The following is a 60,948-nucleotide window of genomic DNA, read 5'->3' on the forward strand; positions in this document are numbered from 1 at the left end:
ACCCTAACCCTAACCCTAACCCTAACCCTAACCCTAACCCTAACCCTAACCCTAACCCTAACCCTAACCCTAACCCTAACCCTAACCCTAACCCTAACCCTAACCCTAACCTAACCCTAACCCTAACCCTAACCCTAACCCTAACCCTAACCCTAACCCTAACCCTAACCCTAACCCTAACCCTAACCCTAACCCTAACCCTAACCCTAACCTAACCCTAACCCTAACCCTAACCCTAACCCTAACCCCTAACCCTAACCCTAACCCTAACCCTAACCCTAACCCTAACCCTAACCCTAACCCTAACCCTAACCCTAACCCTAACCCTAACCCTAACCCTAACCCTAACCCTAACCCTAACCCTAACCCTAACCCTAACCCTAACCCTAACCCTAACCCTAACCCTAACCCTAACCCTAACCCTAACCCTAACCCTAACCCTAACCCTAACCCTAACCCTAACCCTAACCCTAACCCTAACCCTAACCCTAACCCTAACCCTAACCCTAACCCTAACCCTAACCCTAACCCTAACCCTAACCCTAACCCTAACCCTAACCCTAACCCTAACCCTAACCCTAACCCTAACCCTAACCCTAACCCTAACCCTAACCCTAACCCTAACCCTAACCCTAACCCTAACCCTAACCCTAACCCTAACCCTAACCCTAACCCTAACCCTAACCCTAACCCTAACCCTAACCCTAACCCTAACCCTAACCCTAACCCTAACCCTAACCCTAACCCTAACCCTAACCCTAACCCTAACCCTAACCCTAACCCTAACCCTAACCCTAACCCTAACCCTAACCCTAACCCTAACCCTAACCCTAACCCTAACCCTAACCCTAACCCTAACCCTAACCCTAACCCTAACCCTAACCCTAACCCTAACCCTAACCCTAACCCTAACCCTAACCCTAACCCTAACCCTAACCCTAACCCTAACCCTAACCCTAACCCTAACCCTAACCCTAACCCTAACCCTAACCCTAACCCTAACCCTAACCCTAACCCTAACCCTAACCCTAACCCTAACCCTAACCCTAACCCTAACCCTAACCCTAACCCTAACCCTAACCCTAACCCTAACCCTAACCCTAACCCTAACCCTAACCCTAACCCTAACCCTAACCCTAACCCTAACCCTAACCCTAACCCTAACCCTAACCCTAACCCTAACCCTAACCCTAACCCTAACCCTAACCCTAACCCTAACCCTAACCCTAACCCTAACCCTAACCCTAACCCTAACCCTAACCCTAACCCTAACCCTAACCCTAACCCTAACCCTAACCCTAACCCTAACCCTAACCCTAACCCTAACCCTAACCCTAACCCTAACCCTAACCCTAACCCTAACCCTAACCCTAACCCTAACCCTAACCCTAACCCTAACCCTAACCCTAACCCTAACCCTAACCCTAACCCTAACCCTAACCCTAACCCTAACCCTAACCCTAACCCTAACCCTAACCCTAACCCTAACCCTAACCCTAACCCTAACCCTAACCCTAACCCTAACCCTAACCCTAACCCTAACCCTAACCCTAACCCTAACCCTAACCCTAACCCTAACCCTAACCCTAACCCTAACCCTAACCCTAACCCTAACCCTAACCCTAACCCTAACCCTAACCCTAACCCTAACCCTAACCCTAACCCTAACCCTAACCCTAACCCTAACCCTAACCCTAACCCTAACCCTAACCCTAACCCTAACCCTAACCCTAACCCTAACCCTAACCCTAACCCTAACCCTAACCCTAACCCTAACCCTAACCCTAACCCTAACCCTAACCCTAACCCTAACCCTAACCCTAACCCTAACCCTAACCCTAACCCTAACCCTAACCCTAACCCTAACCCTAACCCTAACCCTAACCCTAACCCTAACCCTAACCCTAACCCTAACCCTAACCCTAACCCTAACCCTAACCCTAACCCTAACCCTAACCCTAACCCTAACCCTAACCCTAACCCTAACCCTAACCCTAACCCTAACCCTAACCCTAACCCTAACCCTAACCCTAACCCTAACCCTAACCCTAACCCTAACCCTAACCCTAACCCTAACCCTAACCCTAACCCTAACCCTAACCCTAACCCTAACCCTAACCCTAACCCTAACCCTAACCCTAACCCTAACCCTAACCCTAACCCTAACCCTAACCCTAACCCTAACCCTAACCCTAACCCTAACCCTAACCCTAACCCTAACCCTAACCCTAACCCTAACCCTAACCCTAACCCTAACCCTAACCCTAACCCTAACCCTAACCCTAACCCTAACCCTAACCCTAACCCTAACCCTAACCCTAACCCTAACCCTAACCCTAACCCTAACCCTAACCCTAACCCTAACCCTAACCCTAACCCTAACCCTAACCCTAACCCTAACCCTAACCCTAACCCTAACCCTAACCCTAACCCTAACCCTAACCCTAACCCTAACCCTAACCCTAACCCTAACCCTAACCCTAACCCTAACCCTAACCCTAACCCTAACCCTAACCCTAACCCTAACCCTAACCCTAACCCTAACCCTAACCCTAACCCTAACCCTAACCCTAACCCTAACCCTAACCCTAACCCTAACCCTAACCCTAACCCTAACCCTAACCCTAACCCTAACCCTAACCCTAACCCTAACCCTAACCCTAACCCTAACCCTAACCCTAACCCTAACCCTAACCCTAACCCTAACCCTAACCCTAACCCTAACCCTAACCCTAACCCTAACCCTAACCCTAACCCTAACCCTAACCCTAACCCTAACCCTAACCCTAACCCTAACCCTAACCCTAACCCTAACCCTAACCCTAACCCTAACCCTAACCCTAACCCTAACCCTAACCCTAACCCTAACCCTAACCCTAACCCTAACCCTAACCCTAACCCTAACCCTAACCCTAACCCTAACCCTAACCCTAACCCTAACCCTAACCCTAACCCTAACCCTAACCCTAACCCTAACCCTAACCCTAACCCTAACCCTAACCCTAACCCTAACCCTAACCCTAACCCTAACCCTAACCCTAACCCTAACCCTAACCCTAACCCTAACCCTAACCCTAACCCTAACCCTAACCCTAACCCTAACCCTAACCCTAACCCTAACCCTAACCCTAACCCTAACCCTAACCCTAACCCTAACCCTAACCCTAACCCTAACCCTAACCCTAACCCTAACCCTAACCCTAACCCTAACCCTAACCCTAACCCTAACCCTAACCCTAACCCTAACCCTAACCCTAACCCTAACCCTAACCCTAACCCTAACCCTAACCCTAACCCTAACCCTAACCCTAACCCTAACCCTAACCCTAACCCTAACCCTAACCCTAACCCTAACCCTAACCCTAACCCTAACCCTAACCCTAACCCTAACCCTAACCCTAACCCTAACCCTAACCCTAACCCTAACCCTAACCCTAACCCTAACCCTAACCCTAACCCTAACCCTAACCCTAACCCTAACCCTAACCCTAACCCTAACCCTAACCCTAACCCTAACCCTAACCCTAACCCTAACCCTAACCCTAACCCTAACCCTAACCCTAACCCTAACCCTAACCCTAACCCTAACCCTAACCCTAACCCTAACCCTAACCCTAACCCTAACCCTAACCCTAACCCTAACCCTAACCCTAACCCTAACCCTAACCCTAACCCTAACCCTAACCCTAACCCTAACCCTAACCCTAACCCTAACCCTAACCCTAACCCTAACCCTAACCCTAACCCTAACCCTAACCCTAACCCTAACCCTAACCCTAACCCTAACCCTAACCCTAACCCTAACCCTAACCCTAACCCTAACCCTAACCCTAACCCTAACCCTAACCCTAACCCTAACCCTAACCCTAACCCTAACCCTAACCCTAACCCTAACCCTAACCCTAACCCTAACCCTAACCCTAACCCTAACCCTAACCCTAACCCTAACCCTAACCCTAACCCTAACCCTAACCCTAACCCTAACCCTAACCCTAACCCTAACCCTAACCCTAACCCTAACCCTAACCCTAACCCTAACCCTAACCCTAACCCTAACCCTAACCCTAACCCTAACCCTAACCCTAACCCTAACCCTAACCCTAACCCTAACCCTAACCCTAACCCTAACCCTAACCCTAACCCTAACCCTAACCCTAACCCTAACCCTAACCCTAACCCTAACCCTAACCCTAACCCTAACCCTAACCCTAACCTAACCCTAACCCTAACCCTAACCCTAACCCTAACCCTAACCCTAACCCTAACCCTAACCTAACCCTAACCCTAACCCTAACCCTAACCCTAACCTAACCCTAACCCTAACCTAACCCTAACCCTAACCCTAACCCTAACCCTAACCCTAACCCTAACCCTAACCCTAACCTAACCCTAACCCTAACCCTAACCCTAACCCTAACCCTAACCCTAACCCTAACCCTAACCCTAACCCTAACCTAACCCTAACCCTAACCTAACCCTAACCCTAACCCTAACCTAACCCTAACCTAACCCTAACCCTAACCTAACCCTAACCCTAACCCTAACCCTAACCCTAACCTAACCCTAACCCTAACCCTAACCCTAACCTAACCCTAACCCTAACCCTAACCCTAACCCTAACCCTAACCCTAACCCTAACCCTAACCCTAACCTAACCTAACCCTAACCTAACCCTAACCCTAACCCTAACCCTAACCCTAACCCTAACCTAACCCTAACCCTAACCCTAACCTAACCCTAACCCTAACCCTAACCCTAACCCTAACCCTAACCTAACCCTAACCCTAACCCTAACCCTAACCCTAACCCTAACCCTAACCCTAACCTAACCCTAACCCTAACCTAACCCTAACCCTAACCCTAACCCTAACCCTAACCCTAACCCTAACCCTAACCCTAACCCTAACCCTAACCCTAACCCTAACCCTAACCCTAACCCTAACCCTAACCCTAACCCTAACCCTAACCCTAACCCTAACCCTAACCCTAACCCTAACCCTAACCCTAACCCTAACCCTAACCCTAACCCTAACCCTAACCCTAACCCTAACCCTAACCCTAACCCTAACCCTAACCCTAACCCTAACCCTAACCCTAACCCTAACCCTAACCCTAACCCTAACCCTAACCCTAACCCTAACCCTAACCCTAACCCTAACCCTAACCCTAACCCTAACCCTAACCCTAACCCTAACCCTAACCCTAACCCTAACCTAACCCTAACCCTAACCCTAACCCTAACCCTAACCCTAACCCTAACCCTAACCCTAACCCTAACCCTAACCCTAACCCTAACCCTAACCCTAACCCTAACCCTAACCCTAACCCTAACCCTAACCCTAACCCTAACCCTAACCCTAACCCTAACCCTAACCCTAACCCTAACCCTAACCCTAACCCTAACCCTAACCCTAACCCTAACCCTAACCCTAACCCTAACCCTAACCCTAACCCTAACCCTAACCTAACCCTAACCCTAACCTAACCCTAACCCTAACCCTAACCCTAACCCTAACCCTAACCTAACCCTAACCCTAACCCTAACCCTAACCCTAACCCTAACCCTAACCCTAACCCTAACCCTAACCCTAACCCTAACCCTAACCCTAACCGGGTTGACATGTTGACATGTGTACTCCCTGCAGGTATCTAACAGTAACTTTTCCGTCAGAGTTATCACCCCTTACAGTGATTTCATAGGCATGGGCTTGACAAACACTCTAACTTCAGTGTCATTTTTCATATGTTACACAAATCGTGGGAGGGTGTGTGTGTGTTTTCAAACTTGTGAGGGTTTTGGATTTGCAGAGGTGTTTGTGGCAGGAGATGTACGAATTTCCATAGGCTGTTATGGGCATACATCTTGTTCATCTATGCCGAAATCAAGGGGGATTGAGCTGAATTTGTGTGGTGATGTGAGCTTGGGACAGATTTTGTTAGGAGTTTAAATACTTCAGTTCGATCAGATTGGTTGGGGGGATGCAAGGATTAGGATTAGGGTGGGGACCAGGGGAAAGCGGGTGGGCATGGGTGGGGGAGGTAGTGTATGGGGATAGCTGCACTGGCAAACACTAGAAGAATATGTACAACAGCAAACAGTGCGGTAGTAAGGATGATTTCATATACGTGAAAATATTTACATACAAAATTCTTTGATTCATTCACAATTGCTACTTACAAGTTCATACTAAGAGATGATATACAAAGAAGGGGCGTATTGGCCAGGGTTAGGGTTCGGAAGGCCAAGGGTGAGACTACATTGGCTGGCGATTACAGTTGTGAAGAGTCGGGGAGTTCTCTTGATGTTTGGTGAAGGCAAGATGGCGGCTGGGACTGGATGCCCTCAGTAGCTTGTCTGCTGACCAGCTCAAAGGATCAACAAGGAATGAAAGTGTCACCACAGTTGCATTGCAGTTTCTTAAGAATCCTGACCGCACCTTTGCTACTGTTTGAAGAAATGGTTTCAAATGACTGTAGTAACCTAAGCAACAAATGTTTTACGATAATATACAATATGTACCAACGCATTAAATGCTGTGCAAAACATGGTGATTCTACTTCACTACTCTTACACTGTGATACTTGTTCTCTACCTTAATGACCTTCACACTTTCTTTATGTGAATGTAAATGTTCTAAGTACATGTACTTGGTAGTGTAAACTGTTGTATTGAGGAACACATTAGCATTTACACAAAGTTATTAGCACTATTGTATACACATTACACTGCTTTGTTATTGGAATGTGGTGAAGAATTACAGTTACCTTTCCTTCATTATAACTATACTTTGGGTCATATGTTATTATCAAAAAGTGATGTGTTCAACTTAAGTAAATAACTTTATTTACATTTCTACATGTGCCCATATATGTCTCAGATTTCCAAACTTGGACTTGTTTTGGAAATATCATCTTCCAAGACATTTACACGCTTGCAAATATAGATTTTATTGCAGTGCACGTGCTAATCTGCATGAATTTCATCGGACAAAAATGTCTGTTTCAAATGCTGAGTGTCCATGAACAGGAGTTGTTTAGGCAAGTCCTTCTGTCCACAGGGGAAACGGTGACAAAGGTAAATTCATCTTGCAAGATGACCCTTCACGCTTCCTCCTGATACATACCTACAATGCTTAAAACTGAACACAAAAATGCAGTGCTCATACATTTCAATGTTGCCATTAATTTCTGTAGGGCATGTTCATTGTTTACCTCTTTCACTTTACCTGCCTATTATGATCACTGATGAATTTTGCATAGGAGTCCTTGCCCTATCCCGAACCCTAATCACTTCGGTTTGGGATATATGCCATGTAGGGCACCCAGAACAACACCTAATAAATAACGGTCCGACAATACAGTGTGGTTCAGTGTGCTGAACATGTATTAGTACAATGTCATCCCAAATTATACGGTGTGTAAATTGTTACTGTATTTGGCGTGCAAATTGTGTAGCCCCTTGACATCGGAATTCTAATGCATCTTTAACAACATATGCAGATCGATGTTCCTGCACTTGATCACTGGTTTGCCTGTTCCAGACACGGTTACTTACAGACCACCGCCATGTAGCTCTTATAAATTGCTGAGTGCTGCGTAAACCTACAGTCACTCACTCACTCATTTCTTTTGTTTGTATCATTTCATGAGGGTTAGGTGACACATCTGTATACGTATAACCATTTCATTGTAAAGTATCAACAGTGCTTGATTTGGAGCACACGTTTCTGTCAACACCAATTCAATCATTGCGTTGAGGGACTATATTACTAGTAATTTCTGCAGGGTCTCTCTTGTTATAGCATGCAACCAATGGTGGGGATCGTATGATCATTTGCACGAGTGCCTTACTGGATTTATGTCGATGGTACCCATAGGATTCATGTAATATGTCCGAGGTGGTCAGTGATGAGAAGCGACCATTATAGGAAGATAAGTGAAATTGAGCCATGTTGAGGGTAGAGTGAAGCTATGAGTTATAACATGTATAAGTGATGTTGAATCATTTTGAGTCATCCTGTTGGGATATGAGACATGTGAGACACACAATCAATCAGCATATTTGGAAGTTTGACTTCCAAATAAAGCAATACAACACATTGTGGTGACATGATGACATGTATGTATGTGAAGGCAATATATTTAGTGTGTGTTTTGAATGGTTCTCAACCCAGAAAACAAACATAATTAAAACAACAGTATCACTTATTCATGATAATATTATTATTATATAACATACATTGCTGCTTGTAAAAAAACCCAGATAACTAACAATATAAGAGTAAAATCGCGATTCAAAAGTGCAATATTTTGTACTCAGTCATAGCGGGTGGATGTGCACTCAAGTGTAATAACGGCTTCCGATTGGCTGGTTCATTTGCTGACACGCTGAAGGCTACTTGTGTGTACAGAAAGATGATCTGTTCGATGGGCATTTCAGAAGTATGGAGACAGGTTGAATAAGATCCTTTATCGATAACAACTTCTTTTATTGTACTTGATGCCTCCTTTCAGTATGGATTCATATATCATTGTCAAACAAAATCATGTGCACTAGAAGAAGTTGTTATCCATATAGAATGTATATAGAGATGTTGGGTTTTGTATATACATATTCACTGAAATTGCATTCGATCCAATCAAATATCATCTCAGTAGAGATGGTGAACTACTTCGTCTCTGGAAATTGTCATTGCACCAGTTTCCGTCAGATCCAGTCATCCGAGACAAATGGATGTAGTTTCTTTGCAATCCACAGACATGAAAACATCTCATGTGTACAAGTATTACACCTGCCTAATTACATAATGTGACAGAGACAGGAATCGGGTAAACGAGTCATAATTCAATCTATTCTGTTCATGGCGTATGGCCTGATAGGTGTCAAGTTCAAACTGCGGGTGGTCAATGATTGAAGCTGTGTATTGCATATTGTCTTTAGCAGACAGGCAGGCAGGCAGACACGTAGTTGTCAATAAACCAGACATTGAGCTTTCTCTTTGACAGAGACTACTTATCACAATCAACACGTTTTTTTTATGTAACGAGTACTGCTCACGACCTCACGACTACTCGTCTCTTTCCGTGACCTACAAGAAGACTCGTAACCCTCTCGCAGCACAGCTGTTGAAACCACTTTTCACCCCAGCGCTGGGGAAGATTTAGTGAATCGTTTGAACTCCGATTTCGCGGGGTTTTTTTCATCGCGTTTTTTCAACTTTACAGGTTGAATTGGCATTTTTGATGACTTGTTTCGGAAAGTGCATTCCGAAAGGTATCAGGATCTGCAAAGTTGTGTTTTACGTTGCATGTGACCCTTAAACTCGCTAAGTCTATGTATATTCACAAAATGAACACAGGAACCTTTAAGAAAGCTTAACTTTGTATCCTGGGTAGTTTTCAACTGTTTCAACAGTTACTTCGCTCAGTTTAGATTTATAAAGATGAAAAAGACGTACATGATCACTGCTTAGATTTCAAAGACTTGAATTTCAAAGTTCTTTTTTCCTAATGGACTGATGTGGAAGTCGCGGTGGCTGAGCGGGCCAGGCGGCTGATTTTGTGTGCTGGCGATTATGAGTCCGACTCTGAGGGTGCGGATTCGAATCCCGGATGGGACTCAACCACAAAAGTACTATAATTTTGTACTTTACTAAGAAAGTCAAATCCCAAATATGACATATGTTGATGTAACCAGTCTGATTGAAGATCAGTCTGAATGAGTGTACAGTGTTTTTTTTATTATCAACTGATCGACCAACAGAAAATAACTCTGATTATTTATTACAACAGGGCATGTTATACAGGAACTTGTAAGACATTAACAAGGTGACTTGTTTGGGATTACAGGCTATGTAGGTTACCACTACTAAACCGGTCCTTGCAATATCTGATGCTGGTGTATCATGACTCACGAAATCTATAGTTGATGAGCGCCATGTAACACCGTCTCTATCCTGTCGATCCCTGTGGAAGACATAACGATGACAGAGTAAACGAACTGGCTGAATAAACTATCATCCTAACGATTGTAACCGAAAAATCGTCCTAATGAAACTGCCAACCTGATAAGAATGAAGATTTTTGTGGATATTAACAATAGAAGTTGATATCCATGAAAATCGTCATTCTTATGTATTTCATTTCTAGATGCCCTTCAAAGACTTGCAAACCGGATGTTCCTTTAAAATCATTTGATCATTTGGAAAAAAACTGAAAAAACAAGCAAACAAAAAGAAAAAAACAACAACATATTTTGAAAGGAATTTGGAATGTGACAAGCAACATGTTTGTGTTGCAAAATTAATAACCCTATAGGTATGGAAATTTTGATATGTCAAATCACATGAATCAAAAGTTCTAAGATAAAACAGATGATTCACGTTGCTATTGGTATACGTGTTCTGAAACACGTTAATATGGCAAGAATACCAAGAGCGACGTGATAATGAGCCATTGAAATATTGCAGAGAGGGATCTGCGCGCGTGTTCGGCTGTGCAAGGGAAAGCATCATTGTAGAGATGAAGCGAATAATTGAGACTGGTCATCCATCATAGAGACCCAGAAATTGGTAGACTGATCACCGCATGATCACCTTCACCTACGTGTTTCCATCTGTGTACACAATATAAATATTATCGGTATTGTTGCTTCACGCTCCGTTCTGTAGTTCTACGGACTTAATGCCCATTTCGGAACATGTAAAAAGAATGTCATCATTGACTGACACATTATCGTTAGACGCGGACAGTGGCTTTTGGAAACATCGTGGTTATGTATGGTATCGGTTATGTTTTGGAAGTTCATGACTTGCCACAAAGAACTATCTTTTCAAAATATTACGCTGGCTGTTTGGGACAATAACTCCCCGAACACCTGGCCCACGTCTTTTGACTCCGTCAATACTAGAAATATCTATCTCCATTTGCTTCTACATAAGATGCGCTGGTTATAATTCAATAGGCAAACGTAGATAGCTAAGTGGTAATGAAAGAATACAAACAGACCTAATTGGAGTAGTTCCATCTGATTGGAGGCAACAATTCTAAACCAGCCTGGTTCCTCACTGTACGTCGAGCGTCCCGCGAGAATGTAGACCTTTCCACTGATAAAGCGAGCCTGTAGCTGGTCCTCAGCTTCGAAGGTTGGAGCAGCCAGGTACTAAAACGAAATAAAACGAAATGCACATGTGCATATGCATGGAAATGTGGATGAATGATTGTGCTTGTGTGTCTGAAACGAATAAATACAAATGTTGATGTGTAGAAATGTTGCATCCTTTTGGGCGAATCATTTGGCACAAAGACCACGAACGAATCTTCACTTGGATTCGTCTATCAACTGTGGGGAAATCGTGTACCCACTGTAGTGAAATTGTGTACCTACATACTGCGGTGCAACTGTAGGTGCAATGTCCTGATTTAAATGGGACTTGCAAGAGTATCACCATCACGTAATTGGCACAGCCCTGGCATTTGAGAAAGTAAAACTAGCACATATGTCCATAGCGTCTTTACAACATTATTACTGTTCACATTTTCCGGTCGTCTTGCAATGAGAGTACCTTCGACATGTTTGCCCATACGAAAAAGCCAGCTTTGCTTTGATGAACTGTTATCCCCAACTTTGCAAGTCGTCCGGTGACATACGTCATGCTGTCGTTGAGACGTTGTTTGTAGGTGGGGAAGTAGATTTGGTCAAGCCACTCTGCCGATACATCAAAACTGGATCATAATATGCATTGTAACTCTTAATTGTGTCAAGCAACAACACATTCACCAACTACTATGGCACAGATACATATACTCAATTCCTAAAGTATAGCGAGACGTAGACAAAGCATTGACTTTCCATAAGACGTCGAGACGTAAATAAAGGGTATGACAGACATTAAAACATTATGAGATGGAGAGGCATCAATTGACAGGTTTTGGCTGTCATGTATGCAATGAGACGCAGATGACTGTGCTGACTTCCTCGCGAATGACACTTTATGAACACTGAATAATGAATATTTATGTGGAGGGTCACCTTTGTCTTTGATAAGTTCCTGCAGCTTCAGCTGTACCGGGGCGGCTGCCTGCTGGAAAATACCCACTTTTTCTGCATACTCAATGATATTACGGTTTCTTGTATATAGAACACCGCATCTGTACCCAGAGAGACCAAGGTCCTGCAGTAGACAATAAACAGTAGTACAGTTCCAGTCTTAATCAGTGCCACATTCCCTGAAGAAGGTAACATAATGATAATTTATTTTTTTTATAATCTATCACTACAAAGGTAGCGCTGTGACTATCACCTTTTCATAACCTACAATGACAAATGTAAAACAACGATTATCGTCTCTTGCCGAATTAAAGGTAAGACAAAGTTCGTTATCTCCTGTCACAGTGAAGGTAAGACAATGATTGTTATTTCCTGTTACAATGAAGGCAAGGCAACACGTGTTATCTCCTATCACAGTGAAGTTAAGGCAATAATTGTTATGTCCTGTCACTGTAAAGATAAGACAAAGATTGTTATCTCCTATCACAGTAAAGGTCAGACAACGATTGTTATCTCATGTCATAGTGTAGATAAATCCACAATTGTCATATCCTGTCTTAGTGAAGGTAAGACAACGGTTGTTATATTCTATCATAGTGAAGGTAAGGCAACAATTTTCCTATCCTGATTTAGTGAAAGTAAGACAACGATTGTCATATTCTGACTTAGACAGTAAAGATAATGCAAGAAATGTCGCCACAGTGTCACCATAATGTCACCACAATGCTGATTCACTACGTATATAGTTCATCTACCTTGCTAAATCCCCAGACAATGTGTGTCTTCATGATGTCAGGTTGTGGAAGCGACATTACGCTGTTGAAGGTGGCATGTTCTTTGAATACAGACAGAGCGTAGATCTCGTCCACGATGACATGCAAGTCATGACTGCAAGCATATAATAATGAGTGTTCACATTCTTCCATAAATGCGAAATATAAAAGCCGTGTGTAACAACAGGCTTGTTTTAAAACATTTCAATACATCACAGATTTGAATATTTCGCCGGCGTTGACGTCAGAACAGTTAGTGACTGTTAGTGTTGCCTTCTGTGATGCAATATTTACGATCCAGTAATGTGCTCATAAGTGTCTTCACTTTTTTGAATACTGTAAATGTACACATTTCAGTTACATGACTCCATTTCGTTGAAAAATCAACGTTGTGGGTCGTCAAACTTCAGGAAAAAAGTAAATGAAGATTTAGTGTCTGATAAGTTATTTGTAATGATTAATTACAAGAGCATTTGCCACATTCTGGTTACTTTATTGGAATACGCACGTGGAATGGAGTAATTAGTAGAAGCATGACTATAGTAGTAATGGGTTGTGCATCGTAGTGTGTGAAGACGGGAGAATGTTTACTGCAGTGTACATGGGTATGAAGGGTTGTGCATCGTAGTGTGTGAAGACCGGAGAATGTTTACTGCAGTGTACATGAGTAGTGTGTACAGACGGGAAATGCATACAGCAATGTTCACGTAGCTGGTACATGGGTACATGCTACACGGTACAGGTACATGGGTACATGCTACACAATACAGGTACATGGGTACATGGGTACATGCTACACAATACAGGTACATGGGTACATGCAACACGATACAGGAATATCCAGTATGTATATACAGCACAGACACTCAAAGCCCAAAGATGGTAACTGCTACTGGACATTCAATGGAAACACCAAACACAGGTATCAAAGACAGATATCAAACACGGGTATTCAAGACGGGCACATGTCACAGATAAGCATCCGTCAGAAACAGGTAAAAATAAAATTGCTTACACATGTATCCAAGATCTCAAAAGAACTTACCTGTGTGCAAACGTGAGGCAGTCGAGGAGTTGCTGCTTCGTGTATATGTCGCCCAGTGGATTATGGGGGTTGATGAGCAGCAGACCGCGCACAGTGTGCCCCTGTGAGTGACATCAAACTGTCTAGTGTTGTTTCCATACTCAGTGTGCCGTATTGGGATTAACTCAGTATTCGGTCTGAGTATAACAAAACATCGTGTCACTCATGGCGTACCCTGATCCCTCTCTGCCTATCATTATAGCGTTACTTAACGTTACTATATATACATATTTACATTACTATATGTTTGTATGTATGTGTGTGTCTGTGTGTGTGTCTGTCTCTCTCTCTCTCTCTCTCTCTCTCTCTCTCTCTGTGTGTGTGTGTGTGTGTGTGTGTGTGTGTGATGTCTTGATTGAGGAGCATGATTCAGGAATTGAACATCCAGCTTGATATTTTTCCAAGACGTTTGACAAGCACCAGAGAAAATATTCTTGAACTGAGAAAGAGACAATAAAAGACACTATTATGGATGACAACTTCTTTAATTCATTTAACACGACGTTTCAAGGCTAATTCTTGTCACTTCGTCAGGTGGATAATGAACATAGGTAGCATTGCAGAATATATACAGGTATACATGAAGCCGGAGAGGTAAGATGTATATACAAGCACATAAATGTTAATTAGGTATGTACAATCACAGAGGAGAGACGAAAAAAGAGGAATGTTTTAACAGTACATAGTTGTTTACACAGCTGATAGATTGAGAGTTTATGAGTCCTTGTTGACACACCAGGCAGAGGGTAGGTACACGCCTTGATCTCTATTGATCTGAGGTTCTAATGTTCTGATGTTGATTGCTTCCCAAAGCTTCCTTCTCCGCCAATCACTGATGTTGGAAGCCAGGATCTCGGTGTTTTTCCAGTTGATGGAATGGTTTGGATAGTTGACGATGTGTTCAGAGAGGGCCGATTTCAGATTTAATTTTCTTACTGAAGTTTTGTGCTCTTTGAGTCTGATGTTGAATTGTCTGCAGGTTTCACCTATGTAGCTGCTGCCGCAATCACAGTTTATCTTGTAGATGCAGCCTCTGGGGTAGGGGTTGGTTTGATCACTGCCACCTCTTCCATTTGCTCTAAGGATGTTTTTCAAGGTCTTATCAGAATAAAAGGTCACATCAACACTGGCAGTTTTTCTGAGGAGTCGGCTGATTTGATGACTTATCTTTATTGGTATGGAATGTTGACTCGGATGGGTGCAGGCTCAGGTTTAGGGAGGCGGTCGTTCTGATGCTGGAGAGTTGTGGCTATAGTCTGGTCAACGAGTTGTTTTGGGTATCCATTGAGGGTGATGAAAGTTCTCTTGAGGTGGTCAATTTCGTCATGGAGGTGGACTGGGTCACAGATGGCTTTGGCACGTCTGGCTAGGGTGGAGACTATGGCTTGCTTTATTTGTGGATGGTGGTTGGATAGGTAGTGGATATACTGGTCAGTGTGGGTGGGCTTTCGATAGACAGTGGGAATGATTCTTTCAGATGAGTTGTCAAGGGATACGTCTAGGAATGGCAGCTTGTGTTGGGCTTCTACTTCCATCGTGAACTGGATGCGGGCGTGTTGTTTGTTAAGGTGGTGAAGGAGTTCTGCAGAGTTGTGGTTGGGATCTAGGATAGTGAAAGTGTCATCAACTTTCCTATACCAACATAACGGTTGGAATGGCGATGTAGATAGGGCAGATTCTTCAAAGCTGGTCATGAAGATTTCAGTTATCAGCGGAGAGAGAGGTGAGCCAATGGGTAGGCCATGGATCTGCTGGTAGATGCTGTTCTGCCATGTGAAGTACGAGGTCTGGAAACAGCTAGACACAAGGTTGATGATACTGTCAATGGTGAGTTTGGTGTCAAGGGTGTCAATACAACTAGTTAACTTAGCACGGAGATCATCAAGAGCTTCAGGTAGAGGGATGTTTGTGAACAAATCAACAACATGATAGCTGACCATACGGCCAGATAACTTAGCGTCCAAGAGTTTTTTCACAAAGGATGAGGAGTCACTGATGAAGGATTTACCTTCCTTCCCCAAAGGGGCAAGCAATCTGGCAAGGAATTGGGCAGTGTTATAGAAGACTGACCCTCTGGAACACACAAGGATTCTAGTTTTTACAGGTTGTTTGTGAATCTTAACGGTTGCACGAGCATATGGACATTGGCAGTTGATGGGATTTAACTTATTATACACACTGCCATTAATCTGGTTGCTGTCATGGAGAGTTTTGAGAGTTTTCTTGTGCCGGCGTTCAAGTTTGGCGGTGGGATCTTTGGGCAGGATCTTGTAAGTCGAAGTGTCACTGAGGGTTTTGTTCATAAGGTCATGGAAATCAGAAGTGTCCATGATAACGGCTGCCTTGCCCTTGTCTGCCTCGGTGATGGTGATGTTCTTGTCCTTGCGGAGCTCGTTGATGGCTTTCCTCTCTTGTGGTGACAGGTTGCTGCGTTGCTTAGGAGACTGCTTAATGAGGTCTGCTATCTGGTGCCGGAGGTAGTCAATGTTGCCGTTGGGAGCCGGTTGTTGTAGGCCGCTCTCGATGCCTGTGATGTACTGGTCAGTCTTGATGGTACTGCAGGTGGGGACGAACTTCAGGCATTTACAGAGGAGGGATGTCTGGGCAGCGGTCAATTGTTTGGAGCTCAGGTTGATGACAGTTTTCTTGGTGTAGGTTTCATGACTGATGGTTTTGCCGATGGGTTTGGATGCTGTCTGCTGCTGGAGGTTGTTGAACTTTGTAGAGAGACATTAGGTCTTTTACTTACTTTTACAGCATTTTGAGGTGCACATAACTACCACTACCTTGCCAGCTGAAGTGTTTACTGATCAAAAAACCCTTGATTTTTCTTATGACGTGGAATTTGACATTGCAAGGGTTGAATCTTGTGATCAAACATATTAACGGCAAAGGTAATGTTTGTGTTGATGCACTTTCCAGGCTGTAAATGTATTATGACTTGATGATGCTGTATGCACGTATTTGCATTATATCATTGTAATTCTGCGAGATGTTTGTCGTGTTATTCATATCATTACATGTCATGTTCTTCTGTTAGATATTTTGCAATGCTTGTAACAGAAAGTTTCTGTGAAAGTTTCTTTTTTTGAAGGGGAGACTGTTACGAGAGTGTATTTTCTGTAAATTATGTTTTAATTGAGTGATAATTGTTGTTTGGGTCACAACATTCAGTGTTTGATGTGATAATTATTATGGGTGACATTTCGTGTCATAAATGTTCAGTAGTACTAGTATTTGAGGGGGTTCTCCAGAGTTATCTACTTTTGAGGTTGTGAGGTAAACATGAGGCGCGAGAACTCTACATTGATGGCGATGGTTCTATGTGCTTGAAAGTCTTTGAATGAATGACGTTATATATAATGGCTAGTTGTCGAGTTGATGACATCGGCACCCACATATTAACTGGAGTATATCAACCTGCCTCCGTCAACGCTTGGCCTACATAAGTGCTGCCTGACCACCCGCTGTGTTACATTCAGTAAAACTGTTTCTCAGTGTCACACCAAGACTTTGGTCAGTTGACATTATATTTGTGACCCATGACTTTATCTTTGACATGTATGTTACACACACACACACACACACACACACACACGCACACACACACACACGCACACACACACACACGCACACACACACACACGCACACACACATACATACATGCTGAAGCACGAGGGTGAAACACGTACACACGAAACAATGATAAAACAATGACAGGACCAGCTTCTTCTGTGTTAATTTACCATCTCCAAAATATCATGCTGAATTTTACCATGTAATCATAAGAAACAGGATAATAGGACCTGCTTGTGGTACCAAAGGAATGATCACGGTAGGTTTACACCGATCAGATCAGACCACATGTGTGAAGAGTGGAACATATTCAAGCCTCACATTTTTACATGTTCTTTCTGAGGGTAGTTGTGTTTGGATGATGTTATTAATGTTAGATAAATCAATTTGACAGTCACAAAATGTTACATTATACTGAAAATACTTGGTCAGTATATACAATTCTGTGATGTGAACAGATATTTTTGCCCCCCACATACTGACAGGAGAAAACTAGTTTATGCAGGTCTCATTTCGTACACACAGAAATATAACTGTAACAAGCCAAAGGGCTATGAAAGGCACTTGCGATAACATAACGTTGTAGTGGCACGACTGGCAGTCTGAATGTAAGCCGTACGCGTATTAAATAGTACGTAGTACACAAAGGACTTGCATCTAAATTTCCACATAAATGTTACAGAAAAAAGTGAAAGTGTTACAGCAAAATACAGAGTTTTCGTACGTGACCAAGTTGCTACTTTTTGAAACAATTAACACATAACAGGGGTAGGCATTGTAAATGTAAGGTTTCAAAATTGATTTCTAGGATCAACAAAACAGGGACATTCTGGCTGAGTTCAGTGGAGCTGGGCTTTACCTCACATCGACATTATTCCAGCAATATAGCGACGAGATCAATGTTTGCACCGAAGCTACATTTTAATTTTGTACGATATTCATCACGAATAGAGGTATTACAGACAGCACACATACGCGAATGAACGAATGAATAATTATTAAATCCAAATTCCCCAAACCTGCCAGGGACATCACGTGTGACTAGCACTAATTAGTCTCACCACAGCGACCTAAGTAGTCTGGTAGTGTTGAGCAGTGAAGTGGCTCTCGTGCTTAATGAGTTAATACACGTCAGTAAACTGTGTATTTCGTTACGTTGAAATGTTTTCATTTCGTCATTTGCATAGACATCCCCACGTGCATAACATGTACAAAGTCAATGTTATCACCTTTGAATATCGACAGCGTGTGAGCGAGGGACACGATTTTTTGCCAATGGAGTCCCTTTATCTGGTTATTCGTCATTTGTATCGTTGCATATTTTGTATAGTACCGTGTACCACCGCTGGTGGTTTTCGAAAATGTCTGTCGATGTTTATGAGGGCCTTTTTACTACGCGCCCGAAGGTTATAGTACAAACTGACGATCAAAAGAATGCCGTGAGTAGCTTTGGTGAACTCTTAATTGAAAACAAAATCTCGCAATCATGCTGATGTTGACATATATATTTCATCAATATGTTATCACTCTTGCACAATCTGGAGGTGATGCATTTAATAAAATCATTATTTACAGTTACTGTTATACACTTAGGGTACAAAAAGTCACTTTCACAAAACCTGTTAAATCATGTCCACTATCTTGGCAGTGTCTCTGACTGGAGCTCGACAGGCGTTATCAGTACCTCGTGTGACCTCCTCTGGCAAGAATGCTCTTTTGGCAACGTCTTCGCATAGATGACGTCAAACGTTCGATGATGTTAGCCGGTATGCTGGTATATAAGGCATTCTCACAAAGATTGGTTGTGACGTCTCCTTAGCTGTCCCCCCAAGATGGCCCCTCGGGTGCTCTATGGGAGACACGTCGGGTGAAAGTGATGACAATGGCAAACGTTGACGCTGTTTATGAATTGCCGAGTGATCCTTGCCGTATGGGGTCGAGCATTGTCTTTTTGAAGAAGAGTACGTATCGCTTTGTCGATGCCGCAAACATGATCTCAGGACTTCGTTGGGCATTGACCTTGCCACGAATAACAACAAGCTGTATTTTCTGGTCGTTACAAATCCCACCCCATATCATGATACCGCCTCCTCCGCTTGAATGAATTTCTTGGACACAATTTGGAGCCAATCTCTCGTCTCTACAGCCATACACACGGATTCCTCCGTCAGCACGGAACTGATTAAATCTGCTCTCATCGGTGAAGAAGAACGCACTGCCAATTGCCAGCGTAGTGCACGGCGGGCCCACTTTAGTCTGGTGAGGAGAACTATGATCGGAAAGAAGTCGCGGCTCGCTATTGGAACCATGTATTTGAATGGCTAAGGACGCTATCAGAGATGAAAAGGACAAGGAACCGATGGTGACGCCACGCGGTCGATTACCTTTGATTGGACGAAATCTTGATCGGAAACCAATCGTTAGCACGCCTCCTAAGCCAAGCCTTGCCCAACCCAAAAGACAGGTATACGACAGAGAATAAGAAATGTTAATATGTTTGGATTAACATTGTTTGCCGGACGACCCTTAACCCAAAACGTATAATGACGTGTACTTGAATCCATCATTCCAAACATTTGCTACAACTGACCGCTGTCTACATACTATTGTATGATATTTATCCATTTGAAATTCATTGGTAATTTTACACGTCTTACTGGTGCATGATGAAGACTAAAGAACGATGTTCTGTAAACGCCTGGGTGGTTAAATTGGCTATGTAGCTGATTGGGTGAGCTATATTGGCTATATAGCTGACTCTGTGAGCCTGCGGTCAGGAGGTTTCCATCGGTTAAAATGCTTTATAGATTGGAAAGGTCTCGAGTCTCACATACCTCACTGATAGCTTTATTGTAAGCTGACTCCAGCTTATCAGCCGACAGGTGGAACTTGTCCTGAAGCAAAGAAGAAATACTTGACATTAGCATTATAATTCTGCAGAACAGAAGGCCTTGCTAACTGGACATCAGGCCTTGAAGCTTGTAAGACACTGACACAGATCCCGTCTGGCACTAACGCTCAGAACGTTTTACTGACATGTGCTTTGTATTGCCTTATTATACATATGCTATACAAGTATGAAGGCGTAAGCGGAAAATGGCATGTAATACTTCTCCAACGCATAGCATCTACCTGTCCTTGCCGAGGATAGTTTTACAGTATCAACGAGTGTTGATGTAATTGATACGAGTGTTGATGTAATCTCGCGCGGGTGAGATTCTATCTTCCCAAATCATTCTTCATTAGTTTTCAGTGAAAAATGTATATCTCCGACCACAGCACTAGCATTAGTTTGCAGTGCAGCGATATCGTAACATTGTGACGTCATCAAGTTCGTGACATTGTCGGCCATTGTGCAAAATGTACTGTGCAAACGATATCACGCCTGATGTCACACAAGCGATATCTCCTGTAGAACACAGTTTGGGATGATAGATAAAACGTCCTAGACCCATCTTTTCCTTCCGATGGAAAAATAAACCAATGTTACACAATGTCGCTGGCAGCAATAATTTCAGCCCGATCAAACGAAAATGTGTCTTAAAAGTCAACTTTAAGATCTTTTTAATGTATCTGCCCGTGACTAATGGGCTTGGATCTCACAACCCTAAACTGGCAGCGCATGTCTTATGCGCAATGAGAACTGTACCTATTACTGATATGTATTATAAACGTATTATATTATAGAAACTGTACGAATTATAAATACTTAGAGACAGTTAACCAGTAAATAACCGACACCACTGTTTAAGGGAGATATTAATGTTAAATCCAAAAAAGTACTTGACTTTCAAATCACACTGTCTGTCATTGATGTTGTACGGAAGTCTTAAAATGGCCATTAAACGGGATGAACACGGTTTTAAGTGTGTGCAACCCTTTATTCAACAATCAAACAAAACGTTCTGTGCGATTACATAAATTGCGTCCCTTCTTTCCTTTCACTTTCCTATCTCTTGTCTCTGTTCTTTCCTATGATGTAAGTAATTAAAATGTGTGTATATGAATATTAGGGAGCGGGTATTTAAATTGGATAACTTGTCCCAAATCCCGTTCACATTTGTGACTAACATATGTTGAAATCAATGAAGCTATCACCGTTGATACTCACCCTGGTGCATGTGGACAGTATATCTTTTCCCTTGACAGATGATATATACCAAGTGTTATGTCCTGAAATATTTGTTACGTGATTCCATGATACCCCAGGGTTAGACATGACTGCTTACATTGTAGGAATGAATTGCGAAATGGCCATTGAAAGAGAGGAGGTGAAATCAGCTGATCGTTATCAGGTCATATTGTGTAGTTTGTTGACGTTTTGCAGTCGGTAATTCAAGTCTGTCACTAGATACCTGAATGTAACACTTCTAAGACTTCAGTGTATTTTCATTGCAATTGTACTGACATCTATATCGTAGTACGGCTGTTAGGCCAGTTCATGAAATTCAGCACGGCCGGGAGCTGATAGTGTGTGCGACATGTGAAAGTACTGTTATGCTAGGCATGCATTTCGTCTCTAATTTATCTAATATTGTTTGTATGATGGTGCGTGTGTACTTAAATATTACATATGCATGATTTTATGCAGTCATTGTACATAAGTACTACCTGTTAACTCTGTGAAAATATATACTGAGCCAAAGAAGAAAATTCACAATATGTAATTTTTAAAAATAATGAATATGTTTTCTTTGATGATTCATCTATGTATCCGAAATGGGATCCCTGTCTTCCGACTCCAGAAAAACGTTAGCAAAACCCACTCAAACCTATCCATTCGTCGTGCAAATGAAATTAGTGCCAAATCAGGTTTTGCACGTGCAGTCGATCACGTGCTCTTCGCATCGAAGTTTTCTTCATTTGCGCGTGTTCGCATTGGCTTCAAGAATTGAAAACAAAAACGCTTTTAAATCACAGTTCTAACGATACTTTGAATGCTACGATTGTCAAATATGCAAAGTGAGCGTGCCGTTGGCATGCAAGCGAGACGATCAGTTATTGATGTTGCAAGAGCAATGGGATGGAGTCGTCCCACTGTGTATGACTTGCGAGGTCGTCTACAACAAACTGGTGGCACCACTTCTGATCGCCCAAGGTCGGGTCGTCCACGCGTGACGTCACGAGCAGAAGACCGTCAAATCGTCCTACGTCACCCACGTGACAGATTTCTGCCGGCTACGCGAAGCAGGGCTGAGATGTTTAGAGGTCGACTGTCCTCACAGACCATTCGAAATAGGTTGCGGGCTGCCAATCTCCATTCTAGACTTCCACATCGTGGGCCAATATTGGCGCCGTTTCATCAACGTCAACGTCTGCATACTGTGGACCCAACGTCACCTCCGATGGACCCAGAGAGACTGGAATCGACTCGTCTGTAGCGATGAATGCAGGTTTACCCTTAGATTCGCGGACCGCAGGCATAGATTCTGGAGACGACGTCGTGAACGGCATGCCCAGTGTTGTGTACAGGAAGTCGACAGATTCTGGGCGGAAGTTTCATGGTGTGTGGTGGTTTCTGTGGGAACAACCGTTCATCCATGGAAACCTTACAGCTGCTGCTTACCGCGACCAGGTGCTCACCCCTGAACGCGTTCCTTTCATGATCATGCTCGACCGCATACCGCGATGTTGACACGAAATTTCTTCAAAACGCTGGAATCAACGTCAAGGTCTGGCCATCGAGGTCCCCTGACCTTAATCCAACAGAGCACGTTTGCGATGCACTTAGGAGAGGGCTCCGTGCTCTTAGGAACCAACCTCAGAATTTGCAGGAACTTGGCACTGCCTTGCAAGAACAATGGCGCAGAATCTCCAACCACGTGTTCCCGAGCATGAGGCAGTCGATAAGGAGACGGTGTTTGGCAGTGGTGAATGCGCGGGGCGACCATGCACAATACTGAATTGAGAAATTTCTGCTTTCTATTCTTGTGACTTGACATTCTGTATACCCATATTTTGGAACGGCGGTGTAGCCTAATAGAACTGATTGTGGCACTGTCAGTGTATCGAGTACATCACACAGATCTGAGCAATGAAATAATGACAATTTAACCATCTTACCATCTCTTGTTCTTTTATAGTGCCCAGAAGAAAGACAGTATATTTCACTGACGGATTTGATGCAGGTACTTGTGTCGAAAACGTTAGAATGTGTAATATGTAACTTTCATTTTTTTTTTTTTGGACTCTCATAACTTAGATATATTATACTAAATTCTGTACATTTAAAATGTATTTCATTTTAGTCTGTTAAACGTGGGTGAAACTTGTCCGAACTACGTTGAAAGATGGTAATTGATTTATACATCGGTGCATGTGCCAGACGTCATCTGCTTCGTAGTTTATATGACATAAGCTAGACGGGTTTATATGACATAAGCTAGACGGGTTTATATGACATAAGCTAGACGGGTTTATATGACATAAGCTAGATGGGTTTATATGACATAAGCTAGACGGGTTTATATGACATAAGCTAGACGGGTTTATATGACATAAGCTAGACGGGTTTATATGACATAAGCTAGACGGGTTTATATGCGGCTATTGTTACTTTTTGATAACAAAAAAGTACATCATAGATAGTTCACTACAGCTGTATAATAATGATTTTTGTTTTGAGTGTGGAATATTAAAATGTCATTATATCAAAAGGTACAATATATCTGCAAGTGTTGTGTCGCAATTTTGCATTAATGATAACATTTTTGCTTGTCAAATAAAAGTTTATTGAGAATGTGTTCTCATTTTGTTTTAGCTTTAAAGGAATCATTAATGTCCGTTGCAAATGTCTTTAACATTGCCGAAGCGCCGTAAAATAACAACTGAAAGTAATGTAGACCTGCCACCCCTACATCCGGAAATGGAGCCCGAACGAAAGGAAACACGTCAAACACAAGGTTAAATGGTGTTAAACCTTTTTTTAAAAAAAAGTGGATAAAACATTAACATATGTAATGACTGACATCACTAACTGATGATTATGTGATATTAGGGATAAATCTTTTATCTCAAACGATGATGTTGCAACCCAATTTTAGATGATAGGTGTATGGTACATGAAAGGTCACATGCAACGTAAAATACAACTTTGTAGATATTGACACGTTTCGGTGTTCTCTTACCAAAACAAATCATCGAAAATGCAAATTCAACATATAAAGTTTAAAAGAAAAACGCGATGGAAAAAAAGCCCGGGAAATCGGAATTCAAACGATTCACGAAATTTCCGTCAGCGCTGGGGGAAAAGGTGGTTTCAACAGATGTGCTGCGCTGCGCCCATAACGCATGCGCAGTGAGTAGGTTCGCGGAGCTTGAAACAGTATGTATGCTCGGAGTATGAGGTCATGAGCAGTAGTTTAATGTTTGTTGTGTACACAAATTAGTAAATAATCTACTCGTTACATAAAAAAAACATGTTGATTGTGGTAAGCAGCCTCTGTCAAAGAGAAAGCTCAATGTCTGGTTTATTGACACCTGTATGTCTGCCTGCCTGTCTGCTAAAGACAATATGCAATACACGGCTTCAATCATTGACCACCCGCAGTTTGAGCTTAACACCTACCAGGCTATACGCCATAAACGAAATAGACTGATTTATGACTCGTGTACCCGATTCCTGTCTCTGTCACATTATGTAATTAGGCAGGTGTGATACTTGTACACATGACATGTTTCCATGTCTGTGGGTTGCAAACAAACTACATCCATTTTTCTCGGGTGACTGGATCTGAGGGAAACTGGTGCAAAGTCTTGTCTGTTTCAAGTCCTGCTTTGTACTTGGACGAATGACAGTTTCCAGCCACGAAGTAGTTCACCATCTCTACTGAGATGATTTTTGATTGGATAGAAAGCAAATTCAGTGGATGTGTATTTACACAACCCAACATCTCTATACACATTCTTTATGGATAACAGCTTCTTCTGGTGTATATGATTTTGTTTGACAATGATATGTGAATCCATACTGAAACGAGGCAGTACAATAAAAGAAGTTGTTATCCATAAAGAATCTTACTTTCTTGTGACTCGCCATACTTCTAAAATGCCCATCAAACAGATCATCTTCCTGTACACACAATGAACCCTCAGCATATCAGCAAATGAACCAGCCAGTCGGAAGCCGTTGTTACATTTGAGTGCACATCCACCCGCTATGACTGGGTTTGGTCTCCCCAGGGCTTTGTTTCGAGGAAAGTAAGCCCAAGTACAAAATATTGCACTTTGGAATCGCGATTTTACGCTTATAATTTTGTTTATTTGTTTGTTTTGTATATTATATGTCACGAATAAGTGATAATTGTGTTTTAATTATGCTTGATTTTTTGGTTGCATGTGACCTTTAAGAATATAAATCAGAAACATAGTGTTAGAATATAAAAACTGAATGTGTGAGGAACTACTTATCAGATCGTACTACTCATATGTGTAGCTAAGTGTTACATTCTAGACGGAATTTCGTCATTTGTCAGAGATGTGTAATAATTACAGATTTGTGACAAAGTCCTTACAGGGAATGCAGGTTGGAAGATTGGTGGTAGTATGAGAAGTAAAATTTGAATGCGACAACAGTTTGAAGAACTGCCACCTGAAAGAACATAAGCGCTGATATGCAGTTGATGTAAAGTCAGTTTTCATTATTTCAGAGATGCTATGACTATGACGCCCGAGGCTTACACTGTCTCGCGTTCTGTCGTTGGAAATGCCGTGACAATTAATATACTGATCTTTCATGACCTTTTCCCCGTTATCTTCGTCGTGTCAGTTCGTATTGCGCGTGGAGGTTAAAGCAAACTGTGGAACTCAGCCAGTCTGCCACCAGGGGGCGGCAGCCTTTGACCCGTGGCAAAAAAAACAAACAAAAGAAAACACAAAAAATACTTATTCAAAACGCAATGAGTCTACAAAAACGTACAAGAGGGCAGTTTTGAAGAACTGACTTTGTTGTTGACTTCCGATCCAGTGTGACATTTAGAGGGGCTTTATTAAAAGTTTGTAACATGACTAACTTAATTGAGAGTCAATTCAGGCATTCTCTCGGAATTTCATAGGGTTTCCATATAGTTAATTATATTTGTGAACTGTTTAAAATTGATGAGAAAAATGGATTTTCGCAATAACGAAAGTCTCTTTTTATGGACTGACTGAGGTATTAGAGTCAGTTTCTGTCACCAGCTTGCAAAAAGAAGGCAAACGTATTTTGTTTTTCGGACAACGTTCGAATTAATATGAACTGGAAATGGTCTACATTCTCCGTATACTTGGTGCAAGTACCATTTGGTGTTTGCGGACCTACAAGTAAGAATATGTTAAACTTGAGGAAGTGTTTTGATTTCTTTTAATTCTTTTAATCTTTTAATTATCATTTCATAAATAATCCTAATAATTTGGAACCATACAAATATACTGACTGACGTTGTAAAACAAATACTTCCATAGGCCCCAGTGTCCTAAAATTTATAGTTAATTCAATTATATAAAATCAACGTAAATCGTTCTCCTCATTCTCAGTGACTGCATAAAATATGAAGATATGGCCAACAACCAAACAACCGTTCTTAAATTTAACTTGATATTTAGAGTCTTTACAATAACATTTGTCCATTTTATCAATATTTTTACGAGTGAGCGAGTTTAACTTTAAACCGCACTCAGCAATATTCCAGCTATATGGCGGCGGTCTCGAAATAATCGATTCTGGACCAGTGATCAACAGCATAAGCTGCGCATTTGGGAACCGATGACGTGACAACCAAGTCAGCGAGCCTGACCATGCCTCTTGCGACAAGCATGGGTTACTTCACGGGTCGGGAGTGGGTCAGTTTTGCAGATTTCCCCCGAATAATGTTTGGGATTATTTACATAACGCTTTTGTGGTTGTTCAAAATAACAATGGTTAGGTCTTGCATCTGTAAGCGAAGTGTTCTGAACTTCTCACTGAAAGGTATTGCCGTCATGCGTTGACTATGTATGGGACAAAGCAAGACCCGCAGGCATTACGAAGAAGTAATATAAGGCTGTTTTCCCAAGGTAAATGCTCGAGAGCCGTGGAAGTCTTAATTACTTTCTTCGTAATACTCATGCGTATAAACTCATAAACCGACTGAAGAAATATACTTTAGGTATAATTCCAGTGTTTGGTATTTACTGATGAAAATCATCTGGGATTAGACAAGCAGCCGACGCCTCGCCTTGCACGCGCAGTGCACGTGTTCCTCAATGCATGTTGAGACCGACTGTCAGTAAATATCACCGGAGGCTTATAAGTAGGCTTCCGTGTTGAATAATGACAAAGGCTGGGCTTCGCATCTGTCGTCATATTTTTCTTATACTACAGGAAATAAGGAGATGGATGCTAGTGGCAATGTGGGATTCTGTTTTCCGGATTCAGAATAAAGATGGTTGGACGGAATGTAGTCGTCTATGATTCAGGATGGATTCATATTATATGGGCCTGAAACCTTCGTAAGTAATACAGATTTTTATGATGACATTCCAGTTTTGCAGCACAAAACAACTCCTATAACCGGTGTGAAGCCCGTCACTTCTCATTCCACCCAATGAATGGCCACCGACAGGTATACATGTACTCATGAACAATGGGACCACGGTAACATCTTCCTGGAGCGTCTAACCATGCCGAGATGTTCTTACCTGGTTGAGCAGGGGTACAGGCCAACACTCCACGCCAGCGCGTTCCATGAAGTCGTTTGCTATACGATAATAGTATGGCGCCGGGACAAGGATGCAGTCTAGAGTGCGAAACAAAATAGAACATAGGCACCTAGCAGAAAACAAAAAAAACAACTCAAATAATATATGTGGAATTTCATTGGTGGAGTGCCTAGCATTTTGCAAGCATATTAAATGCTGCAATACGAGCAAAACTCGTTACGTTCACCAAATATGGCAAACACCAAATCCTGCAAATTTCATACACACTAGAAAGCAAGAGTCCTTGATTTGTCGCCTCTCTAGACAACAGAAAAAATAGGCATTTCAAAAGTCGTTGGACATATTTCATTCGTTCTCTGTTCTTGTATTATCACCCATTGTGTTGAATTAGAGGTCTTCTAACTTGAGTTCAGATGGACGGACGGATAAATAAACACGTCACAATTTCATTCTGGACTCACAAAAGTCCAGAAACCCTCCGCACTGTGGCCACTGTCTCACAAGGGACTTGACCAAAATATACATGCAGCTGTTATGTACATGTGCTAAGGATGGAAAAATGAAAAACATAAACTCAAAACTTGAACTCGCTCGCTCATGGGCATGCCCATGGGCGAACAGTGGCCCACGGACAGGCCCACCCATGGGCGAACAGTGGCCCACGGGCATGTCCACCCATGGGCGAACAGTGGCCCACGGGCATGTCCACCCATGGGCGAACAGTGGCCTATGGGCATGTCCATGGGCGAGAATGTTTCATTTCGTCCAGAATAAATGTTTTGAAGGTTGTAAATGAATGAAAAAAGTAATAAGTATCATGATAAAAATTTCAGCTTGTTGTGACTTGATTCCGCTAACTGACAGCGATTTTACAAAATCTCGATCATGGGTGAAAAACATACTGGCCCATAGACGAGAATATTTACTTTCACTGAAAATACATGTTTTTCCATGTTTTGCAGTTTTTAAATAAATGAAAGTATATTTACTAGTGTCTAGACACGAACTTCAGCTTATTTTAAATTAATTCTGCTAATTTAGAGCGATTTTAAAAAAGTCTCGCCCATGGGCGAAAAACATTTGGCTCATGAGTGAGAATATTTAGTTTTAATCAAAATACATCTGCTTCCATGTTTTGGAGGTTGTAAATTGACGAAAGTATGTTCATAAGTATCATGACACAAATTTCAATTCATTTTGACTTAATTCCGTTAATTTAGAGCAGTTTAACAAAATTTCACATCGGCCCATGGACGAGAATGTTTCCTTTGACTCCAAATACATCTTTTCCGATGTTTTTGGAGGATGAATGAAACGATGAAATGTTAATGAGACTGCCTTTATGAGTATCATGACACAAAATTCAACTAAAGTTGACTGAATTTTGCGAATTCAGTGCGATTTTTAAAATAATATGCCAGAATAAGCTCTTTTACTTCAAAATACATATTTTCTTGTGTTTTTGAGGTTATGAATGAATGAAGATATATCCATAAGTAGCATGGCACAAAATGCAACTCATTTTGACTTAATTCTGCTAATTTCTAACAAGTACAAGAATCTGCACTTCCACTCAAAGTTCATAGTGTGTTTATTGTCTTGGAGGTAATGAATGAAGGAAAGTGTGTTTATAAGTATCATGACAAAAAAAATGAACTCATTCCGTTCTTAATTCGACTAATCTCGCTCGTGGACGAAAACATTTTCATTTGCTTGTTTTCTCTAAAAACATTTGCAAACATATGGTATAAAAATAGATCAAATTATAGTGACAAATAATTCCAGTTCAATTTAGTGAGTTTAGTTTTATGTCGCACTCAGCAATATTCCAGCTATATTGCGGCGGTTTATAGATAATCGAGTTTGTACCAGACAATCCAGTGATCAACAGCAGGAGCATCGATCTGCACAATTGGGAACCGATGACATGTCAAGCAAGTCAGCGAGCCTGACCACCCGATCCCGTTAGTCGCCTCTTACGACAAGCATAGTCGCCTTTTATGGCAAGCATGGGTTGCTGAAGCCCTGTTCTACTCCAGATCTTCACGGGTCCTGACCACAGAGCTTTATTTCCAGCAACATATACAGAATTGGAATACTAAGCCTTGGGATTCTTCTGAACTGAGGTATTCTATAAATATAACGAAATTCAAGCTGTATCTATGAAGTTTAAGTTATTTGTGAAAGTCCTAATCAAGAATGACCAAACTCCAGTGACATAAAGACTATACACATTAATAAACAGTGTTGTGAGATCTTTAAACTGTATCGTTTGGGTAATTAAAGAAAGAACTCAAAATACTGTCACCTTCTGTCCAGGACGTCACGCGTCACCAGTCGTGAGCTAATGGCCTTGTAAAAACCCTCACAAAGGAACCACAAAGCACCAAAACTGTGTTTCTTTCCAGGTGACAATCGGTATGTAGTCAAAGTTTACGTTGTTGAATACATTCTACCGTGGGCGAAACCTTACGCTTGGAAAGTGTACCCACCCAGTAGTTTTAAGGGTACCTACCCAATTTTGCATGTTTCGTTTTAATATTGTGGTCTCCATTTTCATTAATTCCCATTTGCCCGTCCCAGTTTTCCTTCGACCGAGGTTTTATGAGGTATCCTCCTATTTTTCAGACCAGGAATAATCTACAACACGGACAGGTCACACGCTTGTTTTCTTTACCATTTGTACTAAGTAACATGCGCCTCATGCTCCAACGCACACCGTGACTTGGTTTGTTTCCATCGAAACTTCGGCTGCGTTTGACAGTACTTCAGACAGATTACTGTATCAGTCGAAATCAGTCAGTCAGTCAAGATGTATTTTGAATAAAAGTAAATATTCTCACTCATGGGCCAAATGTTTTTCGCCCATGGGCGAGACTTTTTTAAAATCGCTCTAAATTAGCAGAATTAATTCAAAATAAGCTGAAGTTCGTGTCTAGACACTAATCAATATACGTTCATTTATTTAAAAACTGCAAAACATGGAAAAACATGTATTTTCAGTGAAAGTAAATATTCTCGTCTATGGGCCAGTATGTTTTTGCACCCATGGGCGAGCGAGTTTAATCTTGAGTTTTCAAAAAACATTGTTTTCACTTTTCCATCCTTAGCTAATATACAAAACAGCTGCTTGTTTATTTTGGTCAAATCCCTTGTGAGAGAGTGGCCACAGTGCGAACAGTTTCTGGACATTTGTGAGTCTAGAATGAAATTGTGACGTGTTAATACCTGTTGTGGCCGACTTCAACTGATTTTTGCCCTCGATGATGCGGATTGTTATGATTGTGACTTTTCTCTCTTCTACACGAATGAATTACGTGCTACAGTACCTTTCTTGTGATCAGCTTGGTGTGTTTTTGTAAAGGTGTCAGTGATAAAGGAATTACTCAACAAGTGTCAGTGATAAAGGAATGCTCAACAGGTGTCAGTGATAAAGGAATTACTCAACAGGTGTCAGTGATAAAGGAATGCTCAACACTGGAATGATGGGAAATATATTTACCACCATGTTCAGCAATGGCGAATGCCAGGGTCTCGAGAATCGAAGTTGTACCGCTCGATACTACCAGCTGAAACGGAGAAGAAAATCCAAACCATTATGGATAAGAAGGACGTCGAAACACTCTCCAAGATTGGAGTGAGTGAGTGAGTTTAGTTTTACGCCGCACTCAGCAATATTACAGCTATATGGCGGCGGTCCAAGATTGGACGTATCAGACGGGAAATATGGGAAATAGATTTCTTTGGATATTTGTTAACCTGTAGTAGACGGGTTAACCTGTAGTAGACGGGTTAACCTGTAAACATGCATTCATATCACACATCAGGAATCGAACATTTACTTATATTACGATTACAACAGGACTCGAATAAAAGATCTAATCATGTTAGGGTAACGATGAAGGTAAACATTAACCCAAATTAGGATAAAATAGTGCATGACTTAATCACCTACCGGAAGGATATATATACCCATATATCTATTGACAAGCATAGTCGCCTTTTATGGCAAGCATGGGTTGCTTGAGACCTATTCTATCCCGGACCTTCACGGGTCCTATCTCGAATAACATTAAATGACGTAATTATGATGCACGGAATTTACCGAATGGAAATCGATGGAGGGAAGATAACTCTAAATCTGTTTTTTCTTGTGTCGTCCGCAAAAACTAGCGATGGCTACGAAAACATCATTTGTAACTACTCGTGTTATTCTGGCAAGCCGGATGGCCGGATGGCCGGATGGTGTCCTGCGCAAACAGGCATGAAGATGAAAATAGTCGGGTACTATTATCAGTGAAAGGTAACTCTTTATTTCCAAACATGGCTCCTAGAATAACCTACACCCCGTGCGCAAAACAGCAATACGGTCATTCCCTTTTCCAACATGTTTCAGTGCTGAAAGTTGTTCATCCTTTAGCTCAAAGTTTATATTTAAATTGTGCTTGGTATAGTTTAGCGAAGTTCCAAAGTTCAACGGTTCCACCATTTTCATGTTTTGAAATGCGTTTTACTACGCGCGATTTGATTGGTTTGCCACGATTCTTGGCGATGGTGGCGTACGAGAGGGGTACGAGTCATCTTGTAGGTCACGGAAAGGGACGAGTAGTTAGGAATGCGAAAACATTTGACTCTCTTTCCAGTAAGTACATTTGGACAAAATGGTCAAATGTAGTTCTTGTGAATATTAAGAAGTGGAATTACACAGCGGCGACTTTACGAAGACAATACCTACAGGAAAAACAGCAAGATGCAAGATTCGAATCGTTCGATCCACACAGATTGGCTAAGGTGTAAGATCCGATACACATGCTTCAAGCAGTTCAAAATTAGAATGGAGACGAAAATAAAGACCTCAATCATGCTCCCATATTCACAAATGAAAGCCGTCTCCGTCTGCACAATTCCCGATAGAAACATATATACGATTTTAACATATATACGTGTTAGGATAGAGATAAATGAAAGAGGTAAAGATATATACATTTTGTATATAGAGAAAGATGGAAGAGGGTAACACATCTGCATAAAACATAAAACAAATAGTATCTTAGGTTGAACACTATAGGAAAGGGTAAACATATATACGCCAGGATAGAGTTACATAGAAGAGGTAGACACTTGTTAGGATATTTACATAGAAGAGGTAGATACATGTTAGGATATTTACATAGAAGAGGTAGACACATGTTAGGATAGTTATATAGAAGAGGTAGGCATATGTTAGGGTAGAGATCGGGGAAATAATATACTCATCAGGATGAAAATAGACGGAATGGGAGTTGGAGCAATGTTGAGGCTATGGGACGTGGAGGAATTACAAGTTAGATAACGGTGGAGAAGTATCCGTTCTTAGCCTATATTTGTTGTTGCTATTCTTGTAGCTCATGTCTCTGAGGTTCGCGAAAACCTTTAGATACATTGTCTCGTTCAGATAAGATAGTGATAGATATAAATGACGTTGTAAGAATACATCAACGCAAAACATACAAACCATCGAATCGGGTCACAGTGTTAAATTTAATGGTTTAACATCTCTAGTGTTTACTGCGCCTGATATTTTTATTCAAACCCTTTCACAAGGTCGATATCTCTCATAGGATGATCCCATCCACCCGTGTCATGATAAAGTGTGTGTAACATCAAACTTGTTCATATCAAGTAATGCTTCCATTGGCATGTTGCTAAAAACGTTGTTAAAGTACGTTCAAGGCACGACAGCATACCTCTTCTGGATCAATCTCATAAACTGCTTGAAATCGTTCCTCAAAGAAGTACTTTAGCTCCCTCCTGAAACTAAATACATCATCAAGGATTAGTCAATAAAGCCTATTTGATATCAACGTCAAGTTGAGGTGAAGTTCAGCTATTGTTAATGGTTACATTCGCAATGTCGTGTAGTTGCGTCCACTCACAACTGTCACAAGCATGAACAGATCGCGGTATGTACACATGAGCATGTCTGATGCACTTACTGCTTCCAAGGGCAGTATTGTAAATGCTGAGTCAAACAGGCGATTTTATCCTTGCATACTTGAATACACATGTAAAGCATATCTCAAAATCAAGGGCCCATATGTACACAAGCTATGAAGCCGCCCAGATCAGAGTGAGAAATTGTTCATACCTAATGTTTCGTGATATGGCAAGACGTAGACGTTCAGATTATAAACTGACTAGCAAATTATAGTATACAAGGTTTTCAAGAGGTCATTATTATTGACCAAGAGTACCTAGACACACAAACATTATACAGTGGTGTTAACAACATCTATACTCAACCTGAGCTCAAAATCACGCGCGTACTACAGAAACCAGTTTTCAGTTACATAGACGATAAGCGGAAACTTAGTTACACGTTAGGCGTTGTGGTATGCGTTCGCTCTAGAGGCCTTGTGTCTATTCTGTGGTGAGTCGGGGCGTTTCCGCGCGCGTCTGTCTAGTGCATCACACAGGTGTCTGATCTGAGACATGTATGGGCATGCCTGGCCACTGTAGAACGTTCACATTGTTCCTCTCGTCACTGCCAACGAGGAACAAGTCGGGTCCAAAGCAATCTGTAGCGTCTGCATTCAGGGGTCAGCACCTATCCTTTGAAGGGTCTTTAGACTCTGATATTAAGTAAATATACCAGAAATGTTATGACGCTAGGCGAATGTGGCAAAGTTCCATCGCAATATCAGTACATGTCCAGATGTGCTAAATACTGGTGCAGATTGCTCCAGTTAAATACTCACAGGTTGCCGTATCAGGGTTATCAAATGCTTATGTTATTGATCAGACCGTACACATCATGGCCATATGAGATGACTTGTGCACTTTTCGTGAAATGATGAACAATGTTTTCGACGATCTTGAACAGATTGTCTACAAGCTATACTCCGTTTGGCTCAAAAGTGTACCAATGAATTGCAATATATAACTCGAAAACTGATAAGCATAACACACTCAGTGAAACGCTTATCATAATCAGAACAGCATACGAACTCTGTGAGGTTTTTGAAAAACTTTTGTCCTAATAATAAAAGGAGTTGTTTTACAAACTACCATTAAAATATTGACACAGTTCACTGTTATTACGAGGGAGGAGTGCAGGGAAAAGCACAGCCAGGTGTTCGAAAAGCACGTGCACAAGTGCCGAGAAAGGTTACCGTATGTATTCATTAGCCTCTGCTGTGCTGTCTCCATTCTTTCTTGCACACATGGCTGTCCCTTTCTCTGCACTCCTCCCTCGTAACACACAGTGAACTGTGTCAATATTTTAATGATAGTCTGATCTTCTGATTATGATATATATATCACAATTTAATTCTGGGCTCACAAAAGTCCAGAAACTCTCCGCGCTGTGGCCACTGTCTGAGAAGGGAGTTGACAAAAATAAGCATGCAGCTGTTGTGGATATGTGCTAAGGAAGAAAAATTGATTTTTTTGTTTTTTCGAAAACCCAAAATATAAACTCGCGAACAGTAGCCCATGGATATGCCCATGGGCAAGAATGTGTAGTTTTGTACAGAATTAATGTTTTTGAGGTTGTAAATGGATGAAAAAGGGTTTTGTATTCTGTGTTTGACTGTGTCTGTTATGCTTCATAGTTTTCGTGTTACACTGCAATGCATAGATACGCTTTTGAGCCAATAGGACTATAGGACTCGCATCATTGTCCTTGTTCAGCGGCCATGTCTTTCATATCATGACAGGACGCAGCACGATCTCGGATGTCACGTTTCATGAACTACATGATGTCTGCTAAAGTGAGGAGCCACCAACATACTGAGTAAATAAACTATGTCCATATTGTGCACGAACTATATATATACATATATCAATAGCTCTACACCCAAACGACAACGAGACGAAGTGTCATCGTCACCCGAACAGATTGATGCCAGCTATAGACGCCAGTGTCAAGCGAACTCTGTACAAGATATATCTGATCTGGTTTTTTCACATGTCAGAATGCGAGAAATCGAACACTTCCATTAATATGGATAATTTGGCAGAAAAACTTGTTCCGGCCTTTCGAAATGACGATAAGTGTTGAAAGTCATAATCTCAGTAATAGCGGAGGAGCTGCGCCCTATGATTGATGACCTAAACTGTAAACCTGAAGAAAGACATACTGTTCTTGAGACATTAACTTAGAGTTTATACCAAGGTGAACAAACAACCTACAATTTAGTGGTATCACTGAGACAGTAATTTGGTTTAAAATAAGATAATGTGACACTACTGGTTATCTTGATAAAACTCAAACATGGCAGGTAGGAAAAGATCACAAACCCTGCTCAGTTCAAAGAAGCTTGCGATTCCATAAAACGTTTGACAACTATTAGTCTCAGCCAAGAAAAGGTTGCAAATCATGAATAAACGCTCTAATTGGCTCAAGAGATTTCATACAACTATGCATAGTTCAAGAACGAATAAACTCAATTTGCTGTACTCTTTTCACCATTACATATGAAAGACTTGTCAGTCTTTAGCGGAACACCAAACTTATTCTTAAAAGAATTGTGGTTAATTTATACCGAGAATTCTTTTAAGATTAAACGTTGCCAAAAAGCCGTCTGCTTCACTCTCGCCCGCCAAAAATCACAGACAGGTTACGTAACTCTGTCGCCTGCAGTGATGTCATAGGAGGAACGATTTTCAGTTAGTTGTATAGAAAATGTGTGGGAAGCTCGTTATTTTCCTGAATTCTCGACGTCAACAAACACACGCCGAATTGTTGTGTTGCCGTCAATTGCTCCTTGGGGTCAGGTTAGGGTGTCACTATGCACAGATTTCCACCGGACTCCGTAGTTTGTGCTAAAGGAGTTGTTTGTGTGTGGGAAGTGAGCGTTGTTGAAGCCTGTGTTATACACTAGATCGGATAGTTCGCTCCCTACCTCGCTTCCAGGATACTGAGATTTGTTTTCATCGATTTATAAACTCAAGACTACTTACTACACACTGGTGACCAAAGGGAATTTGCATGAACATGACGATTTCTTCCCCGGAAGGAAGGTTGTGGTCGAAGTTACAATATTATTGTAAGTAACATTATATTGACCCCCGCCTCGCTTCCAAGAGTGGAACTGTTATGTTACAAACAATCTCATGCAAAATCCTAATGTCCCCAATTTTGAAAATCATAAGGTCACGGGCTAAAGTCCATTTGAGTCAGTGAGATTATGGTTTGTTTTCATCAAGTTAGTAAACCAAAACTACTTTCTACTAGTAGTTAAATACGTATTTGAATCATGGCAAAAACGATTTTGCATAACACAACCTGTAACATAGCGAGGCGGGGGTCGAAGTGAAAATACTGCGCGATAAATTTCTTCACTTACTAAATTCACTTGGTTTCTACACGTTCACTTACCAGTATGTAGACACTTGTCAATGTACGTCTTTATATTTTTTCTCATAATGCTAATTACTTTATAATTATACTTGTATCCGTTTTGAAACTTAATAAAAAGAAGTGATATGCTGGTACTTATAGCGAATTTATAACAGGAATGTTATATCTAGACACTTTATAGTTTGCCAGTGTGAATCACAATTCACACGCACGCCCTGGTGTATGTTGTCTGTATCATTACATTTCACGACGAAAACAATGATTTTGTTGAATGCTACGACAATTTAATAAAAAAATGCAAATATTAAAATTGAAACAAATGAAAGTTATAACAGGAGCAATGTCAGGCAATTACTTTGTTCGAGGAATGTATCCATCAATATCCCTCAAAACGAGTGATATACCACTCATCTGCAGATTTCCCAAGCAATGTGTCTTTTAACAGTCTTATATACGAGATTGTGATGTATTGTTTCAAGTATTTCACATTGGTGTATAGTCTCACTGGTCACCCAAGATAACACGTACACCTGGCAATTAATTGGATAATGTCCGTCCTTCTTTAAGAAATGTAATTTAGTTAGCCAATAATGAGCAATTAATCAATGTATTGGCGGTAAATGTACATATATTAAAACTGCCTTTTGACAAATCAGCATTTACATCCGCATAAAACTCATTAATCAAGTAGCGTGTTATCGGTGAATCCATGGATCGATCCAGACACAAGAAATGTCAAATGCGGACCTTTGTCGGATAATCTAAGTGACGTGACCACTAATAATACCTCTTATAAATTCATTAACTGAGCATCAAGAGAATGATGACAAATAACGTGTAGGTTTATACCACCTAACACGGATTACAACCTAGCGTCACCAGGTGATTTTCACAGAATCGTCTGTGAAAACAAGGGTTGTAACTCGGAAGCTAGGCAAAGCAGGAGACAAAACTAAATGATAGGAGATTGTGAGAACGTATAGCTTTCATTTTTCACAACAGTCGCGATTTCAGGTTTGTATAAGGCTGTAAACGAAATAGTCTACCCCCTGAAATGTAGATGAATTCTGCATAGGCCCACATATCTATACCTCATATTACGCCACGGAGACGCGCTGCTCTGATTGGTTGAAATTTCGTTCGAGGCTGAGAATTGTGCACTGTTGTCAAAAAGATCGATTTAAGGTAATTAAAAATCGAAAAGAGTAATATTGATGACGAAGTTTCATTTATGACGATCCCAATGAGTGATTCATGTATACCGTGAATAAAACGTTAAGAGCCACCCAGTTTTGCAAAAATATAGGAAATGTTTCAGGAAAAACGAGCTATCATAATTTGGTTTACTACTGTTAGTTTCAAAACAAAACCATAATGGAAATTATATTTTACTTTCAACAGGGTGGATGCGCTTTTGGCAAACATGCATTTTGTTTTCCTCTAAAAGGTTACCGTGTTTTGAAAAGTGAAAATCAGAATGACTGTTATATTGTCACATGATTGTCACATGATTGTCACACTTAACAAGTGAACCTAAGTTGGATTTGGATTCAGAAAAGAACATGGTGCAATTATGTCCACGTTCAAGCTCAATGATTGCGTAACATATGTTGAGCGTGACTCACAAGTCTTTTCAGCATTTATCGATAATGAGAAAGCATTTGATCGCATTTTGGCATAAGGGTCTATTCCTAAAACACTACAATTTGGGTAATTCAAAGTACTGCCATGACCATGATGTCAGCCTTATTTGACATTGTGAATCTGTAAAGAGCAAAAAAGCATTTTTATATGACATCATTTGACATACTGGATATAGATGTATATGTATTAATTGAAATGCTGGATGATGAAGATGCCCTTGTATTCTTTTGTGGTGCCAAACTTCAGATCCCTGGTTTTGACGATACAGCATGGCAAATCATCATACTACACTATTCAAACTATATCCATTCCTTAAAAGACTCTTCGATGTATACTCTCTAAACTACCACTCATGTAAATCTCCATCTGTTGTAAATATCCGTGCTTTGTTAATATCACAATGTAGATATGTAACTGACTGATATCATAACTGTTTAATCTTCGAATGTATGTTGGAGGAAATAAAGACATTCAATCATTCATCCGAACCGAGGTCCAACTAATTATAATGAACTAAACATAACACATTTAAATGTGCGTAGCCTTGAAGGTAAAACTGACATACTTGAGACTTCTTTACATGATGGTATATGTGAGACTTGGTTACATGGTGGTATATATGTGAGACTTCTTTACATGATGGTATATGTAAGACATGGTTACATGATGATATATGTGAGTCTTGGTTACATGATGGTACATGTGAGACTTGGTTACATGATGGTATAAGTGAGACTTCTTCACATGATGGTATATGTGAGACATGGTTACAAGGTGGTATATGTGAGACTTGGTTACATGGTGGTATATATGTGAGACTTCTTTACATGATGATATATGTGAGTCTTGGTTACATGATGGTACATGTGAGACTTGGTTACATGGTGGTATATGTGAGACTTGGTTACATGATGGTATATGTGAGACTTGCTTGCATGATGATATATGTGAGACTTGGTTACATTATAATATATGTGAGACATGTTTACAAGATGGTATATGTGAGATTTCCTTACAAGATGGTATATATCGGAATGATATTTAACTGTCAGTAACGGCGTACAGAGGGCAGAGTGTGGCAGTGTTAGTAAACAGTACAGTGAGTGCCAAATATATGGAGAATTTAACTATAGCCGGGCTTGAGGCAATACGGATATTAAAATAAGATGTAGAAAACGGAACTACCTAATTGGAACGTTTTTTCGCGCAGACAAAACATAAGCTTATTTTGATTTAATCGAAGATTCTATCAATAACGCTACTGATCTTAATATGGATAAAATAGTAGTTGGTGATTTTAATATTGATCTTCTTACAGACAAAAGATATAAAATCAATTACGACTGCATTTGGACTGAGACAACTTATAACTGAACTTGCAACCCAGTTCTAGTACATTAATTGATCTTATCTTCGTTTCAAGTGTTAGCGCTCTACTAAAATTGGGTGATGTAGATCCTGTATGTAGCGATCATTGCCCTGTATATGTCACTATCAATGAGTTGCTTGGAAAAACGGGTAATTACAAAAGCTACATGCAATGTCAACAACTTTCATTTGTAATAGCTCTCTCGTATAAAAATAATTCAAAATATTTCAATTGAAAATGTAAATTTTACATCTATCAAATTCGTTTCTCAACTTTCAAAAGTCAAAATCAATATCATAAAATAAGTTTGTTTTCCGATTTCAGGCGAATATGAGTTGTATAACTTTGAGACCCGTCTCGGCTGTTGTTTTTTAACTTGGTAAATGGATCAGAGAACTTGCTTTTCACTAAATAATCTTCTCATGATTCACTGAGAGAGAATGTTATTCTCTTGGAAAAGCTGAGAGCATGGGCAAAGAGGTGGCTTCTAGCATATAATCCTTAATCTCTACTTTAACAGAGTCTGTGTCAACATTAACACTCATTAAAATGATTGCAAATGGTCTGACCGTATTGATGATAATGTAAAAAAATCCAAAATAATATCGTCCGTACATAGTTTGTAACTATTATTATCATTATCGAGCTGTGTGTTTAACGGAATTTATGTAAAGTTCATAATGTTCATTTCGAAAGTGCCTCTGAAGTATTTGGTTGGATCTGCTCAATATCAAGCAAATAAATTAGAACACCAGCAATTAGAAGCAGGAGGAATTGAAGCAGGTTGACCTTAAAATACTCATCATGTACATCTGTATTTTAAAGCTGGCTTGGAATCTTTAGCAGAACATAGGAGAAAGTGCAATCATTGTCTGTTTTGCAAAATACAGAACAATATGGCAAGATCGTATCTTACTGATCTTGTTCCTGGGACGGTAGCATCTAAAGGTAACTATAGACTTCGTAACTCTGATGATATCTCACTCTTTCGTACGATTTTTATTTCCATCCACAATAAAAAAATGAATGAATTTCCAGTTGCATTGAGAAGTCATTGACTTCTTTTAAAGGAAGTTGAATTATGCCTTTTCCGTACTTTTATATGAGGTAACCTGACCTCATCGTGTGGAAATGCTAGTGCTAACCCTTATCACTATCTATTTGACTGTCAAGTACATACTGTACAGAGAACTACCGCGATGATTCATTTACGAGAATAAAGTGACCTGGGTTTTTTAAATTATCATTCAACCCCACAAAGGTTGTAATAACATTCTATTGTCTGCTTCTGTTGCATTTAACTATAGTACAATTTACATGAAACTGAATTTTTTTCTAAAAAGGATTATCAATTTTAACAATGAGGTTCTTGAGAGGCATTTGGATGTCGGTATTCTAATATACGACAAATGTTATAGATGTCAACTTCTTCGTTGTGAAAACAAAAAAGAAGAAGTTGACATCCATAACATTTGTAGAATATTAAAGTTTTACAATGCTTTGAAAATTTGACCGTTGTTACGAGAGTGTATTTGTATATGAATTGTATCATTGATTAAATGATAATAATTATTGGGTCACAATGTTTTCAGTGCTATTAGTATTTCAGCGGCAGGCCTTTGAGGTAGTGCTAAAGAGTTGCCTCCTTTGACTAGCTGTGCTTACTTCCAGGAATGTGCGAGAAGGTTCTAAGCTGGTGCCGATGTGGTCTCAAAGTTTTCAGGAATCACTGACTGTGCACATATAAGGCTGGTTGTTGTGTTGACGACACACAGGTATAAAAGTGATAACTTCTCTCTTCTAAAAATTCAAAATCCAAAACCTCTTTCCAAAAGTACGTGAGGAAATATACAGATAACCCATCAATTCAAGGGCTTTGGGTATTTTTCATACTTTCATACTTCTAACACAAGTGATGTGTCATGCATGTCCATTTCCTTTTCCAGCTGGTTTGTAAGGTGGTGGTGGAAGGTGGTGTTTCAAGATTGGACTGACCACATTATCTAAGAGGTCATCATTATCATAATTATATTATCTGAAGAATAAGATGTCGATTAAGATTGATGAGTCCCACAATGCCCTAAGACGTCGACTTATATCTATAGACTGTAACATCTCTAGTCTAGTACAGTGTTTTTAGGGCTTCTTGCCATAAGGCAAAAGACCTATTGTAATTACTGATGTTTTTATTATTATTATTATTTTTTTTTACAGATTAGAATGAAAATGCAGCAGAGAGGGTTCGGGTGATCCTGGCACAGTCAGGCTGGTCAAGCTCATCATCAGCTCAGGGCCCTCGCCCCCTCTACACGCAGCCCAGACAGCGAATGGGACTTCTCCCAGGAAACACTGCCTAGTCGAACCCACCAAGAACTTTCCGGAGAATATGGAGGCTCCCCAACACTGCAGCCTTCTGCATTACCCAGATTGTCAGAAGGGCTGTGCTCCCGGTGGAGAACCCGGGCACTCTCCTCATCTGCGCCAAGAGATCAGGAGGTACCAAACCAAGGGCACCGAGAACAATGGGGAGCCTGACGACAGTGTACTTGGGATGTAAGCGAGACATTTCAAAGGCGAGGTCCGCATATTTATCATGCTTTTCCTGAATCTTGCCAATCACATTGCTGTCAAAAGGGACAGAAAATTCTATGATATGAATAATTTCATTGGCTTTATCAAAAAGGACAAGATCAGGTTTGTTGGCTGGAATTCGTCTCAGGCTGTATATTGGCCTATTCCAGAGAAGTTTGTAGCTGTCATTTTCCAGGACGCCCTGGACATGTTCAGGGTCATACCATGGATGGACCTCGGAGTCAAAGCCACAGGCATGGCGGAGACGATAATAAAAGCAGCGAGCCATACCATCATGTCTTTTAAGATATGCTGTTTGTGCCAAGGAAGGGCATCCACTGACAAGGTGTTGGACAGTCTCTGTAAATTGATTGCAAAGACGACATTTCATATTGATATTTTCTTTAAGAATCACATTCTGGCGATTGCGAGTGGGAAGTGACTGGTCCTGAGCAGCAAAAAGGAAGCCCTCAGTTTCACATTTGAGACCAGCCGACTTCATCCAGGCGAAGGAGTCGGTTGGATTGCTGTTCTGTTCCACACACTGCATATACACACGATGCAGTGGCTTCTCAGACAGCTTCTCCACAAAGGACCGACTCTGGGCAGACTTGGTGAAAGACTTCACCTGGTTTACTCCCATCACTGTACCGTCCAGCAGTACATCGCCATCAACAAAATCAACTTCAAATTTCAAATTGTGTCCAACAACCTTGGCACGCTTAAAGTAGCTGTGGAATTCCTTGCTTTCATCATGAATCTTGACGTGCATCACCAGAGAATCATCTGACAAATAAATATGTGCAAAAGTACACAATAAAATTCTGTCATGAAGAGCTTCCACGTTAATCAAACCCCGACCTCCCGAATTGATTGGCATATATAAACGATTAAGAGAGGAGCGAGGGTGGTGTGCTCTGTTATCAGACATGATCCTTCTGGTCAGGCGGTCAAGACTCTGGATGTCTTGTTTTGTCCAATCAACTACTCCAAAGGAGTAGGAGAGGACTGGCACAGCAAAAGTATTGGTGGCTTTGACTTTGTTTCGAGCATTTAGCTCTGAACTCCAGATTTTCTTTAAACGAGATTTATACTCGGCCCGAAGTTTATCTTGAATCAGGGCATTCTGGAGCTTGTCTCGAACTTGCATTCCAAGATAGGTGTAGGCCTGATCTTCCACAAGATGCTCAATAACTCCTCCCCCTTGTAACTTGATCGATCCATCATTAGTTTATTATTATTATTATTATTATTATTATTATTATTATTTATTTTTCCGCCGTATTTTGTTCCAGCCCTACAAAGAGCACCAGTGGACAGAATCGCTTGAAAAAAATCAGGCAGATGCGCACCGAGGTGTAGATATTCCCCATTAAAATCTCTAGGCTGTGGGCCCAATAGCAAAGGGCAGATAAATTAAAATTAATTCAAAATTTTCAATTTGAAATGCAAATATCTCCAAAACTACTGCTGCAATGACTACCAAACTTCTTGAGCAGATGCGCAATCAAAATGTCTGCAATTTCGCCTGGACGGGTCGAGTCGCTAAAATGCACCGTTTGGCCGCTATTTGCGATTGAAGTTTTTGCTGCTGTTTTTCAGCCCAATTCTGACTACTTTGCTCCCAAAATCTGCTGCACTACAACTACAACAGCTACCGCTTTCAAACTTGCCATACTTTGTCTCTAGGCACCTCCCTACGCAACGACATCATTGTTAAAATGCTCCGTTTTGACGGTGATACAGACTGTATTAGCTAAAACGAAGACACAACGTTTGAGACGTGCCCCCTAATGAAAGGAAAGAGTGCGGTGCAAATATTCTAATATTTCTGCTTAGACCGCGTTAAATATCTATCGAAGGTGCTTGCCTCTATGTACACATCACCATAAACAATACCAGCCATCAAAATCCCCAAGTTTCTGCATATTAAGAAAATACGCACTTCTTTTTATCACCGACGGCCCATGAATACGCGGCGGAATGTGCCAAAAGTTGGTGCAGCATTTAACGTTTAACTCTTGCAAAGAGCACGAAAATCTGAAGAAAAGCGGGAGGACGAATACGGCCGCTCCTTCAAACATGTGTCTCACAGGACCGGACACCAGCACTCACTATTGTCTGAAAGTTCAGTCGTTCCGTTCAAAGTTGGCGATATGTATGAGTTCTGTGTATATAAGTATAACGTGCCTTTGTGTATGTCAAAAGTACTAACGCTCACCAGATACATTTGATCTGAGCTTCAATTGAAATCAGTTAGAGTTATTTGCTGAAACACCTTTTATAGGCCCATGAATCTATCTGACAACTAACTGAAAATGCGAAAAAGTTAAAGTTTTTGTGTGTTCTGTAGTGGATACGTGGATTTATAGAATTACGTTCATCAACAAGCAAAGGCCGAAGTGTATCGGTCAATATCGCTTCTGTTCTTGGCGTGGGGCCTCCGATGAGTCTCCTTGCTTAAAACAGTGTGAATATTTACCGATTCAGCGAGGAAACCATGAATGTAACTTATGATTACTTATACTATATTTTCGGTCGAGCTTCCCTATTCTATTAATATTATAAATAATTTTACATGCATTTGATTGGATTTCAAGATCAAGACTTATTGAAAATCAGTTTACTTCCATCTCTCTCCTTTTCACCCTCATTGTCTCTGCATGAGCATGAAATGCACGTGAAATTCATTCCAAGCCGGGAGGTGACAAATCGGGAGCGTCTCGCCAAGCACCGATGCGATAGACTGACTTGCTGGTGTCATTTAAAGTAATTAATCACAAATGGCATTGTTTTCACACTGAGTTCTAGCCCATGCTTTACTTAACGAGTTCACAGATGTTAGCAAATTTACACTGTGTAGCGTGTCACACTATGAAATTTATGATATATAAGCGTTTATTAAACATCTGACAAGTTAACTTACGAAGATGGCGCTTCTAAGCTTGCGAACCTAAACTACAATTATTTTCCAGTTTAAAGAACAACAGATGTAGGGAACAATTCCATGCGTCTCGCAAAAGATTATATATTTTTGAAAATACCTCAATTTGTACAACTCAGTGGCTGGTCTAAAAATGTATTAAAGGTGCATAACATATATGCATGTTATCTATGTACTGTGATTGTTTAATTGTATGAATCGTAACAGAAGTAAAATAACATTTTTTACAGGTCCCATAGATTTTTCATTCATCCTTTTGAAAATGGCAAAAATAAAATGTTGCGCCAGGTCGACGTGCTAGAAGGCGCTGAAATACGCAAATTAACTAGGTCTGGCAGTACTTCTCCAACCAAATCTTACCTTGTTTGGAGTGATGTTGTTACCTCTTAATGCATAGACTTTTTAGTGTAACATGGAGTAGCATATATGCGTTCATTCTTGAAATTCCTCATCTGTGAAACAATAAACCGAGATATAAGTGGAACCGCGGTATTTTGCCTTCTGTTCCATATACCTGTCTTGTTTTGATTGTTATGGTTTCCTGTTTAAAGCACAAAGCAGGTTTTAACAGCACAGCTACATTCCAAACATACACAACCATAACTTACGCCACATCAACCATAGAAAGATTAAATAGCCATTTTGTTCAGGTTTTATTAGTCATTTAAAATATTCTGTGTGCTTTAGCATATCTACAACCTGATGTATCTTGTGCTGATGATCTAGCGAAATATTGTCACTGAAGCAGATATAGCTGCTGTTAACTTGTTTTTAAATTCATACACAATCACAACCAGTATCATTTGGACTATAGTAACGTGCTATCGTCCTAGGGTATTGAGCATTCAGCTGGTACTGGTATGATGTTATGAATATTATAAGTCAAATTTACATCAATTGAACCACGAAAGTGAACACACTGAATGGCGTTGTCTATCCATCTACGTTTGTGCTGGTAGTGTGAAATTTCCAAGATTAATCACAAGCTCAGGAACAATTCAAGTACGAGAATGTCAACAAGATCAATGGTGTTTTTTCCTGTATGTTATTGAAGTTAGATCACTGGACATGTTTGTTATGTTCATTGATATAGATTTACTTAATACAACATATATTATGTATATATTTAAGTAACATACCGTGAATCACATTCAGCTTAGGCTTTTATGTTTTAGACATTTTGAAAAGATTGTTGTGAAGTGTGCATGCTTTGATCACTGAATGGACAACCACTAAGTTTTTTCTCTTTTCATGCTATTTTACAAGTAGCATCTGTTTCAAAGTCTATAAGAATTGAAAGCGACAATCATTATGTTTGTTTGATTGATATCCTAGTACGGGTAGCATCTGTATTTAAAGCCAATATGAATTCAGAGTAAAAGAATGACACATTTCCCAGTACTCACAGTAGTATGTATCTATATTATCTGTAGCCATGACTACTATTGGAAGTACGTCACAGATGCAAATGGCTGTATTGCATAACATCCAAGAAGCCCTCATCGCTGCTCGCAACTATATTTTAAACTTCAGATTACTGTGATTCTCTTTTCACTGGATCACCACAGCAACTGATAGAACCTGCAGCGCGTTCAGAGTAGTAGTAGTAGTAGTAGTAGTAGTAGTAGTAGTAGTAGTAGTACACTACTTCCACCACCTCCTCCTACTACTACTACTACTATTTGCTCGTAAATATCTCCAGCAATGATGAAGACGAGGACGACGACGATGATGATGATGAGCATGACCATATGTGTGGATGAACATCTGTGTTCTCGTCATTGTCACCATTACCTGAACAGTAGTAGTTGTCCTTGTAGCTGTAGTATTTATGTGAATTCATACCTGAATAAACCTTTCAGGTTTGAATAATACAGCTGCACCGGGTCCTCCTTGCCATCAGATAAAGAACCCAGCTGAAAAAAGATAATATAAGATAATACTTTGTTATCCCAAGGGTACTTTTGGCAATATCGTAGAACACGTAAAACCACAATATACTACATAGCAGTATACTAGCTAGTAAGATCTGACTTGAAGGTTCTAGTTATCGGGGTGTTCAATCGACGTTATGGTTGAAAGAATTCAAATTAGTAAATTAGAATGTGCGACTTGTAACTGCAATGCTCAGCACTCTCTGACAATTTGATGGTAATAAAAGAGGTCGATAGATGTTATTGAACTTGTGCCAATGACTTTGCGTACTGTGTTAACAATTTTGTTGAGTTTAATCTGTGTTTTGAACAGACAGATTACCAAACCAAAAAGTAGGTTAAAAGTAATATAATTTGTATAAATGTTTTGAAGAACAGTACTGTAAGATCAATCTAAGTTTCTTTAGATGACGTAGGAACCATAATCTCTGCCGACCTTTTCCGTCTGGGTAACCAACATTGTTTTTTCAAGTAAGCTTTCAGTCAATTATAGTGTCTAAATATTTGTATTTATTTACAATTTTTGTCTTGATTGAAATAGATCTACAAGAAATAGATACTTTTCTGAACTGTATCTTGTGTTTTTTCACCAGGTGTCGTCTGCTCTTTGGTAAGACGTGCACTGACTTACGAAGTAATAAACACTCAGCAAAAGTCAGAGTAACGGAACAGCATTACATAGCCGGGGTTCTATTTAGGACCTTTTTAACAAATATAACAGACAGTCCTGAAAACATAAGGTACTGTTTGGCGAGGGTAGCAAATAGCACTGCTCAGCTGTGGTAAACTGTAGTACACCACAGGCCAGTCTAAGTAAACTTCATCTCAGTGTATTTCTTTACATTACACCACTGAGTCTAACAAAACCTAGTAGAAGGTCGCGTCAGGTAGCCCTTGAGCAACCAATGACAGTCCATTCAAATGCGAGACGGTTAAATAGATTTAACCAGTCAGACAACGGCTACTATTTAGGGATCGGAGGGACTTTCAAAATATTCAGGTCACCGACACAGATCTCTCCACAAAGAAAGCATATAACACAGTTATTTGACCTGCAGTATATACGCTTTGGGGGTTCTGTTGACATGGTTACCATTAGCTAATATTTCTGCAAAATAACATCCTTTATTATTGTCAAAAACACTACTTTCAGCGACTGTTTACTCACCGTTGTCATGGCAGTACGTACGCTGTGTGCATCACCCGGAAGCAATCGTAAGCCAAATAGCATTCGGAATCGTTCGGGTACGAACCTTTTCGAGATCAAAAGTTCATAAGGTATGTGCGAATGTGTTCTGATTTGTCAATCTCAAAGTTTACCTGACGCGACCTACCATAAGGTTTTGTTAGACTCAGTGGTGGAGCGTAACGAAGCCTGAGTACTGATAAGTTTACTTAGACTGAGCACAGGCAAGGTAATATTTAGACATTTAACAGAACTACTATATAGCCAGGGTAACAGGAACTATTTTGAAGTCAAGGTAAAAGGCAAGGCAACAAACGATGTAATCAAACAGTATAGTCCAGATATTGTGTAGTCCGTGTAGCACATAGTACTGAATAGCCAGGCAACATCAAGTACTGTATAGCCAGTGTACCATCTAGTGCTGTATACCCAGTGTACCATCTACTACTGTATAGCCAGTGTATCAACTAGTACTGTATAGCCAGTGTACCATCTAGTACTGTATAGCCAGTGTACCAGCTAGTACTGTATAGCCAGTGTATCATCTAGTACTGTATAGCCAGTGTACCATCTACTACTGTATAGCCAGTGTACCATCTACTACTGTATACCCAGTGTACCATCTAGTACTGTATACCCAGTGTACCATCTAGTACTGTATACCCAGTGTACCATCTACTACTGTATAGCCAGTGTACCATCTAGTACTGTATACCCAGTGTACCATCTAGTACTGTATACCCAGTGTACCAGCTAGTACTGTATAGCCAGTGTACCATCTAGTACTGTATAGCCAGTGTACCATCTGATACTGTATTATTAGTGTAAAAAAAACTAGTACTGTACAGCCAGAATAATATCTAGTAATATATAGTCAGTGTACCATCTAGTAATGTATAGTTAGCATAACGTCTAGTGCTGTATAGTCAGTATAATATCTAGGACGTCAGCGTAACATTTAGTGTTGTATAGTCTGTGTAGCATCTAGTAGTGTATAGTCACTAGCATCTAGTACTCTACTGTCACACTCTAGTACAATCAATATTTGTCAGAGGATGCCCCTCCATAAAGGTCACGTTTCGTTGCGTCTGCTATGCGGGGTCACTTCACGCACACAGCCGCTAAAATGTGATTCTTTAAAACGTATTGAAATCAAATGTCGACTTTGTAATGAATTTACAGTTTCTGTCCAAAACGTTGTCTGTGAAGTGCATAATAACATGGCTTGTTGTTTCCTCTACCCAGGTTAGCTATTCTCGAAACTTTCGAAGCCCTATGAACTACCAAAGCCCATTCATAACACATTGGATACGATCAAAGTTAAGAATTCTTATAACTACGAACGATATCCGTCCATGGTACGACCATGAACATATACAAAGCGTCATGAAAAATGAGGCTTTTAAACCCCCTTGGAACAGTCTCACATGCAGTCTCAGAAGAATTCTAAGCAACAAATCTGATAGTTTGTTTTTTTTAAAATAAAGATGATTGGACTTTTCTGTCCCCTCTAACGTGCTTGGCAAGGTTAGGGGAAAGTATGCTAAATAGGAAGACCTTCGTTATTACCTGCATCAGTGCTATACAGCAGTGTTGTAACGATGGCAATTGTTGACTCTCCGATAGTAGATACAACAAACTAGTTTGGTAATTGGCTATTCATTTAGGAACTACTAAAAGAGATAATTCAAGAAGAGAAACAGCAACAACATTGGAATAGTATGCAATAGCTTTCCGCAATGGACTATCGCAACGTATATAGTTGTTTCCCTCTGTAAGTAGTCACCGATAGTCGTGCATATAACACTACATAGCACATACCTTAGGGAGGACGATATCTTCCATTAACTTGTTCTCGGCGGTTCCAAGGTCGACAAAACCCTGTGGTAAAGTTTGTAAATATGTCATACGAGTTCTATAGAAACTTTAAAAGTGATCATAGGCGCTTGCCAGAACATCTTAAACATAAGCCATTGTTCTCAAATACTGTTAACTTGCTCGAAACTAAACGGTCTCTGAGATGCAAACACACGTGTGAAGAGGAGAAGAAAATTCTTGTACATATTATTGTTCTGTATATCATAGTCTTGACACAAAGGTCCTTTAAATGTCAAATGCCCCCACTGTAGTCCTGAAACCCACGCCTCAGTATTAATGATTCAGACATTGTGGTCATACCATGATCGATACCATTATGATACAACCAATTTATACATGATTACAACAAGCTCTGATAGATAAAATAAGGAATCCAGTGCAATGACATGGACCTCCCGGAACCCTACAAACAGAAGGCATAGTGTGCAATAGCTACTGATAATTAACTAACAAAAGACTTAGAAAGGGGATTGCATTCAATCCATATGACTTCAAAATATTGAACAAACCTGAATATATCATGTATAAGATGCAATATGCAATTTCTGGACTGTCAACTGAATGTAACTAAGCAGCTAATGTATATACTTAAACTGAATAAAACATTTGTTTTGCATATATACAGATATGTCTAAACATATATACAGATATGTCTAAACATATATTAGATTAGTTCTGAACGTTATGCGGAGATACAATAATTTTCAACAAAGAAATCTTTTTTCAAAAGAAACATGAAAAAAATGGGTTACACGTAGCAGGAAAATCACTATTTTTTTTACAAAATTACACATTACATGAATGGAGTAATTTCATCTTCAGAAAGCAGGAAATTGCATTAGTCGGCATCTGGTTTAAACCAATTCAAGTGCGACCGTGCACCTGGACTTTCCAAGATCCTTGTAACGTAAATAGTGCTCTCGTTGTTGAGAAAAGTTAACTACGGCCCTGCCGTGGGAGTGTTCTTTACAAATGAAGGTCGGTTCAGTCTGCTCAGAAACGATGGTGGAGTTCCGGGTTTTTATTCCACGTAGAGGAGAGCTGGTGCCAAACTGCATACAAGGAGTTCATCCATTCGATGACGGAGGCGTTTTCATATGGTGCGCCATTTATTGCCTGAGAACAACGACTGGCTATCATCAGTGGAAATCTGAATGCCTAAAGATACTGGAATGAAGTGTTGAAAACTTTTGTGGTGCCCTTTAGTCGACAAATGTCGAGAAGCGTCGTTTTACAGCACGGCACCGCAAGGCTTCACACCACAACAACGTTCACTGAGTGGACTTGCAAATGAAGTATAGAACGCACACCAGAATGCCCTCAGGAACAGATACACTTCAGGCAAAATACAGATAGTCTGGTGGCATGGGGATATTTTGGTTCAGATTCTTTGTGACACAAAGGTAGCTTAATACATACGAAGCTGATTTCTCAGTGGCGCCAAAATGGCCACTCCCTGTGGCGGCCATATTGAACAAAAACAAAATGGCCGCCAACCCGAGTTAAGAATTTTTTTTGTTGTAAATTGTATATAATCATGTTGTATACAAACTGAAAGACAATACAATGAGCACTACAATGACATACAAAGGAAATTTGTGGGGTTGGTCATAAAGAAGTTATATCTAGAGGGTGGACCAAAAACAAAACGTCAAGAAAAAATGAACAAATAGAGAAACATATCCTCTTCCTTTTTCTAAAAACATCATTTTCAATGGTTTCATATAGACTGATGAAGAAAATGTCATTTTAGAAAGAAAGCATTAAAACTATAGCATGGTTCAAGTCATGCTCTGACGTTTACTGAAGTGCAATAAGTTGGCCAGCATAATGGGAAGTAGTACGTAGTCGGCCATCTTTGTCATTGAGACGGTGCAGGCACAACTGTTAATAGTGATAGACATTTAACCTGTACCAATCATTTGGAGATGAATCAGTGAGTATTTTGTACTTATTTTGCTAGATAGAGAGGATGTGGAACGAAAAAATACAAAATTATGTTCTGAAATTTCATTTTTCTGAAAGTGCTTTTTTCCACATAAAAATGAACTGTTTTCCAGAACAACTGTTTTAATTGTTTTCTTCTATGAAACATGCTATGGATTCGTCAGCGGACCAGACCGTGTTCCTTAGAGTAGATCAGCCACTATATGCTATTATAAAATTCCTCCAGTGGCAGTTCCCAGAGGCTTACGTCGAAGACAAGCCTGTTGTTGATGGGTGCAAGATACATCTAATGATAGGGAAGATGCTATGTGGCTCAAGGTGGGCAACGATACTAACTCATGCAGAGATTCTTACATCTGGTCGAGTTACAACCATTACTTATACTACTGGTCAAGCTAAGTCAGCTCTCAATGAGCATCACATCGAGCGCACAAAATATGCCCACCGGGTTTCCCTCATATCGCCGAACATCCTCAAGCAGAATGCATACTCTGAATATTGCAAAGGTGTCATGGGTCCAATCCTTCAACACGTGGCATCAACGTTCTCAACGTTTTCCATAGTTCAAATACTGTCTACTATCATTGAACTAAAACTGGTCATTGCTCGTTTTGTGAGGTCATTGATGGAAGACTTCCAGCTTTATGTACAAACATGTGACGAACATTGTGATTGGTTTCACACATTGGACCATACAATCTAAGCATGCAGGCTTCCAGTACATGTACGTAACATGCTTGAACATAGCAAGAGTCCCCTTGAAATTCATGATGAATTCACGAAGAGCAATTTCGTCATTTAGAAACTTCTAAGAAGTTCAGTCGTATGACCAAGGACCAAGGTCATGAACAGTCCAGCAAATCCCCCCAGAACACCTTGGAACAATTGGTCTTTATGACACTTCTAAAGCAACTACCCTTCATATACTTGCAGGACCAGATTGTGTGCTGATGGCAAAGGAGTTAGACTTGGCCAACTTTTTCAAGTATAGAAATGAAAAGGAATAACAAAGCCTAGCCTAGCTGACAGAGGGTCATTGAGATTTGGAACAAAGGCAGACATATTGAATTGTATCGGGGCACCAATTGGCCAAGTACAACTGCTCAAAACTCGCAACAGTCATGGTTTTAGATATGGCAGCAGTCATCCACATGCTGCGTCCAACAGAAGCAAAGACTTTCTCTGACTGTGTGTCCCTTGAAGTCATTCCATATCTTGAAGCCCAGATAAAAAATGGAGCCTAGTGAATTGATTCAGTATGGAATGACTACCCAGAGGGTAATAATCTTAAAGGCTTCACTCATCACCGCCGTGTTACTGGTTCAAGAACAAGAGTTGGTAATGGCAGCACCCCGATACCAAACATGAATGGAACAGTGGTTTCCTTAAGAATGAGGAGAACAAAAAGGAATTCTTCTCCAAAACGGATATGGATGGAAAGCTCCTTCTCAGTACTCACTCTGGAAATGTGCTTTCAATCAACAATGTGACCTGGGGACACTTCAGCCATGCAACCACGCCGAGGCTGACACAAGAATCTACATCTCCGACATACTGCAGGTCACGCCCACACATCAGCCTATGTTCGTACTGTTGACAGCGATATTGTGATTTTGTCACTAAGGTTCTTTGAGACCTCAGGTCTAACAGAGCTCTAGGTAGGATTAGGAACTGGTAAAAGGTGCAGAGACACCCCGATCAATGATATGTACTCTCATCTTGGTCCACCAAAGTCCTTGGCATTACCCCTCTTACACGGTCATACTGGCTGTGGATGTGGAAAGAACATTGTATGTACAACCTGGACAAGTCTACCCAACAAGTCTACCTGACAAGTCTACCAGACACTAGTGGCCCTCACAGAGGATCCTGAACATTTCGTGATAGAGTCGAGACAGTTGTTGTACTGATGTGCAGCAGAAGGTGTGGAGCCCTACTCATGAATGAGGCAAGGCGTCACCTTTTTCAATACCGAAAGCAGGACACTGAAAAAACTCCTGCCTGCTCAATCTGCGTTTTCTCAACATTTGAAACGATTTGATCTGCAGACGTGTTTCTTTTGGGAGCAGGCAACCATCGGTTACCAGGAAATCCCAGACTTCAGTGATTGGGGTTGGCGGAAAGACGGAAGCAATAACTGGCAACCTCTATAGACTACCCTCAGTGATGCTTGAGCATTATGTTCTATCCTCCTACACGGTTGTTGCAAAAAGGGAAAGGGGTGGGAATCATGCTGGTATACGATGTACAGTTCTCTGCCAGTGTGAAGGAGGATGCACAAATACTGACAGTCACTAGAATAGTTACTATCTATCACTGACAGTCATGTGCAAGTACAATATATACATCCTGCGTATACTATTGGTGTTTCTGGTGTACTCTGATTCCCTACAGACTGGATATTTGTTATAGGTAACACATCTTTGGATTATTGGATTAAATATTATTTCTACATCATTCTTTTTTAAGTCACTTATAATATGATACCTCTTAGAACTGAACACTGAATGACAATCTCTTAAGTGAAACTATCTCCAAATTTCAATTATTGTATGAATTTTATTGGGTTTTGTATCATATTTTGAAGCTTTCGGTCAGCTCTCTAAATTGTATATTGTTAAATAACTTTTGGCACAATGGTTACAGTACATTGATGCACCACTGCAACGCTCTTTCCATTATTTTTCATTTGATATGTGACATGGACATATTCAACAGTAGGGAAAAAAATCGTAAATTGGGGTGGCGGCCATTTTGTCCTTTGTCCAGTACGGCCGCCACAGGGGTCGGCCATCTTGGCGCCCGTCTGGAATCGAATTAGTACCTCTGTACCAAATGTGGTGCTTTTGGAGAATCTGAATCAAATGCCCCGAAAATACCTCTAACCTCCTTGACCAAGATGTAAATCTGGAGTTTAGAGCAGAAGGCTGGTAATATTGTCAAAGCCACATATACTCATGTTGAGGCAGTCCGTAGTCCTGCAGTTGCTAGACTTTCGTAACATGAACATTAAGATGACTAGATATCCTCCGTGCAGTCTGGCCAACTTGTACTTGTCCCAAGACTTGGTTCCTCTGATCTCTTGTAAGACGTGGTGTGGCGATAGTGTCAAAACTAAAATCGTATCAGGCAAATTTGTGACTCGCTTGCATTGATAGGGTTGTCACGATATGCACGTGCATTTGTTTCACGAATGTCATAACACGTCTGCCTTGGCTGGTCGATATGATTTTTCATCAGAAGACACACTGACGTTGGTAATACCTGTCAGTGTTGATTAAAACACGTTACAAACAAAGTCATAATTAAAAAAACACCACCATGTAAGGTCAAACGTATGTATTTAGTTTTGAAAGTGGCATTTCTCTACGGTCCAGTATATTTACGTGGCATTCACTGGACTAAACAAGTAAGACCCTTCCATTATACTAATGTCATACATTGCAGCCAACTAGCCTCACTCTTCCCTGCGTCGTACCTATAGTTTAATACTCGTAAAGATCCAGGTTAGAATTGGTCTTCAGCACCCATGCTTGTCCTAATATACAATTTGTAAGGATATAATGGTATACTAGTTAACATATCGTGTACGCACACGAGTCCATTCCGAGGAAAACAGGTGATACAATAGTACTTTTATGGACTACATTGTCATATACTGGAAGGTTTCCTTTCACTTTACCCCGGGATTTCTGTTCTTGTCATACGGGTCATTGCTGACCAGCTGTGTGTACTTGACCAAGGGACTTGGCACCAGCATTGTCTTGCCGCCTCTCTTTGAAAGTAGGTTGTCAGACGACATTCTAGTCTCCACCATTTCTAAGAAAAACATGTATGTTAGTCGTTATACCACAAAAAATGTGGTGAAGTTGTCTGTAAACATTTGTTCTCAGTCCATATGCCCACAACTTGTGTTACATTAATAGAACTGATCCAGCATCCCTTCGCGACACAACGTTTGTTCCCAGATCTTATGTCCACAACCGTAGTGATTTAATGTTGCTGATCCACCATCCCTTCGCGCCCATAATTTTGTTTCCCATGTCGTTATTCCCACAACCGAGTTAACTTTAGTGGAGCTGATCCTTCATCTCTTCCCATGTTTTGGATCATGATCTTGCCGCATAAATAGCGTTGATTTTAATGTACAAGTTCATAGTGTTACCTCGACCAAAGAATACTATGGACGAAAATGTCGGCATTCACAAAACAATTGTATTTCAATGTATCTCGCATGACAGAACTGGCATGATTTCATGTACCATATACAATGTATGTCAATAGGAGTTAAATATGCTGAATGAAGTCCACGATTCACTGTAAACGAAAACACTAGGCTTCAAATCAAAGTAAAAGACGTCCGACACGTCATGTGTATCCTAGAGTTTACGTCACATTAGCTAGGTTTGAATCCTGTTCAATCTGTGCCACGCAGCAGATGGCTAAGTTGGGTTTGTTTCAAGATTTACATGCAATGATATAACTTAGACAATGTACCTATGTACGTGACAGAGTTGATAATCGTGCGCCGTTAGTGGTTCAATGTACAACAAGCGCTGTATTTGCGTATGTGTGCACTACCTGATGTTTTGGAAAAAAACCATCTCTACTCTAGCTCATGGAACATTTCAAAAGTAAAATTAATTTTAATGAGCGATATTGAAAATGCTTCCAAGGGAAAATACTATAAAGTTTTGAAGCGATCTCCTGACTTCGAACAATACCTACTTCTTTCAGATGGTATTTCTAAACCCATTCTTAAGTTCAGAACGTGCAACCATAATTTACCCATTGAAATGGCAAAATATTCCAAAGAACCAGAGATTTTGTAACTCTGTGATTCGGACCTGATTGGTGATGAGTTCCACTATTTATTTAAATGTTGCTATTTCGCAGATACACGTAAATCTTTGTTAAAAGAATCCTATTGTTCTTGGCCTACTTTAGCTCAATTCCGTCATTTCTTCCCATGTAAGATTTCAACCCTCAAAAACCTCAGCTCATTAGCAAGATATTTAAAAGCCTTAACTGATACCCTGCCTTGTCATCTTGTTGTTGTGTATTCAGAATAAAAGTATGTTGTTTTACTCATGTACCATCGATGGTGGGTCCTTTTGAGTAATAAACGAGTTACTAGTAAAGCAGCAAGACAAAATAGCAAATCATGATGGAACAAAAACAAGTCTGATTATTTCTCCCTAGTTACAGTACTTTCTAAGACATAACACAGTGTCACGTTGATTTGTGTAAGGTGTTTTTCACGGTGTACTTACCCATGACGACTCACACCACTTGGATCCAAATGTTCCCGGAAAGAATTTAGATCACGTGTCTTCAGTGTTCTCAAGCTGTGAGGGTTATATCTTTCAGTTCCGACTGCCTTGACAAAAGCATTGGTGTTAAAGGTCACTCACGTTCCAGATAGCTCATATCTTATCCATACAAACGCGAATCTGGCTGGCTCTGGAGAATTGTCTTATTGCAGTTTACGTCTGTGGCCTACATCAATGTCAGAACGGCTACAAGATACGTTGTTTTCGGGGTTCCGGTGATAACACTTATCTTACGCTTGTTATAATTTATGGCAGTAAGGGACATGCTCACTATTGACGGAACATCTTTGCAGAAATGACAAAGTGATATTTATTCGATGCAAACGTACACTGATTCGTATATCACATAATCACATGTTAAGGATGAATGTTTCGGAACTTTCTTCATAGCAAGCCATAATTATGCTCGCTACACAACATTCTAGAAAAGGAAAAATATATGTATTTAGATAGATAATTTAAACCTGTTGCCAAACTTTCTTTATAGTGGATAATAGAGTTACAACCATGTTGCCAAACATTTTTATACAAGGAATGATAGTGACACCAGTTTCTCAACCTTCTTTATCGAGAGTAGAATAGAATCTGTTAACTCGCGAGTTTGGGGAATCAGCTCGCTTGGCAGCTAGGAGGTGTAACTATACCAACCCACACACAACACGAGAACCTGAGTGAATAAACAAGGAGTTTATTACGCCACAGTCACAGGATGATTTGTACATGATTAGGTACAAATAATTATTGGATCATATTGACACGGTAATCAGGTGTCAAAATACATTATCATTATAGGCCGATATACAAAGTACATAATCATCATACGTCGATGTACACGACACATACTACATAAATCAAGATACATTTCTAACACCTAACATCAACACATTTTCGTTCATACATCTTAATATAATACTAGCATATCCAAAACAACATTACGCAGTACATAATGAACTACACAGTGTCGAACACACTCTATACATTGTACCAGGATCATTCAACACGGGAAAGTATTTACTCAAAATACAATAATTTAAACAATACACGACACGCTCTACGACAGCCACGAAACCACTATTATCAAACAAACAAAACATGAACAGCAATACAGGGAGCGATTTGGGTTTTACAGCGCTTTTAACAATATTTCAGCAATAGCTTAGGACACCAGAAATGGGCTTAACACATTGTGCCCACATGGGGAATCGAACCTGGGCTTTCAGCTTGACGAACAAACGCTTTAACCACTAGGGTACCTAGCCGCTCCTGAACAGAGCAATAGAGAGTAAAACAGTCTAAAATATATTAACGACCACGTTCCACCTAAACATAACGACCTTGCCAAGGATCTTAACATGTGGTCACGATAGCAAAAATGTTTTACAGAAAACATTGATCAGTAATGGTAACGATTTGCCAAGGTAGAAGAAAGTAAAGGGTCTTACCTTAGTAAATAAACAAGGAGTTTATTGCGCCACAGTCACAGGATGATTTGTGACTGTGGTCGTCCCTGTTTTATACCCTTTCCCAGTTGTCATAGCTAATCGGGTTTACTGATAATATTGCTGATAAGTTGTTGTATCTAAATCCTATTGCCTAATTCGACTACCGATAACGTACCTACTGCGAAGTTAAGTTACTCTATCTGTCAGAATTACATAAAGATTTTCATAACGTATTTGACCACAACGGCGTTGACAAGCGAAAGACATGATGCATCTGCTGACACTTACAAGATATTGGTCTTGGACGTTCGTTATCGGTGTGACCAAGAGTGAAGTTCACGGTAAATTGGATTAGCCTATCTCTATCTGTTGACACTTACAAGATACTGGTCTTGGACCTTCGTTATCATTGTGACCCTTGGCAGACTGAAGATGTGGAACGAGTAGCATTTCAATATTTCAATAAAATATTCTGTCATAGAATCTTTATAAAATATTGTGCATTTCCACCATGTTAATAAATCTATGTTACCCAACATTCTTTGTAGAATGTGATAATGCTCCATTTTGTAAAGTATACTTTATTGGGATTTACAGTGATAAGAGCAGTCCAATTTTCTTTATCGTGAGTGAAAGGGATACATCTTGATTAATATGTGTTTGCCCTATAGTTTTCAGCGGGATTGATCATGGTTCTTGTTGCCCCAAATTCTTGCGTTTAAAGAGGTTTATAGAGGTACACGTAACCAAACATTGTTTTCATTGTCCTGAATGAAACACAATTGCATTCTTCATCGGGAATGATAACGATACGTATGACCCAACATTCGTCAATAATGTCACATTTTGCCCACTATAGTTTATCGAAAGTCATAGTGATACATGTTGTCTAATTGTTTATATAGGAAATGACAATGAAAGACTTTGCTCAATATCCTTTATCGGGAGTAAGTCTGATCCATGTAAACAAGCACTGTAGGTTGTAAATGGTATTGATATTCTGTGTATGCAGGTAAAGTGGTATATGTTGCCCAACATTATTTATCAGTACCTACACGCAGAACTCTCTGAAATTAAAATCTGCACGTTCTTCTAATTACAGAATTGGAACAGACAGTCTTGTTATTCGTAAATAAGATGATAGAATATTTTGCGGTAATGTTACTATTGTGCCTGTAATCGACATAAACTCTTGCC

The 60,948-nt window shown here is 40.4% G+C and overlaps 1 protein-coding gene across 2 annotated transcripts; it reads right to left on the reverse strand.

The window, feature by feature from the left end:
- Positions 1-9,767: 9,767 nt before the first annotated feature.
- LOC137287225 (1-aminocyclopropane-1-carboxylate synthase-like protein 1) lies at positions 9,768-59,839 on the reverse strand. Of its 2 annotated transcripts, XM_067819413.1 has the most exons (14): positions 58,250-58,335; positions 56,659-56,795; positions 50,973-51,032; positions 47,877-47,947; positions 33,887-33,956; positions 31,663-31,729; positions 28,140-28,237; positions 20,318-20,377; positions 13,868-13,968; positions 12,805-12,937; positions 12,032-12,173; positions 11,565-11,707; positions 11,008-11,161; positions 9,768-9,966 (listed from the first exon to the last, which is right to left on the reverse strand). In XM_067819413.1, the coding sequence occupies exons 1-14, from the start codon at positions 58,251-58,253 to the stop codon at positions 9,920-9,922; spliced, it is 1,287 nt and encodes a 428-aa protein (XP_067675514.1). In that variant the 5' UTR covers positions 58,254-58,335; the 3' UTR covers positions 9,768-9,919. The 2 variants fall into 2 exon arrangements, with proteins under 2 accessions (XP_067675514.1, XP_067675515.1); XM_067819414.1 differs by lacking the exons at positions 56,659-56,795; positions 58,250-58,335 and adding an exon at positions 59,752-59,839.
- Between the last annotated feature and the right edge of the window lie 1,109 nt (positions 59,840-60,948).

This window comes from Haliotis asinina, chromosome 6 (assembly GCF_037392515.1).
Source record: "Haliotis asinina isolate JCU_RB_2024 chromosome 6, JCU_Hal_asi_v2, whole genome shotgun sequence".
NCBI classification, from domain to species: Eukaryota; Metazoa; Mollusca; class Gastropoda; order Lepetellida; family Haliotidae; genus Haliotis; species Haliotis asinina.

Excerpts from the sequence above, each read along its gene's own strand:
- LOC137287225 (XM_067819413.1), bottom strand. Across the intron at positions 51,033-56,658 it reads ACAAGAACAGAAATCCCGGG|GGTTTTGTCGACCTTGGAAC; the intron begins GTAAAGTGAAAG and ends ACTTTACCACAG. Across the intron at positions 33,957-47,876 it reads AACCTGAAAGGTTTATTCAG|TTTCAGGAGGGAGCTAAAGT; the intron begins GTATGAATTCAC and ends TGATGTATTTAG.